A 71,705-nucleotide genomic window follows, 5' to 3' on the forward strand; every position below is an offset into this window, starting at 1 on the left:
TTGATCTTCTGAACTGCAAATTTGACTTCCTGAACTCCACTCCAATGAACTATTTTAAAGAATCTCGTCCAGCACAAAATTACAAACCAGAACACAATCCCCTTAAAATTTACATCCAATTCTTTGAAAATATCAAGTTAAATTTATTTTTCAATAATATTCAGGCAAGATATGAAAAACATGTCCATAATGTCAAATGACTTGCTTAGAGTGCGCTATGTTACAGATCGGTTATAAGACTGATCTAGTATCAACAGAAAGACAAAGATGTCAAATCATTCTTATCTTCATTAAATCCTTTCCTGATGAACCATGACTGACCATCCTATTGTTTTTTTGGGGGGTTGTTAGCAAGGCAAATGGTAGCATTTAAAGGAATAAAATTCACATCTGATTGTAGATCACCATACACTCTGCTCCACAAAACAACAGACACATTTTGTAAACTCCCATACATGAACAGTGAAACATATGTGAAGATACTCTCAAAACAGAAAATAAATCATTTAACTACTATTACGCCACCCTAGTTAAGAAAATACAATGAATGGAAGTAGTCCAGAAGAAAGCTATTTGCCTTCCCTTCAATAGGTTGAAAAACTACAGAAGAGTAGAAACTAAAAAAAAATGCTTGTACCAACCAAAAAGGAAGCTGATAGAGAAACAAAAAGAAAAAAACTTACAAACTTGTTGAACTTTGCATATTGACATCACCAATAGCTTGAGGCAAAACAAAGAAACATGAATATTTGGGCTGACTATTAATAACCACTGGTCATGCAGCTATGCATTAGAAATTCTACATTAATAAATATGACAATGGAGTCAGTAAAAATACATTCCAGAAACAGCCATTCAAGTCTACATATAAAAGCCTTACAGCTATCTTAGAAAACAGACGCTTTATTTCTGCATTTGCAAAGCTTGTTTGCTTAATGTCTAGACAAGTTTCCTCCTGTGATGCATCTATAAAATATCAAGTTGTGGAATGTAGTGTTTGGGGGGCAGTTCAGGTCTGGGAGCATATGAGACTGGAGGAAGCAGGGGGGCTAGACCTGGGTGGACTACTACTGGTGGTGGCACTGGCGAAGAAACAAAAGATGCTCCAGGAAGAATGTGCTTCCATGGGTTCTCTGCACCAGTGAGACTTTCAAATAAAAGTTACCCAACTGATCATATCTAAGCCCATCTTACTCACTCATGAGCCAAAGTAGTATTAATTTTCAATGGGATTTTTGCTTTCTCTTTTGTGTTCTTCCCCCAAAAGACACATATACTTTCGGTAGAATTATATACAAAGAAATAGGAAATAATGTATATGCCCTGAGGACTGCAATTGTGATTGCTATGAAATCATTATTCCACAATCTAGAATTAAGAAAATTTTAAATTTCAGTCATACTTTTGTTTTAATGTAAATATCCCACTGAAAAATCATGCAGTTACCTACATACATATTCATCCTGAATTTGCCATTATGATCTAAAGATGACTATTACGCCAAAAGAATTGCTTAGGATCAAGTTTTGAAGTATAGAGCGTCTAGAAACCACCCTAGCCATTGTCTGGTGAGCTAGCAACAATAATGAACCAAAGCAGCTGGATTCACTACAACATTATATAATACTCCCCAGAATCCAGATGATTGATTCATAAATATCCAAACTGAGGAGTTAACTAAAATCCAACATCTGTAATAAAATACATACACTGAAGGTAGCCAGGATTCAAAATTGTATAAATCCCAGTAAAGACAAAGTTGCTTCCACCTACCTTTAGGTTTCAGTGATCTTACACCCAGCTGTTCTTTGCACCTGGAAGAAAATTAGGAAAAAGAGAGCATTAGTGTTGATATATTTTTAAAATGTTTTTAAAAATGGTACCATCTGGCAAGCTTTTAGCTCCTGTTTAGCCCCAAATAATAAGATTTGTGCATAGACATGTTTTGGTGCATAAAGTTTAGCTTGTGGCCCCAAATCCAGGATCCTTGCAGAGCTCTCTACTGCATTTCAAACCTATACATTTCTGAATTATTCTTGGAAGATGGTAGACAATCTTGACTTTGACTCATGTGAGCAGAAGACATTCTGAGTCCCAGGGAACTGAAAGCTCACTGTAAAGAATTAGTATTGCAATTAAAAGAAAGATTTAAAATTACATTTAAAGTTCTTATTTACTTAAATACATAGGCTCTTCCTATTAAAGTTCATACTGTCCTAAGGTGTAACATCTCAAATTTGATTGATTGATTCCTAATGTTTTTATATTATCTGAATGTTCTCATACCATGAATGGAAAACAGTGTATTTTGTTTTTAGAACTCCATAGAACTAGAATAATTAAGACACTTGTAGAAAAGATGGTGGACAGCAAAACAGTCTCATCTCAATCCAGGTCTACTGAAGAACAGCCAGCTAACTAAGAAAAATAAAATCGAAACACAGGATCCTTTTACAGGTGCCAAGAGACAGAGCCAAGAACAAGGAAGACTTAGGCACACAAGGAGAATTTTAAGTGGTAGAATACTTTTATTTCTAAAAAGACGACAGTCTTGTAAATGTTGCCTTTTTTTTAAAAACTGATGTATATTCTTATTTGGAGCCTAAAAATGCATTCTATTTGGTGAATAGAATACACCATCTACTTTTTACTGAAAACTGCATTTTTTACTAAATACCTGATTTTTCCCATGACTGAAAAAAGCTTTGAAAATCAGTAATGGCAGTTCTTAGTAGACAAGATCATTGAGATTGTAACTAAACAGCAGTTACAATAAACCAAAAGATCAAGAATTATTTGCAGAAAGCACAGAACAGCAAAGAGACAACCTATACCTTCTACCTCCCTGGTAGCTCTCAAAAAACGTGTAAGGATCTTACATGATCTGCATATACTGTGAAGCGAACACACTAACATGACGAGGCAAAGAGGTACTTGTAAACGCCTTCAGAAACAAAACAGACACTTTTTTTGTCCACAGTTCTTTGTTTTAAGTGCCAGTTCACCAGAGAGTCTTTGCGCTCTGCCGAAGGGAAGCCAACCCCCCTGCCACAAGGTGCAGGAGCATTCTGTACCATTAGCAGTGCTCGTTTATCTTCCTCTTTTTGTGTTCCTAGTCCATAGAAACATAGAAACGTTGGCTGCAAGGATGTCTAAAAGTCCAACACTCTTTCTAAGTGGGATAATCACCAACACTGGATTAGGTCAGCCACACCTTTGCCCAGATGAGTCTTAAAAAACTTTCAAAGATGGAAATTTGGCAACGTCCCTAGATAACCTGTGCTTCACAACCCTCCTGGTGAAGGCACATTCCAGCAGCATTGACAGCACTATGGGTGGACAGCTGGAACACCATTCCCTTCCCTTGCGTTCTATGATTGCACTCTCACGCTATGCAGCTGTAATTTTGTTTTTTGTTTTTTTTTAATCTCTTAACTTCCAAAATTTTAGGTTGTAAAAAATAAAAATTACAGTGTAACAAAAACATAAAGACGTTGTATGTATTTGTTTCTGCACATTTTTAGGTATTATCATGTTAATCACTGCAAAAGTGATAGATATTTGTATTACTAAACTTATTTTTTAAAAACAATTGCAAAGCTCTGACCTTCCAGTGCTTCTTCAAAAACAGAGCTCTGCAGCTTTAAAATCTGCCTGTACTTTCTCTCGCGCTCTGTTCTCACTGCAGGCACTGAAGGCTCTGCAGCAGCCGGCTCATCCTATCAATAAGGTTCAGTTAGCCAAGGTGGAGGATGGGAAGAGAATGGAACTGTCCCAGCTCCTCAATGAGATCAGGGCAAACTATGAAACGCTCATCACCAGAAATCAGATAAAGACCATCATCTCAACAAGGACCCAGGTAATGACTTCATACAGACACGCACCTTCCAGAGTAAGGAGACAATCCTTGTCTATACAATTCCTGCCTCAGTCTCCATGAGGTACAGTATTTCCTTTTCAATGCAGCGTATTATTGGGGAAGGGATTTTGATTTTACTGCAGTAAGACTTGAACTAGAAGATAAGGAAATATGTTTTGTCTAGAGTATGAAATTCACACTAAAGGAATACTGTGTAATGCATCTGGATGTTCTTCTGTACCTGCAACGGTGATATTGTGGTGATTTAAAAAATGATGACATATGCAGTAACATGCATAGCTCCATTTAGTTATCCCAAAGGAAAAGAGTATCTTGGAAATCAAAGAGATTGTACAGAAGCCATTTATACAAAGAAGGCTTACAGTTTTTAGCACCTGTATAAAAGAAAACTGTATCTTCTCAAGAACTATTTTATATTGTTCTCAGTAAAACTGTCATACTTTTCAGCAAATATTATTTGTTCTTTCATGTAGATTTATTAAAGGTTATCAACACACAGTGCTACTATTATAAATTTACATATAGAACATCTCTAAAACACAACTGGACTTTAATAAAATGGAAAAAAACATTTACAACCATCAAATGCCAGGAAATTCAGGCTGAAAAATAGGTATTATATCACCCTGTTGTACATAAGGATTGCAGAAATTCTAGGCTTTTTTTTTTTTTTTTTAAACCAGGCCAGAGTATCTACTACAAGCTGGCTAATCTACACAGTACTCCAATGACACAAAGCAGCCATAAACTAGATAGTTAAGCCAAGTTCACATTTGTGTTTGGAACAAAGCAGCCAGTCTACTGATATAATCTGGTCTCATAAATTCTGCAGTACCTAGCCACAAAAGGACAAGCAAAGAATACTGAGCTGAAGAGTGTTCACTTGTGGATTAACCAAATGTAGATTTTTCACCAAAATAATGACCTGATAAAATTACAATAGGTTAGTATATTACAAAAAAAAAAACAAAAAAAACAAAAAAAAACTTGTTTTATTTTACTTGCTTACTAAGACCTGAACTAAAGACTTTATTTCCTTAGAGTTGATGGCATCACAAGAACCCATATAAAGCAGTAAAATATGCAAAAGAGCATGTACGGTTTCAAGTGCTTATGACATCCTCACCATTTGCAGTAAAATCCAGAACTGTAAAGGAAAATTTTCATCAGCAAAATAATCATTCTAGAAGCCCAATGCATTAGCATATTGTCTGAATCACAGATTACCTCAAATCTGAAGTGACCCCACATGAGCTCAAGATGGGCTTCAAAAAATATTTTAATGGGTTAAAAAATACATTTTCTTGCAAATGCAATAAACTGTTGTTTAACTATTTATTTTTCTTTTTTTAGAATAAGCTTCAGCCTTATCTGTGGCAAATCATCTCAGATAATATGTTAGATCAATTCAGTTTAAGTTTATTAATCCCACTACAACTGGGGGCCCACTTTTCCCACTGTACATGTGAATAACAGGTTGCTTCACTTCTGAATTAGGTCACATTTAACATGGCTATGAGCATACATATGGAGAGCACACCAACTTTTTCCTTCCCATGCAGCAGTGTAGGGGGTTCCTCACTATACTGTACATAAAAGATTAATTCATCACTACTAGCTTTACCAAATTTATATGAATCTAAAAAAATCGCAATTAGAGATTTTTATGTATTTTATTTTCATTGTTTAAATATTTTAACACTGTTATCTTTTTTATATCTACTGTAGCTAGAAGAAGCTACAATTAAAAGAATGGACAGAGATGCAGAAGCATTAAAGGCAGCCAGAGCAGAGCTCAGTGAAGCCAGACGGCAGTGGTACCATATGCAAATTGAAATTGAATCTCTCCATGCTGTGGTAAGCATGGTAAAATGATACTTGAAATCTCCCGGAAAAAATAAATGTTTTTCTTGATGTAAACTACTCCATAATTCTGCATATGAGACAATCACATCCACTATAAAGTGGAAACGAAACAAACCCAGAAATAGCTTTGCCTTGGATTTTCAGCTCAGCACATAAATCACTAACCAACAAACAATAACCTTATCAATTGCTAATGTTTAAGACTATCCAATCTTTTGAATCAGAATCTGTCATTCAATATAATACAACTTATTTTTTCACTCCTGCCAAACATACACTTGCCTGATATTCCCCTGTCAAGTTCCCAGTTATTCTACTGAACCAATTCAGACCATGTTCACTGTTATAACTTTTTGTGAATGTATGGCTCAAATTTATCAATACATTCACGATAGAACATGTCAGCGATTTATTGAATTTGGTAACATAGGATACAAGAGTGCACAGACCGCTCAGTTCGTGTATGACACCGAGCTGGCTATCATTTTAACCACACAGGCAAAATCAGTGACCTGTGAAATCAGTGGTAGTGAATTGCTGGTAAAACAAAAGGCTAAAAAATTTTTTATTCTATCTTGAATCATTACACATTTTAGAGGGAAAATTCTCAGCAAAAGTTTTATCTTAAAAGCTTTACTTCTGTTGCTAAAAAGAGTCTTAAAAGAACTGGTTTAAAAATACTGTCTGATTGTTAATTAAGAGCCTGTATAACATCTTTACACATACTTTCTAAATCTTAAAATATGAGTTAAATTTAACAGGAAAAGGGTTTGGAACGTTCACTGCGTGCCACAGAGCAGCAGTACCATATGCAACTTCAAAATTTAGAAGCTGAGATTGAAAGTTTAGAGAAAGAGCTACAGGAAGTGAGAAGAGGTATTGAGAAACAGCTTCAAGAGCATGAAATTCTGCTGAACACTAGGATGAAACTGGAGGAGGAAATAGCAACATATCGCAGTCTGCTTGAGCAAGAAGAGAACAGGTATTTGTTGCATAGAGAAAGAATACTCGAATTCATCTTCCATTTCAGAACTCCTCATTGAAATAATCATCAGAGTTGTAATTACATGAACCAATCATTAAAAAAATTACATGCATATTACAGTATAAAATCCTTTTAAATGTTTTCATTTTATCTTATATGAATATGTATATATACTCATATATATACACATACATACTCAAAAAACAATATATTAAATGATTTCATAAACAAGCTCCAAGACACTAAAATGTATCTTTGATAAAGCCTGAAGCATTTCTCTGTTTTTTATGTTTATATTTAGGCATGTTACTGGTTTCCTTGAATTTAGCTTTTAGACTGTCTACAAACAATTTGGGTTCCAACCACAGCAACTGTGAAAATCATTTAATACTCACCAATTTGTAATGAAAACGCTGTATTTTCATTGTATATATGTTCATAAATAAGAGTTTAAATATATATATATGTTTAGACTAATATATTACTAAACATTTGCTTCAGGGCGTCTTTCACATAATTACACATATTGGATGTAATTCATTGGTGGTATTTCACTGTCACTTCAATGAACTTATAAAAGCATAAAAAAGCAAAAGCAAATTAGTCAAAACTTGTAAATATTGTTTTGTGCTGTAATAATGTACTATCTAGCTTTAACTCTTTGAGAAAAGAACATTGCGTAATTGCAATTGCCTACACAAGTTAATCTTTGCAGGTCGTCTTTGACACATATACACTACCTTGCTTTTATATTAGAATGATCCTTTGCAAGCTGCTATGAAAAAGTGAATTCCCTGCAGTCATCAAAACTCATCTAGCAAATTGCAAGGACAATGCATAACAAAGGCAAGACACAGGTTTACATGTCATGTAAACAGAACAAACATTAATGGAACTCTCATGATAAAAAATAAGGGCTTTCTCTTTCCTAATTTGCAAAAAAACTTGGCAGGAAAAGACGACTCCACATTTTTGCAACACAGAATATCTCCACATTATATTGCAGATAACCATAAGATTACTGCATCCTCACTCAAAGCACTGCATGTTAACGTAGGCTTTGTATCATGTTAACTGCTTGACAGTTTGTTTGTCTCAGACCATCAATGAAGCAAGCCCATATGCATGAAATTCTGTCAGAAGTTCATATCTCATCACACCGTGGATATCCATTTGCATGTGAAGTTTCTATTACCCAATATCATTCAGTGTGTTGAGTCACGCAGTTAGGAGGATTTACACTAGGATACTGTTAAAGAATATGCCTTTGAGTGACGCTTTCCCTTGGTTCCAACTCATCACGGCTGCCCCTTTCTCTCCCTGCTGCACAAATACCAGGCACAAGAGCGGCAGCAACACAAATGTCAACAACAAAGAGCAGAAGGAAAAGGCAAGATACCATGTCCTGCACTCAGCACTTGTATCTTAACAAAACCAGCGCACTCTTCCGAGAGCTTTCAGTGGGATGTTGCCTCCCTCAGCCATCTCTAGAGAAAATACAGGGTTTCAGCCCAACAACCTCACGCACGTCTGCGCAATGGCATTCCAAACAGGGGGGCAGTTTCCTATTTAATACTTACAACTCTGTGAGAACATATACAACTCAGTCTTCATGAGATTAAATAGCTCTTCCTGGCAAACAACAAACTGAGAAAAAAATGAGAAAATAATGATGAAATATACACAGAAATTTTCACCAACTTTCTTTGGTTCTACACTCAAAATATAAGAAATCCTAACAAATAGCTACTACAGTCAACCAGAATTTCTCATGGTTCTTGCATTTTTTAGACTTTCCCCAGTTGCTCATAATACAAGTTGTGGATTAAAATAATTCAGTATTAGTTGATTGTAATGATTTTTACTTTTGCAGGTTTCGTTGTTCTATATCTGACCAAAAGGATGACAAAAAACCTACCACTAGCAAGATTGCCTTTACCCTGCCTTCAAGTGAGTTTTTTTTATAAACACTCTTTCCCCACCTGAGTTTCTTGAACAGTAAATCACATACTTGTTTTTCATAGCAAAATCAATACAATACTAAAAATTTGCAAGCCAAATTCCAATACTGCATTAAAGTATATTAATGCATCCTCGCATCAGATATCGACATGCATACTGGATTCTGTATTTAATTATCATATAGTTAGGAAATAATTTTTTGATTTCTCAGTTTCAGATATATTGCCATATGTTCCAGTCTATCTTTAAAAAACAGTTATATGCTGGCTCTAGACACAGGTAACACCAAAAATATATACATATATATATAGAGAGAGAGCTCACTTATCTCTAGGCAAGGCCACAGAATATACCCAGATTTGGAAGGGAGGGCACACTGATATATCATTTTGTACCAGAAACTTGTTTGCCAGAGTTTAATTTGTATAGAAAAGGGCATAGAAAGCAGCACTACTATTCTCCAAGAAAAGGCAGAAAATGCTTTTCTTATACGACTGTATATACCAGATGATCTGTTAGAAGATACAACATTTAACTGAAAGACTACAGCCCCTGAAGGAGGTTCCTAACTACTGAAAAATTACCGGCTATTATAATAGGATCTTTTTCTGGTATAGCAGGAGGAAAAATACCTCCAGTTCTTGTGCCCTGACCTTATTTTTCTCCATGCCTTGTATATCTGCATTTTCTTTTATAGATGGTGTAAAGAAGCATGATATCGAGAAGGTGGAATTGGTGTCAAAACAAGCCATGGAAATATTAGATGGAAATATTATGAAGGAAAGTGCTGAAGCTCATGGCACTATACAGTAAGATAAACATGAATTTAACAAAATAACAAGTATAAGTAAATGGTGGGCACTACTTCTCAGTACCCTGACTTCTCCTTTTATTGGTATGCTATATCATTTTCATAGAGCAAAGATGCCCCAGAGTAAGTTATATTGACTGGCATGTTACTAATAAACTAAATTTTAAAGCCCTTTTCATTAGCATTTATTTAATAAGCTAATGATATCATAATGATGCTTCTAATTGGTAATTTCCATTTCTGACAAGAATGAAACTATTCATAATTCAGTTAGTTAAGGCTAAAAGAGATCATACCATGTTTGCAAAGTCCCTCTAGGGCATATTTATATTTATGCATGTAAATTCAGGAAACTTCAAACTAGGTTCCTTGGTGGGCATGTGAAAGCCTGTTTAGTACATATTATTCATCTTAATTTGCTTCACTCGTGTTAGATTGCATCATTCTTCTGCTCTTTAAGTTCTTTTGTATACTAGCATCTAACATAACATTTAATATAAATCGTAGTGTACCATGTCACTAATATTTAACTATAATTACCTGCTGAAATCATGTAGAAATTCTTATTAAAAATAGATGCCATCATATGGTCTAACATACACATTCCATACATGAAGCTTATTTTCATACATAATTTTGTGCATCTTATACAGATAATTTAGATACAGATCCTGAAATACACTTATAGGATTAAATCAATACTTGGGATATTTTGGTGCCTAAATATCACTGAAGCAGCTGAACCTTCACTTCTCCGTATTTTAATTCTGCCTTTTCTTTTTACTGTGGATCTACATTCTGAGGTTTGGAACTAGAATTAGATTTTTCACCTTCCTTTTTTGAAGGCTTTTGGATGCACGAATTTTGTCCTGCCCACTATAGTACAGCGGCTTCTTACAAACAAGTTGAGGTTGTATTACAAACTTTCTCCTCGGCAGCAAGCTGCCTGATGCGGTTAGAGCAATGGTTTTCTTTTTTTTATCCATGTTCACTTAAAGTACAAAAATCCAAATATAAGGAAATCTTGCCCTTTATTTAGCTTTCCTGAGAATGCAGCTGTAAAAAAAAAAAGAATTCTGGTGTCTCAGAACCTAACAAAATAACTTGACACTCTATTAAGCAATTTCTCATTACATTTTAAAAGCAGTCCTGAACATACGCATTGCATAACACCTAAAGGATCACAAATACGTTTGCTTTATTGTTTCAGGACAGAAAAAGTGGATGAAGTTATCAAAGAATGGGAAGGCTCCTTCTTTAAGGACAACCCTCGCTTAAGGAAAAAATCAGTTTCATTGCGCTTTGATCTCCACCTAGCAGCAACTGATGAAGGATGTTTACACACTAAACAGAAAATGCTCCCAGACATTGAAGTCAGGCTGGTAATGAGGAGGTCTTGCAGTATTCCTTCCATCAAACCGTGACCTACAGCAAACTAACCCAAAGTTCGTTTGTAATGGGCTCTGGAAAAAAAACTGTAGAGGGACTTACATGGCCTCTGCCTGTCTTGCTACAACTATAAAACCTTACCAAGTATGTACTTTGATTAATAAAATAAAAATGTGCAAGTCTTTTAAAGGAAAGGGAGAAGGACAAGGGAGTTAGATTTTGAGAATCTAACTTCTACTAGTTTTTTACTCTGGGTATGGTCCTTTAATTTTCTCATTATTATTGTTACTTTGTAGTATTTCATTACGTATTTAAGAATTAAACTATAACTTTATACCTTGACATATGCTGTCTTTGTAAAAGAGAAACTGTTTTCTCTTTCTGGAAATGAGAACTGCATATTTCATTCCCATAATTATTCAATATTGCATACTCATAATGACTGATGAAACCTTGTAATAGTTTATACCACAAGTGTCATACTTATTGAAATGAATTTTAAAACATTTTCTAAAAACAAAAAACTATATGCAAAGATGCTCTTAAAATACATAAAATGTTAAAAATTATTTTCTTCTAAAAGTGGCTGATATTTTTAATCTTTTTTTTTAAGGAAGTAACTGATCAAAAATTTATTTCCATTATATAATCATACACACATTTCTTAAAAGGGTTGTTACAAAAGAATAATATTTAGCCATATTATCCCACTGATTTTTAAGCAGTAATTTCCACTGAAAATCAATTGCTCTCTTATTTGTCCATGTATACCTCTACTATAACTTTCTTAGCCATATTAAGTAAAATTACACCCTTGAATTGTTCAAATTTAAGGAGTCAAACAAATTAAATACCAGTATTAAAAATATCTCACAAATTACAACAATGTGAATTCAAACAACTTCAGCAAATTCCCCTTTTGAAAAATCTTGTAGGTAAGTTATGCTCTTGATCTAGTACATATAACAAATGATTATTATGCCAGAGTACATCTATTATAGCTTCACCTAAACGGACAAAATAAGGTCTATATATTTAAGGTAAAATTCTGCCATACGGATTAGGTACCCCCACTACTATTCAAAGTAGCTTTGGTCAAATACAAAGTACAGTAGATGACCTTACATCTTTACACAGAAAAAAAACAGAAACAAAACTCAGACATTTTCTTTATGAGGTCAAAAAACAAATTTCAAACAGAATCATATTAAGACACAAATGACTGTTGATGAAGGTTTTTAAGAGGCACTGATGCCACAAACTAACTCAATCTAAGTCATAGGGATAGCAGGGGTTGAGAATCTAGGAAAACCACGTACAATATTTACTGGATCCATGGTAGCATGTAAAAATTTATTTGGGGTGTCAGTAACTGCCTTATTACTTATGGCATGTGTAACAAAAACTGATACTGCAAATTTTTCCAGTATTAAGTTATGCTTCTATCTTTTGTTAATGGTACGAACAATGCATTTGTACGGCCCACAGTTCTGTATCTACTGTATAAAGCTGGCTAAGTATCAATAACCTTAATATTGATCTGGTGTTGTTAATACTTGAGTATTTGGCATCTTGAATGTAATAGCCTGCCATTGCATTTTCACTATGCAGTGTTTCTTTGTGCTTATGCTATGTACATTTTACAATACTTGAATTTGAACTAAGTTTTAATTGCTTTAAGGCACTTTAAACAGAGATATGAATTTACCAAAGTAAACGATAGTACTACGATAAAAAGTAATAAAACTGAGTTTGCCCATGCATATTTTGTGAGTTTAATATGTATATCTTAAGAAGAAAGGAGTAACAGAAAAATAGCAATAAATACAATAAAAAGTCAATAAGAAGAAATCTGTAGCACTGCAGCTGAGTGTTTTTTAAAGCTCTTCTCTACAATTACTAAGTCCCAAATTTCCTAAGAATCTTTATCATAACATGTAGGGTGTGTATCCTTCTTGGACAACAACAATTATTCTTTTCTGGTACATCCAGTAACCCTGACTAGATCTCAAGTACTTTGTTCTGAGCTCTGCACAAAAAAAGAACAAAGACAGCATCTGGCAGACAAAGTTTACCATCTAAAAGATAGCAGACAAGCAGAAATAAATTGCAAGTAAGTACGTGTCTTTTACCACTGGGTGTTTGGCTTACTCTCTGAACCACAATACTTCTTGTGCTTTTAGCTTATCTAGTGCAACTCTAGAGTTTTCCCTAATGATAGAAGCCCTTCCCAGCATAATACAGAACACACATCTGACCCAACCTTGCAATACAATGTACACGTTATTTTAAAAGAGAAAAATTACTGTTTATCTATAGTAATCATCCTGACCTGGAAAACTAAGTACATAGAAAAAATGTTGACTTTATTGATATACATTATTTTGTCCATACAAGGGCCTGACCTCACAGTTTCTGAAACCATTTCCCTGACTTTAATGACAGTGTAACTTCATCATGAGCTGTCCCGTGAACGAGAAATTTATTTCACCTACATAAAGTTCCCATTATATACCACTGAACTCAACTGCTCATAAAATACACAACTCCTGTCTGATGTGTGAAACAACTGGGATAAACCCTGTTATATTTTATGATCACAAAAAGCGTCCGTGACAATGGCAGGCGGGCATAGGAAAAAGAAGTATGCACAACAATATCTTGCCCTGATTTTAGGGCACTTTAAAGTTGAATTTAAAAATGCAATATGGATGCATGGTACTATGGCAAAGAATTCTTCACTGCTAAGAGACTAATTAAATTCAGACAAGCTGGGCTGTTACCATCTAATACCTGCAAATGTCTGATGTAAAAATGAGTTTGATTGCCTCAACCTACTTTCCACTGAATATATGTCCTCATTACAAAGTTTATGAAACTGTTGCTAATTGAATAGAATATCCTTTCACAAAAAGTCCCCTTTCCTAGTAACTGTGAAGACCAAAGACATGCTACAGGTCAGCACTGACTTCGTAACAGGCATATACAAGTGTGCAGTGTATAGAAACAGACTCCTATAACTACTTACTAAAAAACTGTCTTAGCATTTTATCAACAAAATCATGTTATTAATAAATTATGGAGGAATGCATGAAGCAGTCAAAACCAGGAAGAAAACAAGGTTATATTTAACCTCTTAACAAGTATTTTCTCACCTGTTCTTCACAAACTTCTATCGATGTGAAGCTGACTATCTGAGGAACCTCTGGGTTCTTATATTCTTTTAATTACTAAATGGAAGTTGCAGATCATTCTATTGTTCTTCAACAAATTTCCACTGTGGCCATAGATAGCACACTGTAAGCAGATGAGGGCAGAGTTATTCTCTCTTTGTCCACAGAAGTGTGTTTAAGAACAAACTTGTTTAGATAAACTGTAGGCATCAAGAAATGGGCCTAACTTGCAGCAACACAGGAGTCTATTCAGTTAAGTTTTTTTCCAAAAAACCAAAGATGTTTCTGCTTACTAGCTTGTCAGGAACATTCAGTTTGGCTTTCCTTCAGCTGCCATATTCACCAGGTCCACCAAAATCTTCCTTTATAAGTGTCTAGAATTTCATCTTATTAGCCATATGACAATATTTCAACTCCCAGCTTTGCATTTTTATTTTGAATTCAGTCACTTCAACAATTTTCACTGTACAAAACCATCATATGTGGAACTTCGATGTCTGAAATTGTTCGTGTTCCTCAGACATTCAGAGCTGCGAGGTGTACTGCCTTCTGTATCTGCAAGCTTTTCACCTCCATATATGACACCTTCGCATATTTATGCAAAATTGTTCCAGATTATTTCAGAGCTCCCTGTCTAGTCTAATTTACAGTCTTCTACAATTCAGCTGCTAAGTACTTGAGCTGGTCTGCCTGATTTAATCCAAAATTAAAACCTACACAGCTTTATAACTGTTTCCTCATAACCCATATGGTTAGTCTTCACTATGCTCATCGTCGTGCCATTCTGCAGGCTGGCCTATTTCCTCTAGGCCATCTTTCACTGACACACAAAATCTTCTCAGTTTTTCCTCACAGTACCTTAGGCAAGAGCAAACTTTGGGCTAAATTTTGTTGCTGCTCAACTTCTCTGCAAAGCGATGTCATTCCCAGATCGTTGCTTTAGAACTGCAGAACCCATTTTACACGGAAAAACGGTTCCTCAGCGCTGCCCGGACAGCTCAGCTACACTCTATCGCATTCCTGAGAGTTATCGAGGCCCAGAAGCAGCGTCCGTTCCTGATCGGCCCAATTACCACAACACCTGCAGCCGCCTCCCAGCCTACGGCCTGAACCGCCGGGGCCCTCGCGGCCGTTTCCGCGGGGCCCAGCTCTTCCCGCTCGTCTCCTGCCCTATCGCCGCCGCCCCGCGGGGATGGGCCCGGCCCGGCCCGGCCCGGCGGCTCGCGGCGGCCGCGCTCCCCTCTGAGGCGGCGCGAGCGGAAAAGGCGCCAAACGGCCGCCGGGCGCGTGGCGGGCGCGAGGCGCCAACGGCCTCCCCTCCCCCGCCTGGGCATTCCCGGCCGCAGATTCGCCACACGGGGACGACGCGGCGGAACCCGCCGCAAATCCCCTCCGCCCGCCTGGCTGCCGCGGATCTGCTAACGACGGCCCGGGCGGGAGCTGCCGAGCCTCGGCGAAAGGCGGGAAGCAGGTTAGGGGCAGCGTGGAAAGTGCGGAGGGGAACACGAAGGCAGGCGGGGGCGGCTCCCCGCCCGCACTTTCCCCTCGCGGTGGCGAGGAGGGGCGAAGGGGCCGAGCCCGGCGCGGGAGCCAGCGGGGCTGCGGAGGGGAAGGCCCGGCCGGGGCCCTGCCCCGGGAGCGCCGCGACCGCCCGCCGCGGGCCGGGAAAGCATCTCGCTCCGGGGAACGGCGGGACCGCGCCTGCGCGCGGCGCCCGGAGCCGCCTTTACCCGCTGCGTGCCGCAGATTCGCCACAGCCCGCGCCGCCCTCCCTCCTTCCCTCCCCGGCGGGTTTGCGGGGGGGTTGCGGGGCCGGTCTGCACCCGGCGGGGAAGGGGACAGCGCAGTCGCCCCCCCGGTGAAACCCGAGCAGTCCCCGCTGCTGGGGCGGGGCGGGGGGGGCTGCGTGTGGAAAGTGCCGAGGCGCAGGCGCGTCCCGCGCTGCCGCCTCAGCCCTGTGGGGAACAAAGGGAGCGCGGCCGGGCCCGGAGCCGGTGAGTCGGGGCGGCGGGGCCGCGGCCTGGGGCGAGCCCGGCCTGGCCTGGCCGCCTCCAGCGCGGGCTCGGGGCGGGGGGAGCCGCCGAGCCGGGGGGCTGGGAGGCGGCGGGCCCGGCCCGGCCCGGCCCGGTCCCCTCGCGTTAGCGGGCGCTGGGGGGGGGTCCCTGCCCTTGCTGCGCTCCCGCCGCGGAGGCGCCGCGGGTCCCTCCCGGGGGGGTCGGCGGAGCCTCTCGGGTGCCCTGGGCCCGCTGTGGGGAGCGGGCGGCGCTTCGCCCGCCTGGAGGAAGCGGGGGCGCCGGGGCTGGCTCCGGGGAGCAGCTGCTCCTGCTGCGCGCAGCGGTGTTTCGGCCCTGTTGAACTCCGCGAGCGTTTCGGTGCGAAAAACTAGGAAAATGCAAAGCTGAGAACGTTGTGCCCGCCCGTAGCACCAAAATGGGTGCAACTTCTGTTGAAATCTTGATGGAGTTGCTTTAAGAGGAAGGCCAAAAGAATATTGCTTTATTATAATGTATTTTCCTTACGTACTTGCGAGCTTGTTGCTAAATGAGATTAAATATGCTCATGTCCCATAGCCGATGCTATGGAGAACCCTATAGCTTCTGTCATGTTTGGTGGTTACTTTTTCCTGTTACATAACGGAAATATTTAACGAGGTCACTCCTAGATTAAGACTAGGTTTCTGAAGCATGCTGTGTAAAATAGTGATATATATTCTTTTTATTTCTTAGGAAAAAAGCTATACTTAAAACCTGTAACCTGAAGATCACATGAACCTGAATCACAGCTATTTAAGGCCAGATTCCTTGGAAAGCACATTCATTTTACAATGAGAGATCACCTTTAGTTTTTAAAAACCTTATTTTGTCTTTATTCCAAAATTTGCAAATTTTTTTGGTAATTAATGATGATTATAACAATTGAAGCTTCAAAGATTTGGGAAAGCTTAATATTTAATAGAATGATATTCTTTTGTTTTTCAGAATTACAAATATAATGTCAGGTGGCTGAAAATTTGCCTATCAAAATGTCAAGTAAGTTTTCAGATTTTTCTTCCTTTAATTTGATGAATTAAAGATCTGATTCAGCAGAACCTAACTGTGAGATAATTCTATTATTCCTTGTGTGAAAAGGAATGATATGAAGTGTAGCCATTTCTGACCAAACTCTTGGCCTTAAATGTTGCTTGTGGCTGACTTCTGGCATCTCAAGTGTGACCAGAACTTAGCCTGTTCCTGTTTATTTCTAAAGCATACTATAACATATCAAAGACTACTTTTTGAGTCCAACTCTCTGTTTTCATAGGAAATTCAGATATCAGAGTTTCTCCTAAATGTTTTTTCACTACACTTTTGTTTACCTTCTTTTTAACTGATCTGCATTTAAATGCATTTTATAGTCTTTAATCTTATGCCTAAATAAAAGGCTAGCAATATGGCAATGGTATGGGTTTTTTTTTTTCCTCCTTTCTCTTCTATCCTTTGTTTTACTTTCCTCAATGACATAATGGAAAGTCTTTGAGACCAGGATCTCTCTCTCTTCTGTAAATCTTTGGAAAGTGTTTGGCACTCTGGATGCCTTATAAAGAATTCATTTGCATTTTCAAGAAAAAATTTTTTGCTTGCATTTATCTTTCAACAGAAAGGCCATCTTACGCCCCACCTCCTACCCCAGCTCCCGCAACCGTAAGTATAGTGATTTTTCTCATTAACACAGATCTGGTGATACGGCCTTTAATAACTTACCACAGCAATAACACTGAAGGTGCATCAGCTTCCTGCACTGGAAACATAATCTGATTGTATTTCATTGGTAACAAGATATGCATTGTTTAAATCCATCTCAACAATTTTTTAAAGCAATTTTTGAAAGAGAAGCTGAATAAACTTGTTACACCTTTAAGGCTAGATCCTGCAGATCCTTAATCTTCTATAAGCAGTCAGTGTGATTACTTAGACATGTACCTAATTTTATTTACGCAGATAACATTGGGCCTTGGTCTGAAATTATATTCACAGCTTGTGTTGCAAAAGTATATTGGAATATTTAAGAACAAACTGATATACACTTAACTTTAGAATTTCATGGTCAACTTTTGCCCAAAGCATGGGCAAACACTATGTGTTCTGGTGTTTCTGTTGTACCTACCTAGCTGGCTTTCAGTGGAATGCAAGAGTATGCATGTTTTTGCTATATTGGAGCAGAATAACAAAACGTTCATGGTGACAGTCTTATTCAAACTTCTTGAAATCCCTGGTATTTTGGAGTCTTGCATGAAAAATATTTTACTATACGGTTTGGAATGACACAGAAACATGAAAAGTGGTTTTGAATCACATCCAGTTGTGTGCATGCGTATATAAAAAGGTACTGAATTACCAATGTCCTGTGGTCAGAAAAACACCTGAAAGCAAATGCATCTCTTATGTAGCATTTGCATTTCTTTAACAGCTTGCATTTGAGGATTAATGCATTGACATGAGAAAGTACTAATCTTCTGTGCAAAAGAGGGAGCCACGATGCTAGTGAAATTCTTGAAGAAAATTTTAAAACTGTTATCCAGTAGAGTGTTCTTGGTCTGTGCATCTGGAATGAAAAGTGCAGGATGGGATCTAGATAAAATGTGATCCTTTAAATTCATTGTGCCAGACTTTACATTTTAAAAGGTTTGAAAATGCTATATTGTATAAACATAGATTGTTCTTAAAAACTTATGAAAATAAAATATTTTACTGCTTTTGGCATAGTTTGTTCGGAGTTTTCATTTTGCACACAGCTTTATGGATTTGTGCGAATATCAGAAAAACTATGATGGCATCTGCTCTTACAACTGGATTCCTGCATCAAGAACCAGGCATACACATAGAGCACATTGATTCCCTTGGGTCTTAGCATGGCTGCAGATGTTGTTAAATGGGGTATACTGATGTGGATGTTGGGATGGGGGGTATTTGGGTTTTTTTGTTTGTTTTTTGTTTATTTTGTTAACTTTAAGTCAAGTTAGTAAGTCTTTAGAAGGGTACCTGAACGTTAAATTTCAGCTCTGCAACATGACATGTATTGCCTGTTTTACAAGGATCTTCTGCATTATGTAAATTACTGCATACACAGTCCTTGATGGTCTGTACTCTGCTAATGCAAGTCCAAAAAAAACCAAAAAAAAGTGGACAGACCTTGCTTACAGCTCCTGTTACTGTTCTAAACAAAATGAGCAGTCCTCACTAACTGCAGTATTATATCTGTAGTAACAATTCTCTAATGTAATGATAGGTAGTTCCCCTGTAACATTTAACACCTGTCTTGCAGAAATAAAGAATTAAGCACACAGAGGTTATAATTGTCATCCAATTTTGTTGGAGATGTAATTCAATTTACTCAAAACCTGTTACAGTAATACTGAACTATAGTAAAACCACAGTTTATTGAATAGTGAATCCATATATCATGATCACAGGCACACAGACTGAGTAAATGTTAACTACTGTGACTGAGTTAAAGTTTGGCAATAAAACATATGTTTGAAGGTTGGCTCTTAAAGGATAACTTTACTCTGTATTTGTATGTTTAGCAATAAACTAACTACACTGTGTCTATGTATACTTGAAAACTTTGCAAGTTAATGTAGTTTAGTTTATAGGCTATTCTTGTTCACTGTTTTTACCTGTGTAGGTGTCATACTTTGGCTCTTTTGGTGTTCCTGAACTTATCCATAGATTTTTGTAATAATAATCTATAATGGATCCAGTGAGCAAATCATTTTAAAAGACTCTTGGTATATGTGTTTCTTATTAGGGCCAGAATGCCACTAAGACTGGGGCACTGTATAAATGGTTTTTTAAAAACTCCTAGAAACACTAGAGGACATCATGAATCTTTATATAATGGAATGAGATAGGACCATCCCAGTCTGTAGATACGAAAAGTAGGGATTGGAAAGAATTAAGACCATCTTTACACTACTGCAGGTGAAAACAAATTGATCAACTTTCAAGAATGGATGAAGATATGTTGATTAACTTCTGAAATTGTCTTGAATTCAATGAAGTAGTGATCTGATTAGTTTGTAGTTTCTAACCTATGGATTTTATTGCAGTGGTTCTTCAACTCTGTCATTCTGCAGACTACCTCCTAACAGAATTATCTCTGTGAATCATCTTCTCCCCAGCTTTCTAATCTCATAGTTCCCCAAAATATTTAAATATTGCAGATCACCAAGAAAGTCTTCAGCTATTGCTAGTGATGCACAGATGATGCTTTGAGAGATTCTTTCCTGTTGATAGTATTAATGTTTGTTGGAAAGGCAGAAGGATGGAAAGAAAGGCAGGCAGAGATTCTCATTGGTATAGTAAATGTTGATATTGGGGATTTCTGCCCCAACTACTGTGTGCTATGTTACCTTGTAAGTTTAATCCTATGGATATGGGAGTCTTTGAATTGCTTGGTGGCTTATATATTGGACAACTTTATTAGCCATGTGCAGGATTTATGGAATACTTGTTTTTAAAAGTTACACATTTAATAGAAGTCACAAACTTTAGACAGAAATTTGTAGTGACACACTTGGCTAAAAACCCTGTTTCCTTGATAGGTTTATATTGGAGTAACTTTTACATGTTGAGAAGATATCAACTGCTACACCTCATTTGCTTGTTTAAATTCTGATTGCTTTTGCATGCCATATTGCAGTTCATTTTCATTTCTGTGTTTTCCTCGTTTGAGCTCATTTCTCATTCGTGTTTTTGTCTCATTTGTTTCCATCAGCAAATGCCCAGCACACCAGGGTTTGTGGGATACAATCCATACAGCCATCTGGCCTACAACAACTACAGGCTGGGAGGGAACCCGGGCACCAACAGCCGGGTCACGGTAGGAGAATCAACTATTACATCATCCGGCAAACAACAGGAATTGACCAGAAATGGCTTTAGAGTTAGGTTCTTCTGAATCTTGGCTGCTGCCGCTTTTTATAAAAACAGAAATTACTTCTGATTTCTCCCCTTCCCTCCCCCTTCCCCTTCACTGTGAAACCTTTTACAGGAAAATGGACTTCAGTAGGGGAAAAAAATGTGATGCTCATGTATGATATGGAATTCTAAAAAGAAAGCCTTTCTGTGGTCTTCAGTGGCCGCTGCATGCGTAGGGAAAAGGTCTATAGTGTGAGTACAAATTATTCTTGGAGGGAGGGAACTACTAATTTTATTGAGGCTTATTAGCGCAAAAAGGAAGAAGGTATTTTCCAAACTGGTGATCATTAATAGTAATTGCATCATATTATTGAGCCATGCAAGAGATGCATGCCTTTATTCTGTACTCTGGGGGTATATGGAAAATGGATGTTACATCCATTTTTCATGGAATAAATAAAGTGAGATGGACTCAAGTGATGAGAGAGAGAGGTGACAACTTCTTTCAAATACAGATAAAAGTTCTGAGTGTGAGGTGTAGTCAGGAAAGAAAAACATACTGTGGAAAGTGTAACTTTTTCATAACTAACACAATAGAAATAGAGTAAATCCCTAAAATTTTTAAAATACAACCAAGAAGAAAAACTTCTATAATTTTTATAATTTTTTTTCATGTAAATCTTTCCATCTCAAAACACCTCAATTTGGAACATGGTATAAAGAAAGATTGATCAAGGAATAGATGGTGCTTTTAATGCACTATACATCCTTATGTCTGTCTTGTATAAACCTTCACAGAAGTTCATCTGGTTTGTTAAAATGTTTACAGGAAAGACTTGCCCTATGCCAGCTGGAACACCATATATCTCTTTTCTGATAGAAGAATAAGTTAGGTTTTGTCTGAGAACTTTCATTGTTTCTGTATGTCATAAGCATATGCAGCCTTCTCTGCCATGCATATACCAATATATGTATGGTCTCTTTAAATTCCTATTAATTTAAAAGCATTGAACAATTTCCGTTAATGTTTTCCAAATCCATCTGTGTGTGTATATGTGTATACATTTTGGTAATGCATATACCTCATGTACATTATTTATATCTATATGCAATTCTGTATGCATTGTTTCATAGAACTTCATAAATTCAGTGAAACAAAAATATCAAGAGGAAAAATTTGGAAGCTGAATACTGAACACTAGCCTCCTTGGCCAGATCCAAGTATTTGTTTAACCTATGGCCATAGTCTTGAAAAAGTTTTGAAACTGCTTTATATTTTCATGAAAATGGTCCCACTTAATACAGTGAAACTCCTCGCATGTGTAAGTGCTTGAAGAAATGAGGTTTTCAGAACCTGCAGTTGATATGGACTGTAATGTCATTGCATTACTTTAGGAGAAGAAAACCCTGTCTTATAAATCTGTTCTCTAAGGTGGTTTGTAGTTGGAGGGGACAAGAACAGGTGGATGCAGCAGCTTTCCATCAGTAATGCTTACTGTTCAGTGCTCTTTTGCTTAGTGCAAGCAACGTGCTTGATGTTGTACTAACCTAAAGGAAGATAAGAGCACACAGGGATATTACAGTCTAATTTGGACAGCTGCAGTACAGCTTGAATACAAATTATGCACACATTGAGAGATCAGTTGCATAGGGATGTTTTCTTTTTATAATAAATAGCTACAAATATATTTCCAAAATATATTTCTGTAACAAATGTATATATTTGTTCGGACAAACATTTCTAAAATTATTTGAAAATAAAAGGATGTCTAGATAATTTCATGCTCTTAAAACTTTTTCCTTATCGCCATTCCCCACCCCAAGTAGGCACATTAAATTTGTCAAAACGGGTACAGTAACAGTTGCTCATCAGAAGTGAGGAAGACAACACGCTGGGACTGGCGTTCCCACATAAATTTCTAAACCTTTGAGTTATAAGAATATGGAGCCCTTTTGGACATTTATCTAGTAACTGCTTTGTAAACTTACAGATAAAAGGACAAATTTAGGTTGGAAAAATACTACTGTGAGGACCAGTTGTAGTACCTGTTCAGTTTTGGTAACTTCTTGGGGTGATGTTGCTTGCTATTTGGGTGTGGTGTTTTGTTTTGTTTTTTAACTACACAAGAATGAGTGTATTCCAAAACTAGTGTGTATGGAAACTGTCCAGCGATCACATTTAACAAATGGATTTATTCGGTTCTTTTATAGGCTTCCTCTGGTATTACCATTCCAAAGCCCCCCAAACCCCCAGACAAGCCTCTGATGCCCTACATGAGGTACAGCCGGAAGGTGGGTATACTGTGTCAAGCAAGTAATAATAAAAGTTAGCGTTTGTATGTGCTAACAATTAATTGCTATGATCTTAGTTTCAGCTTCTAAACTTTTACTTCTAACAGCCTGCACATTCTTTTATGGGAATTTTAAAGTACAGATGCATTGCCCTTCAGAATAATGGCAGCAGTAATCTGTTCGTGCAGTTGCCAGTTTCTGGGGGGAAAAATTTTCTCTAAAATGATAATTTACTACCACTGTCTCTGCTGACAAGGATCCACCCTGCCACATTCAGAAGTTCCTGTGACTTACTGACAGAACTTTTTATAAACAGAAAGTATTCCTTGCGGTATACTGGGCTTGGTACAGTGCTGTAGCTGGACTGAAGAGTAGCAATGAGTGGACTTTGCATGTTCTCCTTCACCAACCTAGCCTGTGGCAACGTTTACTTCGCTGTTCTATGAACTGTTTGACAGAAAGTAGGAGAGAGACTCCTGTGGAGTCTGAAATCTGATTGGGCATGGGGAGGGCATTTGAGCCTGTCTGCAGCGGGTGAGCCAGAAGGAAATTCTTCCACTCCTGGTAAAGTATCTTTACCAGCATATCTGTCTTAGGCCAAAAACCAACAACAAAAAAAGTCAAGTGGCGTTCTAATCTCTCACAGCAAGAAATAACACTGGCAGCTCGCTCCTTTTTTTTTTTTTTTTCCCTATAAAGTTAGAAACGTTTTTTGGTGGAGTCAGAACTTGTTGGAACTCAAATTGATCAGCAAGACTGAAAAATATTTTGAAATGTTACATTCAGATCTGAAAAGCTCAGTGCTCTTTATCATAACCTACTGCTGGATGTGTTTACTCAGTAGCATTTTTTTTTTCCCAGAGATGCAGCGATGTGCATTTGAGAAGAGAATTAAGAGGGTTAAAGGCACTATTCTCATGAAACCAAAGCCGTTTCAGCAGTTGCCCGTTTCAGTAGATGGCCTCCTACTGACTTCCTGCCCCAGAACATAATCGAGATAGTTTAGCCAGACTCACTCCTAACTTAATCCTGTTTTTTCATGGTGGTTCCAGAAAGAACACTGAGATGACAATATAAAATGTTTAATTTGGAAGTATTTAGATATCATTAGTAAAGCTCCAGCTGTTTCTGTTAAGGTCTGGGACCAAGTGAAGGCGTCCAATCCTGATTTGAAGTTATGGGAAATTGGCAAGATTATTGGAGGAATGTGGCGAGATCTCACTGATGAAGAGAAGCAAGAGTATTTGAATGAATATGAAGCCGAAAAGGTAAATGGAAGAAATCTGGGATGTTTATTACAGCTGATTCTTCTAGGAACTGGTCTGAGAAGAAAAATTCATCTTACCCATGCAGTGATGTATATGAGGCATTCACGAGACCCCCTATATGTAACTTAAATGGAAGTATGTCCTGACACGTCTTTTAATTTTTTTTATTTTTTTAAATAACTGTACATCAACTGTGACTGGTCAGTTTTTAGACCTAATTCAAAATGAAGTATTAATAATTGTGTCGATTTTAACTGTTTAATGAATGGATTTGATTGTACAACATCAGTGTTGAAAAGATTGTCTCAACACCAAAATCCTCTTTCAAAACTGGTGCTCTGCAACTACTGCTATTGAGTCATGAACATGTTCATAAAAGACTTCCAGTCACGTAGGGGTTTGTTTCCATGGTATAATCTGGTGTAACTCCATGTTATGGCATAGTATATTGTTTCTTGATAGAAAAGATACCATTTTTAGGGTTTTCTTGCATTTGTTTTGTTTTTTTATTGATCTTCATGACAAAAGACAACAGCTACGTCTTGTGTCTAGGTTGGTAAGTGTTGAGGACTTTCACAAGACTGTTATTGTATCAGGTATCCTAAGCCACAGAGGGTAACTTGTCCACCTGCTGTGTTGTGCTTAAACCTGGTAGGCGTCTGAGGTTGTGCAGAACCTGATCAAACCTGAGGAACTTAGAGCTGTTCTTATTCCAAGTCAATAGAAGAGTACTTCAAAGCTGGATGCTCTTTTAGTTGCAACAAAATCAAGGATTTTTACTTTTAACTTGGTAACAATGCTTAGATTGTAAGCTCCTTGGGGCAGGGGCCATCTTGATTATATTTTTACAGTTCCAAGGTAGAAGGATTCCAGTCCTAATAATATAATAAAGAAAATGACACATTTAGGTACTTGTAACAATACTGTAGAATATATCTTGCTTTTCACTGGAAATACCTCAAATCACTATACAAAATCTAGACTAGGCAAATTTTAAAGCGAGATTAAAGAAAGCAATCGAAGGGAAAATATTTCAAAGAAGGTGACAATAGTGATGCAGTCCTGCTACCAGAGGAGACAGTAGTCTGGCTGCAGCATTCTGTATCATCCCAGTGCAGGGATGGATCAAAGAACTCAAAAACATAAATTACTTTGAAAACTGGTTCATGTCATATTGGAATAAGGGAAAGAGAAGAAATCATAATCAAAGATCTAGTTAGAACTCCAAAAAAGTATTGAGAATGATTGATTAAATAAGAAAAATGAGGTGCCTTAAAACACAGCTTGTCAGATCATAAATACCTTGCTCTAAAGTGTTTGATTTTTAAATTTCAGTAACAAGGCTGTCATAAGACCTCTCAGGTATTATGACTGAAGCGTACCTAAAAACTCAATTAGTGTTTTTAAAACATGAATGTCAATGAAATCAGTTCTAATATGTAAAAGAAAAACTGGGAGAAGTCATTTGTACAAAGTAATTTTGTATGAGCCAGATGGTTCAAAATAGGTTTGTCTGTATAACTACAATTTGAGTTGCACCTAATTATGTCAAGTCTGAAATTGTCCAACGGTGCGATCAAACAATATTGGTCACATTTCAGATAGAGTACAATGAGTCCATGAAGGCCTACCATAACTCTCCTGCATACCTTGCCTACATCAATGCAAAAAGTCGTGCCGAGGCTGCATTAGAAGAAGAAAGCCGCCAAAGGCAGTCACGCATGGAGAAAGGTGAACCTTACATGAGTATACAGCCAGCAGAAGATCCAGATGGTAAGCAGAAAGGAATTTGTTTGCACATCCAATGAGACAGTCTCATCGTAGGACCTACAGTATAAAGAAACAGATGCCAAATATGAAAAACGACCAATGTATAACCTTCAGAATGCTTAACATGATTCACTTTCTATTTCAGTACTTTTGAAACTAGTTTTCGTGATCACCTTTTATCTGGTACAGCTAACAGCTGACTTTGTCTTGTTCCCAAAGACTAAGGTGGCAAGCCAGGGATAAAAGTTCTTCCAACCCTTAACTGTATGTGAAATAACGCTTATAGCTCAAAAGAAAGAAGTCTATATAAAACTGAGTAATAGTTTTAATGTACGAATTATAAAATGCCTAGATGCTTAGTTTAATCCAGCTTGAATGGAATTTTGTGCTTTATTACCACACGCACATGATTCTGACACTCAGGCAGAGTTCTAGTAAGATTAAAAGCACCTGAATCTTAAACATGTTCAACAACTTCTGTCATTCAAGATTGTTTAAAAAAGAAAAAGTTTTTCTTGCTATTGACAAGTTGATGAGAAAATTCCTAAAGTTTATTTGACTTTAAGGAAATATACCCCACCCTGTGCAAAAAGTTAGACTCTTATAGTTAACTTCTGCTTTTAAAATTATACTAAATGGCTGACCAAATAAATACGTGTTGAAACCTGAGGGTAAAAAATGTACTCAGGCAGTTACACCCTTCCCCCCCCCCCTTTTTTTTCCTTTGATAAAAGCACTCCCTTGAGATAAATGACAAACAGCACTTTTCCCAGTGTGAGGTAACTGTGCAAAATTTTTGCAAATATATTTGTGTTCCATTAGCTGGCATTTTTGGACTTTCAATCCATTCTGCTCTACCGGGGTCAAATTAACTCAGGCAAAAGCAGCTTCACTAGCCCTTGAGTTGCATCTGTTCATATCTGGGATGAAACAGCAAATTCTTTTCTGTGACACAAATGTTGGTGTTGTCCTAGCCTGCATGTCACGAGGATCAAGAAACTTAGTGTAAAAGGAGTCTTTTTGAGAGGACAATGACATAACATTATTAAAGAGACTAATTTGCTTAATACTTGTCTCTTGCAAATCTGTTGTCTTCCCACTCTGTGTTCTCTTTTCCCTTCTTTTAATTGGATACCTCAATGGGAAATTGAACATAACACTTTAAAATAAACCAGGTAAATAGTTTAATGAAAACTCCTTTTTTGGTAATATTTTCTGGCATGCTATATTAGGATTCTGCTTCAGATTTTGTGAATAGTTGGAGAATAATCTCCATTAGGAAAACTTCATGTAAAATAAACTCAACTTCTGGACTTTTCTCTATGACATCATTCTGGAAGATAATTCATACCTTTTAATTAACTGATTTAATTAGTCAATTAAATGTGAATTATACTCACAGGAGTTTCCTCTTAAGTTTGTGTCCTCACCAGTACTTAATGCTATTTAATTACTCTGCTTTAAATTCATGCTTCTAGTTAGTTTGAGTTGAATTTCTTGAGTTTGTTTTGTAGACAAGTTCTTGAGACCAAAACTGCAGACTGTGGTTTGATTTATTATGTTAAAAGACTTTACCTGCTCTCCTTGAACAAACATAGAGTCTCACAGCATGGGAAGACTTCCATCTTCTGTAGGTCAAAAGCTTTTGAATGCTCTAGATACAGGAAAACAAATTTTATAGTTTTGGGTATTATTTTGTTCTGCTTTGTAGCATCAAACTGAATTTTACTTCTAAAATGAGTTCCTAGTACTATCCATAATACAATAGTTCATGTTAAATTATATAACTAGATTAACACTAAGTTCAGTATCTTGCCATAAATTGGAAGTGCTTCCAATTTGATTGGGGGGGGGGGGGAATTCCTTTGACCTGTCATATTCTTAGATCTTGGGTAGTTAATCCTCTAGATATATGTCAAAAAAGACAGCTTAGTTCCTGTTAGGCTTCCTTTCTTTCTTTTATCTGCAAGAAGCTTATAAGGAGACCAGCACTTGACCTATGTTCATGTATACCTTTCTCCCAAAGTATATTTTTTATTTCAGCAACTGTTCTTTAGAGGAAAAAAAAAAGTACCAAAAGCAATTTTTGTACCAAAAAATTCTAGAATACTCTTCTTACATTATTATAACTTATCTGTGATGATTAAGCATATGTCTCACTGCTTCAGGCTTTCATTTCCCTGCAATTAAAAAAAAAAGTCTTTTTGATCTGGTGTACAAAGCTTATTTACAGAGGAGTGTCTCTTCTGTTACTGTTCTGGTAAAGTCAGGTCTTCTTGCACTAGATGCAGTTCTGGTAAAATGATTAATCAGGAATTTTTTTGATTTGGTGCATTACTTAAAATAGTCCCTCTTACTCTGGAAACATGGAAAGCAGCACATTACACTTGGAACTTAGTAACTGCTACTGCAGTAATTGGGTCAGTCCAAATTTCATGTATGTGCAAGTCATGTAAAATCATGGCTGCCATAGCTGGGCCACTTTCCAAGGTGGATGCCACTCTATCCTTGTATTGTCTTTTTTCAATTACTTAATGTTCTATAGCCATTTGTTAGCATGAACTCCTTTGTACATGACAGAAACTGGTGTTAGTGTTTGGGAGGTTTTTTGTTCTTTTTTGTTCTTTTTTTTTTTTTCAATTAGTGGTGATGCAGGTACAGTTTCATTAGACTTGCTATTCAATATGTGGAATTAAAGTAGTTGCATTTAAAACCTCTGTTTCAGATTATGATGATGGATTTTCTATGAAGCACACAGCTACGGCTCGTTTTCAAAGAAACCATCGTCTCATCAGTGAGATACTGAGTGAAAGTGTGGTGCCCGATGTCCGCTCTGTTGTCACTACAGCTAGAATGCAAGTTCTTAAACGTCAGGTTCAATCTTTAATGGTTCATCAGGTAAAGATAAATGATATGAACAGCTAAACATAATGGTGTTAGGCTGTACTCCAAGTCTTGTGTCATTTGATCATCTGCATGACTATTCTTGTTGGGTGTCAAGGTACTGAACGCTCTAATGGCTCATCTCTGGGCTTTCTTGGGAGTGGCAAGATGCAAGATCTTACCCTCTGTGCTTTTGTTATCCCTGAGAATTATGTTCAACTGTATGTTGTTCTTTAGGATATTTTAAGTGATAAATCTGTAGCTTTTCATTGTTTTACATGATCCTTCTGTATGTAGACAGTCTTCTCCTTTACAGGCATTGATATAGTTGTGGCTTTCAGCTAGCTTATTACTAGTAACCTTGTTCGTAATGGTCTCTTATGGTAAATTCTCCTTATGGTACCATTTTTCATTGAAAATTACGTGTCTACAAGGAAATGTAGAAGGTCACATTTGCACATATCAGATAGCTTTGCCTGAACAGATGCCTATATTTTCCAAAAAAGTATGTTAAGTATAGTCAGTGTACATGTAGGCAAAAAAAAACTGACAAATTTGACCAGGATCAGAGAGAGATTTGTTGCCTGCCCCCGTTATTTTTTTTTTTAACTGAACAAAGGGAAATGGGGGGAAGTACTTATTTCCTTTCATTGTGGTCTTTTTATGTTAGAAAATGTAATTGAAGTATTGTGCCCATATCTCTGTGGGGTGTATAATATAAAAAAAAACATGGAGCTTGTACACCTGAAGACAGTAGACTGTTCACCTCAAGTACCTGTTGTTTTTCATTTATAATATGCCTAACAATCATGAATTGCTGCATAAGCACATTTATTATTCAGACTTTGTTAATTTTAACATGAACTTCTTAGTCATTGGGTATTAGATCAAAGAAAACATTTTGGCATAAGGATGTTTAATATATTACATGGGTCTACTGTAAATTATTGGGTTTAAATATTTTTATATGCAGCAGTAAGCCTTGTCCAGTACTTGTGCTGACTGCATAGTGAGCTTCTTATCAATTTCATTTCCAGCGTAAACTGGAAGCTGAGCTTCTGCAAATTGAAGAGCGTCACCAAGAGAAGAAGAGGAAGTTCTTGGAAAGCACAGAATCCTTTAATAATGAGCTAAAAAGGGTACAACTCTTCCACTTCTCTCTACTTACTCTTCGGAACCTGTAGTTACTCATATTTAGGAGTACTCTGTCCCACTTCTGTTTAGTTCTCTTTTAGAATATTCACAGCTAGATGAATGGCAGTGTCCCAAGTCTGGTGAAGTATGTGGGTGTTAGAAAGCCTGCAGCGTCCTGATTATTTCATGCTCCATCAGTGACCTTTAGTGGTTATTTTGAGTCAGTACAATTTAAAAGAGCCTTCAGGCTTCATTGGCTGAGTTCAGTAGAGAGCAATACAAGGAAGGTGGCCTAAAGCCATTGTGGAGAACATATTGCTCTGTCCTTGGTTGCATTCAAAAACAAGACTTAGACTGATAATACGCTTGTAACTCCCCTCCTAGTTACTGAAGCTCTTTATTATTAACCTTGTCAAATCCAAAGAATTATGCTGTATATAGAAAGACTGAACTTACAATTGGGTTTTCGTAAGGTTTTTCAATGCAACTGGGATAGTAATTTTTTTTTTTTTAATTGCTAGCTATGCAGTTTGAAGGTGGAAGTGGATATGGAAAAAATTGCAGCTGAAATAGCTCAAGCTGAGGAACAGGCTCGCAAGAGGCAGGAAGAAAGGGAAAAAGAAGCGGCTGAGCAAGCTGAGCGCAGTCAAAATAACATAGCAGCTGAGGAAGAACAGGCAGCTAACAAGATGGAGGAGAAGAAAGAAGAGGAGAATACTCCCATGGAGACAGGTAACTGCATGTGAAGATCAGCTTCAGAATCTTCAAAGGATCAACAGGATATCTGTAGAGCCTCACCTTAGGAGGAGTGTCCTGCATTTTTGCTGTCCATAGGAAGAAAGGCTTATTCAGCAGGTTGTTAAGAATAGTTAACTTCATCTTGGTGAACACAGGTGTTTGCTTTCTTCTCATTAAATTGTCCCTTTATTAAAGGTGAGAGGAAGAGATACCACAAAGCCAGTATGTAATGCTTGGTATTTAATGTACCCAGGAAAAAAAAAAGTTTGATTTCTGGACCTTTTCCAAATCTAATTCACCTTTTAGACATCAGTTAAATTGGAGCATATTGGGAGTATTTTCTTCTTCCAGTGAAGAGCTCTGCTGTTGATGTCTAGCAAGGATGATGCACTTCTTTCCATGTCCCTCTTACAAACTTTACAGGTGTTCAGTACAGTGACATTAGAAAAAATTAATGTATTCAAGAGTATCAGTGGCTAGTATTTCAGTGGCCCACTGTCATAACAGCATGAGCCTAAGGGAAAGTGTACCAAGGAATCTGATTCTAGTGTTTCTGGTTTAACAAGGCACATTGCTTTTTTGTGGCTATACTTCTGAGGTCTAGCAGCTGTGTTTGACTTTCAGGAAGACGTGGCAAGACTATGCATACATCCCAGGTACTGAGCGGTCTTGCAGAGCAGTGCCTGTTACAGCACACTCTGATAGAAATAATTACTATGAAATAGTCAGAATTATTACTGATAGTCTTTCTTCCTAAATTCTCATTGGAAAATCTAAATAAATGTATTGGTATGTAAATGACATGGAAAAATATCTTATTGCAGAAGAGCCTCACCCAGAAGAGAGCACAGAGAACCAGCAGAATGGTGAAGAAGGAACATCTACCCCAGATGATAAGGAGAGTGGCCAAGAAGGGGTCGATAGCACTGCAGAGGAAGGAACCAGTGATAGCAACACTGGTTCAGAGAGCAATAGTGCAACAGTTGAAGAGCCTCCTGCAGACCCTATCACTGAGGATAGCGAGAAGAAAGAATAAATATTGACTCATTTCATGTGTCTCTTTTTAATGAAGTACTGTTTTGAGTTCAAAATGTGCTACACGGCTTTTGTATCTTCCTTGCCTGTATCATTTATCTCCAAAGGATACTGGGTTTTATTAATGTGTCAGATATCAGCATAGCGACTTAAAGGGGCCTTTAGGGGCAAAGTATGTCTTACAACAGACAGAAAAGAAAACATCTCTCTTAAATGCAGCTCTACAATAGGGAGAGAGATTATATGGGATTTCTTCCTCTCAAAGATTTGTGTTGGTTTTGTTTTTTACAGTAAAAATCAGGCGCTCTCACTGTTTTCTAATTCCATGATCTCAGTGAAAATGTACTTTTTCTGAAGGGCCCCTTTTGTTCAACTGTAGCTGAAGTGAGACGCACATACTAAGACTGCTTGTGTGTGCATCGCCACTGCAGCAGTCGTCCTGACTTAGCTTTATTGACAGACTGACTTGCCTCCCACACATCTTGCCCCAATCCATCACGTTGGTTGATGTAAGGGAACATTACATTTGCATCCAGGAAACTGGTAATATGGTCACAGAGGCTGATGACACAGGACAATTGAGAAGCATTCTGCTTATAGTACCTGCTTTCAAGTTAGTTTAGAAATTCACTAATGCATCTTATAGTTGGCATTAGTAGTGAGCAAAGTCACCTAACCCCTTTACCTCTGGTTATAATTTAGAGCATTTCCTTGATTCAACAACAAAAAAAATGCCACAGCAGTCTAGTATGTGTTATCACTGCTGTTTCAGTTCTTGCCAGCTAGGATGTCTGCTGCAGCTGCCCTGTTCTTCACTCTTCACTTTTAAAGAAAGCTTTCAGTACATGAGCAGTGCTCCCAAATAAGGCTGAAGGACTTGGTCTTGGTGTTTGTTTGTTTGTTTTCTGTGTAATCTCTTTCATGCAGTAGCTGTTATAGAGCTAAGGAAGTTTGCTCATGTTCTGTACGCAACTTTTCAGGAGGTACATTTCCAAGTCTAAGAGCACAGTCTCCTTGAAGTAACTGACTACATTATATCTTACGGTTTTTTCCTATGATGCAGAATTCTTTTCAACAACAGTCTTTGCTTTTTCTTCACCATTTAACTCTATTATTTGCTATTGCAATCTCATGGTCTGACCTCAGCCAAAGATACAGCAAAATACAAAGCAGGAGAGCCTTTAAATGTGTACTTTTATCTCTGAGCTCACAGTCATGAAGGCAGTACAAACAGTGAATAAAAAAAATAGTGGTTTTGCTTGCCAGGAGCTTTCAAAACTTCTGGCAACTCTACAAAAGTACTGAAAACGCCACATTGTGCCCTGTATAAACAGAAGCCCTCTCTGAAGAAAAAAAAATGCTCTAATTACAAAAACAGATACAAGCCGTTTCATGACTCCAACTATAAAAGAACACATGATGCATATGCTTCAATAAACTAGTATGTTTTTACTGAATAGTGGGTATATCAGATGGTAATGTTTTTTAAAACCCTTTTGGTCTTTTTTTTTTAATGGTCTTAATAAAATCCAACATGTTTGGTTTTTTTTAAACTTACAGTGGTCTGGTTCTTGTCTTTTAAGATAGTGACGCACTTGATATAGGGCATTCATCATCCTTTCTCCACCCTAAGCCCAGAGGAGAAAAAAATACATGGAATTCATTACTGAAATATATTAAATACAAAAAGTTATGCTCCAAAAGTACTTTGAAAACTAAAGCGAAAAATTCCTGAGTAGCTCTAGGCTTTTGTTCAAAAGCTAGCTATCTCTAAAAGGAACTCTGACTTTTGACTTTGAAAGCCGATGAACAGGAGAATTTGTAGTGGGGGTAACACAAGCAGCAGCTAACTTGTCAGCTTTTTGCCTGTGAGCTTTTAGCTGCCTCTCTCCAAATTATCAGCAATAATTTTGTGTTGCTTTGAACCAAGTGAAATTTCCAACCTGAAGGGGCTATGAGATATGAACTTAAAAGCAGCAAGATACTTGCAAGATATGAAGGGGAAGATGCAATTATAGTCCAAATACTTAAAATCTGAAGTCAAATTTACTAGTGATTAAGTGTTCTGCACTCCACCTCAGATGATTTCATGGACTGTCTAAGACAGACTTGGACCTTTATTTCTCCTAGCAAGCTGTTATTAAATCAGGCACTACAGCACAGCCTTGTATATGCGTTAAATAGACTGTTAAGAGATACTGCCTTGTAATTCACAATTTAGTTTCATACTCCAAGAGAATTAAACCTTTTGGCAGCTGATACCGAGTAGACATTTTTGTTGAAATGCCTGCAGTAGTTCTTACAGTGTTGTAGGTTCTCCTACGAAAGAGTACTTTAGGCTCTAGAGAACTGATTTAAATCCTTACTGTAGGTGTTGTTAAGACTAACCCCCACAAATATACGTCAGTGTCAGCACTGTACCTAATTTTCCCCGATGGGCAAATCTGAACAACACATTTGCTTGTTCACGTGATAAAGGAGAATATGTATACAGCCAATCATAAATCAATTCCTACAGATAATGTTACAGCTTATTGAAATATGCAAATATAAAGTCACTTTTATCTACCAATGATCATTTTGGCATATCAGTTGCAGAAAATACAAAGCACAGCTGAAAACTGGGAAGGAGAAGCCCTCACCTTATGAATACCATCACACAATGGGCTACTCAAGTGGGAATACTTGTATTTTTCTCACCTCTTAAGGAAAAACATGAGTTCTTATATTAATGTATCTGCAAAAAGGTGTTGCCTTGGACACAAAAAGAACTCTCATATGAGGAAATAGAAACCATAGCTGCTCCTTAATCTTGTTTAAAAAAAACTGAAGCAGTGAAAACCCCTAAAAATTAAAGTCATTTTAAATTCAAAATTTTAGTCAGTTTTGCAGAAGAATGGCAAGCTGTTCTTGCCATTAGGCTTAAGCACTTGTAGCTGTACTAGTTAAATTGCATTTTAGGAGCTTCTATTTCCAGTGATTAAAAGGATTGCTTTTAGAAAAATATACCTTGAGGCACTTATAAGAGTGGGGGGGGGAAGGGAAAGAGTTGTACCCTTTTTAGCGCAAAGATAAGCAACCTGCTTGCATAGGCCATTGTGTTACTCACTTTTAACTGAGAAAGTATTAGCATTAGTGTTGAAATTATGAGGAATTCTTTGTTAAAATCAAATTACTCTAACTACAGAAGACCATAAAAAGACAAGGCTGTTGCCTTTCTTACATTTAAAATTTAAGTTCTAATTAGCACTTTATATTTTCATATTAAATTTATATTAAATTATATTTATATAATTTAATATGTTAAATATATATATTATATAATTTATATTAAATTTAAAAGATGAACAAATGGGTTCACTCACTCCTGTTGTTATATTCCCTTAAATCCATACTGGGACCTTTTTTGACTAGCTGCTAACGTGATCTGATCAGTGGTGCTTATCACGCAGAAACTAATGCAAAGTGCTGTTCCTATCAGCTGAGTTCCCTTTAACAAGCCTTTCTGATTATACGTAGAGACTGTTTTATATCTTCAGTTAACTATCTGAAGATTTATTTACTGCATTACATTCTCCTAAAATTCTTTCTTGAACGGCAGCTGCTGCCAACATAAAACCTCAATTTCTCAAATGATAGCAGCTGCTACCTGGCCTGGACCTGACCACAAAGGTGTTCGGCGTTTCCACTGGAACTGGCTGGTGCACAAGCACTAGGAGACTCCACACTTCAGGTGAATGCTGTGAATGCTTGTTGTGCCACTGCTTTTATCTGTGCAACAGCTTTGGTGTTTGAAGGCCATTTGTATTTTTCATCTGCTACATATTCTCAAGGCATATGTAAATACCAGTAATTATTGGCAGAGACAGGGTGTGTTGCAGCTAAGGGTGTGTACCCAAATGAGTAGGTGTCACTTTCAAGGGAAAAATAACTTTTCCAAGCACACAAAACCCCCCTGAACGAATGCCCAGTAGGTAGCGTTTGAACCACCGGCCAATCCCAGCGGCATCGGGCAGAGGTGCAGAAGTCTCTTGCAGGAGGTGCCTGCAAGGTGTGGGAACATCAGGCACCAGGTACAGCAGAGGGACCCAAATCAGTGCCCGCAATGGGTACTGCCGGCTGCTGCTCCTGGAGCCCACAACATCCCCGGCTAGCTGCGGTACATGCTGCCTCCTGCCTGGCCAGCAAGCCATAAAAGGGGAAGTGTGGGGAACTAGAGGGCAGTGAGGAGTAGCACAGACAAGGGAGAGAGCTCGGGGAGGCACTGGGACAGGGGTAAGACCCAGGAGCACTGCAGCCAAGGCTGCAGCACCAGACTCACGAGAAACCTGGCTCCTTTGCTGTGCTGCTGGTATAGCCCCTTCTCAGCCCTGCTGCTCTCCCAGCTGCAGCTGGGACCAGCTCCCAGGCACCTGCTTCACAGCTCCAGCTAACTGGCTACCTACAGCCCTGGAGGGAGGCAGCTGATTAAAGCTGCTGATGAGCCAGCACCCCCACCTCCTCGTTATGGCCTGAAACCCTCCCACAAGGAAGATGGAGTAGATAAAGCCCACCAGCTTGTTGGGGGAATTGCTTATGTTTGTCACCTACCTCCTCCTGCCTCTGCTTCTTGCATGCTTCAACCTGGGGAGTGGGTGCAAGCTTGTTAGAGCCATGGTGACCACAGCTCCTTCCTCTCCCTCCAGTGGTGCAAAGGCCATGCTCTGGTGAGTGTCCCCAGAATCTGCCCAAGCAGGGGTAGATGTGAGTGGGGGCTATGGGGGGTACCTGCATTGCTGGAGACACCAGCTGAGGGGGTGTGCAGGGGGGCCTATGCTATCTTTCACAAGATACTCAAGAGCGGGCAAGTCTCTCACACCCACTGGGCACTGACAAGAACATTGCATCGTGGTGAAGGAGTTATTTACTTTAGTCTGCTTTACTCTTCAAGAAAAAACAGGATGGGGGGGGTCTGACTCATGCTTTTTGACCTTTGACAGCACCACTGCTGCAGTTTGCTCTAGTTTGCTCTACAGGTTAAATCAAGTAGGAAGAGGTTCTCTTCTGTGTCTGGCAGTTCTGAAAAACATGCTTTTGTCTCCCCACAAAAATACTCCTATAAGCAGTTAATCAACTTTAAAGGAAGCTTTTTTACTTAGGCTTCTTGAATATCTTTTGCATTGTGATTATCAGATTTTATCACCCCCAAAAGCCTTCTGACCTACAAAACTGAAGTGTAATAGGTGTGAAATGTGGAGCAGGTGCTAAAGGATAAATGTTCAAAGGTGTTTAGATGCTAAAATATGAACTAGAAACCTTGTGAGACTTTCAAAAACAATTCAACAGGTTAAGTGCCTCACTGGTATTGAAATACATGGGGCTTAGCCTCCTGAAAATTTTGTGCACCTAAATACCGTTTCAAAACATGATCCTACATGTGTGGTTGAGGTTAGCTTCTAATGAAAGACTAAGTCTCAAATCCTTGTGCAGCTGCTAAATTAAAAAAAAAAAAAAGGCTTTTGGGGTAACTAAACAAGGGTGTTATAAAAACTAGCCCATGTGACGTGCTTTTTTTTTTTTAAAAAAAAAAGCACAAGCTAATCCACCTCAAGCAAAGGGAGCACTTTGATTGTAGGAGCTGTGCTTACATAAAGGATTATCCCGATGACAGAACAGAATAAAACAGATGAGTAGAGCTTTAAATGGACAAAATATCAAAGTAAAACTGAAGTCTGGCACAGATGAAGGCCAGGACAGCTCCCTGAATGTAAGGAAAGATGAGCTGCTGTTCAAAAATCATATTGCAATAACACACCGCACTTTAGAGCAAGAAGTGGAAAAACACTATACTCAAATTACATTAAAGGGGGAGTTTAGATGGGTCAATTAAACAGCCTATCCTAGAAGACTGGCAGTTAAGCTACCCCTATGACAAATGTTTTTGCTGCAGTCATCAAAGCTGGGTTGTGGAAAGTTCACAGCTGGGGGTGGTGGAACTTCTGACAAGAAGGGGACACGTTGGCAAGCAGTAAGTTTTCCTGGCCTGAGGGGAACAGCATCCAAATCCTCTCTGCTCGATTCAAAGCAGGCATTTGATGAGGCTTCTTACCTGCCCTGTGTTTCTTTCAGTTCCCACCAGCCGTAAGTGCTCCACCTTGTATGAAATAACCTTTTCTGTGTTCTACCACATCTCATGGAGTCAGTGACGGTTTCTTTCTCCTCTGCTTTTCTTTCTCTCTCCCTGGTTCTGTGCTAAATGCCCTGCTGAATAGTTCTTGCTTTTTACTTAAAAGAAAAAAGAGAGAGAACCCCTAAATAACTTATCAAAAACTACTTAAAAATAAAAAAAACCTTTCAGACTGTCTATCAAGCTATAAAAATCTTGTATTGACACAGTGTCATTATAACAGTCCTTGCTCCACTCCTTTGCTGACCTCTCTTTCTATCCTGTTAACTGACAGATGTGACCAGCAGTGGTGATTGCTGGGTTATTGAGAAAATTACTCTTCACTACAGATTCAAGACAGGAATTGGTGTCAACTGTGTGACTGTGGAGGTCTGTGAATTAGCATAAATGCAGCCACCAGGCGTCTCTCTAAGCCTCCCTTTACGACTTGTCTGCCTGGAGATGGATTAGGGGGAAAATACACAGTCCTGCCTGTGGTAGCAAGCGCCAGACAGGACTGCAACAGTAATAACCTGTTGTAGCACACATTGGTTTTTGACTGTGATCAGGGCTTGAAACCGCGCTGTTGTTCAGTTTGTGAATTTAACTCCCCCACCTTGTAAGGCTGCTGGTTATCCTGATACCACAATATAATGCACGCAAACAAGCTTGTCTGCATGCCCTGTTCATGACCATGAGTAGCAGTTATAGGTTTCTTGCTTATTACAGGTTATGGCAAATAGAAATGAAAACCATCAAGAAGACATCAGACTCTGACTCTCTTTTTTCTTTTCTTTTTTCAATTGCCTAACAAGAAAGAGCTGTAATGAAAAACATTTCATCTGTGCCAGAGGGATGCCTCTGTCAGAGGGGAGAATTCTGTGCATAGAGAAAGGTGTGCATTGAGGAAAGGTGTCTAAAGACAAGATACCTTGCAAGCAAGCAGAGAGAAATGTTTTACTGGACTGTAGCTGAAGCTTTAGATGGTATGTGCCAAAGGGAGGGCTCAAACTTCCATCCCTGTTCTCATGATGGGACTAGTGGGTGGAGGTTTGAGTCTCTTCATGTCTTGTCCCATAAGATAGAGCCAATCTGCAGTCACATCCCTGTACAAATTACAGAAATTCAAAGGTAAGCACTAGATTTTTTTTTAAAGCTGATTTTGGAGAAATGCGACCAAAATGAAGAGAAAAACACTCCCAAGCACCAGCAAAAGGTTTGGGTGGCCTGATTATAGGAAAAGCTCCATTAAAAATATTGGTCTAGAATGTATCTTCTGCTTTTTTTGTCTCCAATTTTAAGTATGACTCTGCTTTCCTACACAAGTATAGTAAGTTCCATTTTGCTTTTGGATAATTTGACGTGAACCTTAAGTAGTTGTGCCACAGCCAATTCAACTAGCCAGCAGAGGTAACTTGTAGTTACACTAATTTAACATTCAGTGTGAATTAAACTAAATTGAATTAAGGTCACTTTAATCAGGAATAAGATTGTCTTTGTGGGGGCTTAATGCAGTTTAACTAATCCACTTTAGTTCATGCAGGTTAACTTATCAGTGTATCCCTGTATGTAAAAAATCCAGAGTGCAAAGTTAATGACAGTAATAGTCTGAATTTTTTGAGTGCAAATGATAAATAACTGAAAGCTACTGCCAATGTTTTGTACCACAAACTGTCTCCTCTGCTGAGGAAAAACAGGTTCTTACAGCAAAATAACAAGCATGCTCTAGCAGTGCTATGGAGATCACACTTGTGGGTACAACAGTTTGGCAAGAACAACCTGGGTTTGTTGTCACTTAACTGCATTGCATTAAAAACTACAGAGCTGTGCCCTGCTAGGATTTTGCAGCCAGATAGTTGCTGCATATCAGTCACCTGACTGAGAAGAAGCATTTTATGAGCAGCGGATAAAGGCTACTGTGTTTCTCAGACCTCAGTTTGGTAACCTATTGCACTTGGAAGCATGTGAGGCTGCAAACTCCTCTCATCAGGCCATTGCACATTTTGTGCTTGGACGTGATCTTGCTGTGAGCTAGAATTTTTCTTGTTCTCTTGTTCTTGATCCTCTTGGATCTCATCTTGAGCAGAAACCATCTTCAGCCTATTACTATTGCCTGATGGTAACTTCTTTACTGGGTATAATTCTCCACAGATATAATTCAGTGCTAGCATAACAGACATGGTACTGATGTTGCCAGATTGCGTTGAGTCTGGAAATGGGACGGGTAAATGTGGTGTTTAATGAGCCCATCACTATCAGAAACGGTTCCTCTAACGGTTAGAGATTGAGAGCAGGGTGTTCTGGACTCCAAGCTTTGCTGTCTGTTCTCAGTGTGACTCATGCTATGTACATACAGAGAAAAATGCAGGTGTGAATGTTGTAATAGACACTGGTACAACTTCAGCAGAGGCTAGAAATCAGCTTCAAGCTCTCTGGTCACCTTGGACATAAACTGAGATGGCTACCCTGCCGAAGTGTGCATAGTGTCTCTTTTAACTGATGTTAGGTGGACTGAACAAGCTGTAATTGCACTCTCACTCTCCTGGGAAGGCACACAGCAAGCCCCAGTTCCTGCTTACGCAGACTGATTGCAGCCATAATCCTTCATGGCCTGAAGGAGTTCACACCACTTGACTGCAGTTTTGAATACTTAATCAAGTGCTTTGATTCCCGTATTTCAAATCTCTCCTAGGTATGCCCAGAAATCAGACAGTGATCCCGCAAATCTCTCTCAAGTGGAATTTGTATAGACAACTAAACAGAAATCAGCTACAGAGAGACCAGCTATTAGACTATAGGCTTGAAAGCATGGATCCTTGCTTTGGTTTAGGTCTATCTCTCACTGTTTTTGTTCTCAGTTCCCTTCTTTCATTTTGACATTCTTTCTCAGTGTGTGTGCGTGCGCATTTTTTTTGAAGTGGTTTTGCAGTTATCAGGCTGTTGTCTTATTTTGTTTAAGCTATCACATACAGCTTCACTTGCTACTTATAAAAGGCTGTAACTTCTGTGAACAGCTAGTTTCAGTTTGCTTTCTGTAACTCAATTCTATCTAATAAAAAAAAAAAAAGGCAAGAAAGATCCATTTAAAATCCTGGCACCAATTCCAGAGGGGAGTGGGGAGAACCAGAAAGGATGACAGTAAAAATGCAAACATGAAATGAAATAGCATATGACTTTTGATTTTTCAACCCCAGGGATGGAGAATGGCAGAAGCATGTGATAAAGGAGACTTGGTGAGCTCTTCTTAGCTGGAGAAAGCAGCGATGGGATTAATCTCTGTTCCTATATCCACCCTGGTTTCAAAGACCCCAGGGAATTGGGTTTAAATCTTACACCTCTGGAATATGGTAACATTGGCTCACAGGAAGGTTGTTTTCTGTATGTTGTTTTCTGTATGAATCACGCGATTCTGTGATTCTATGTTCAGCTGACATTTTTTTACACTCAGTTCTTTCAGGAGACTTAATTACTTTTTGTTTTGTTTCTCCCTAAACAAGTCGTTTGTGTCACTAGTGTTTGATACCCTTTGGGAAGTCAGAGGCAGTTACCACTCCTGAGGAGGGAAAAAAAGTATAGGAAACTCTTTAAAAATGTCTCTAGGCTTAATGAGAGCTACATACACCCTCCCCACCATAGTTTCCGTGCAGTTCCAGGAGTCTTTTTCTCTTATCTCTCTTCCTTTCCTCCTTGGAGTGACTGCTGTCTCTGTTTCATGTTACTTCAGGCCAGAAGGGATCAGTATGTTCATCACAGATCCCTACATAACACTGACCATGAGAGGTACCTGCAAGAGCTTATAAAGGGCCTGGTAGTGTGGGCAAACAAAATGGAGCAGATCTCCTAGGAGGCCAAGCAGCACTGACCTACTGTTCAGCATTCAGACAGCCAGAGCAAGCAGCAGTCTGGGGCAGTGGCTCATTACCCTGCTCTCCTTTGCACCTCAGCTGAAGCAACCAGCAAGCTTCTCTGCTCCTAGCATGACCTTGCCCTGCTTGCTTGAGTCTCTGGGTGCATTTGCCTTGTTACAGCTCAATTCTTGGACTGCAGGTTGAGGAAGCTGCTTTGGTGCACAGCAGATGCAACTCTGGTCAAACTGTTTTATTTCCTATGAAAAAGAGAACTGTAGAGAAATGCCACCACCCATGGTGTGAGGCAGGCACGGAGAAGGTGAATTCCCAATGACACCAACTGCGTGCTCTTCTCTCATGTGGCTGACATAGGGGCAGCGCTTACGCTAGTGAACATGGGCAACTGTTTGCTCCTGAGGTATAAGTCTGTTGTGCAGATTACTTCCTCTATTGGGTGGATAAGAATCTTTTAATAGCCTCATAGTGAGATCATAATCATAAGATTTTTCAGGGCATCCCCTACAGCCCTGGTAAGAACCCCTGTTCGTGAAGAATCCCATCTCACTACCACTCTTAATGTCAGGAATTTACTCAGATTTTCACTTCTGCTATTTTGTTTGCTTGAAGACCAACTGGGTCAAAGCCCTCCCTGGAGTAAACCTACTGACTTCAACACAGGAACTTTCCCTGTACGTCTCTGAAACGCTAGCCCAGTAGCTTGGGATCTGAGAAGGGTATTTGGGCAGGAGGCAGAACTGGAAGTGGGGAGATTCCGGGTATCTTAGCTTTGCCCAGGGGCTTGTCTGCCTAGCAAAGCAGCAGAGAGGAGACAACATAATCTCACCATGACGTAAGAGAAGGGAGGTTATTGGGAAGTGGGCACTTGAGTAATGTTCATTTATAACTCACCAGTGCTTCTGTCTAAGTGACCCTGGTCTCCCTCAGGTAATGGGGAACAATCCTTCCTTATGGTTTAGATCAGAGAGAGAACAGAACATCACGGGAACTGAGTGGGCTGACATAGTTGGTGTTTTCCTTTAGTGCTCCATGCTGTCTTCTCTCCTGGCAGGAGGCAGGGAAGAGAGGGACAGATCAGAAGTTGGCAAGGCACCTGCTTAAGCCTATAATGTTTTATTTCACTTTTATGAAAACCTTCTTCTGATACTCAGCCTGGAGTTGGACTTTAGTAATTCCAGTTTATTTACCTGAAGCTGTTTGTTAATGCTGCTTATTCAGCACTGTGTGAGCTAATCCATGAAATGCAGTTTAGTTGATTCTTTGTCCTGCAATGACCAGAACCAGGTGAAGCTGAATGGAATTTCCACCTGCTGAGAAATTCTGCTATCAAAGTCTGTTTTCATCTCAATTCACTTAATGCCAAGCTAATGGAAAATGCAGGAAAGCTTTGATTTGGTGACATGAAAACATCTTGTTTCATGCCTTTTCAGAATGAAGTTGCACCTTGCTAAGGTACAACAGAGCCTTATGAGTTCTGCTTTATAAGATTATACCACAGTTACTCCATACAGCCTGTGTATGCTGCCCAGACACTGTCTCCTATGATGCACTGTGATATCCATATGACTTAGCTGAAGAAGAGACTGCAAGAAGTCCTATTTTATAGACCAGGACATGGATGTGAAATACATCAACTAAATTCCCATGAGACATTTTATCACCGAATGAGTTGCAATTTAATGTCAAATTGATTCAAAATTACATCTTTCAATTCAGTTCAGCAAATTCAGTGTTTCAGTTTGTGTTGAATCAGCCCAAAATGAAATCTTTTTCTGAGCTAATTTCCTGTGGAATTTATTGGGAACTGCACTTTCTTTTGAACAATCATATTGATGAATAATTTCAAAGTAGCTCTAGCACTGCAGTGTGGGTAGTAAATTGTATCACTGATTTCTTTTTTTGCAGTGGAAGTGGCAATAATAAATCAAGGTTCTAACAAGATATCCATGAATTAAGATATTTTCTATCTTGAATATGTTCTTATAGTTAACTTGAATTTTAGGGTAAAGAACATATTCTCCTGTGGAAACAGCACAGTGTGACTGTCTTTGGCAAGGATTAGACCAGGCATTGTTGAGGAGTGTATTATGTCTGAATGTTCATGTAGGCTCACATTTTAGCAAAAGATATCTCACAGAAAGCGCATGTTAAAGGGAATATGTCAGAGACAGTCACTAAGGAATGAAATGGACTGTGAATTAAACATCCCATCCAAATTAAACAAAGCTTTAATAAATGTTTTGAGAGCTATCCAGGTATGAAACATTACTGCTACAAGAAGATTCAGTGACATAAACCCATTGCAGGTTGTCTTCCTGGAAAAAAAACTTTTAAAACAATTTGCTTAAATCAGTTGGCACTGACAACACACAATTTAGCATGTACCAAAACTTTGAAGCTAAAACCTGTGAATATGCACAGGAAACAACAACCTGCAAACCTTCTGCCCGACTTCTTTCCTCTCATTGTTTTTTGGCTTCAGTCACCATGGATTTGGTGATATATTCACTGAGATTCTGCATTAAAGTCTGGTTCCCTTCTGTCTGAGAACTGTGAGAGTATAGAGAGTAAATCTGGGAGATTGTGCCTATCTTTACATACCCACCACTCCCACAGACAGCACAATGATTCTGTTTAAAGACTTTACACCCACCTTTCTAAGTATTCTGCTGATACCTGAGAGAAGCCTTTGATCTCTAGCCCTTTCTTGCGGAAGTGGTTAAAATATAACTCTCAAAGGTAGCATACCTGCCTGGATAATTGATGAACAAAAGGAAAATACAGCAATAGAGCCGCAGAGCCATGAAATGCACCTGCCTACAGAGATAGGTCAAAAGCAAGTGTGTTGAAAACCTAGTGATGTGTGCTTAAACAATGCTAAGGAAACTTTGTAGGTCACCTTCTGGGAAGCCAGATAAAAATGCTGATAGTCTCCAGGCATGTTTCGTGTTGCAGTGCTGAGCGCAGTTACCTGTGGGCACCTGGCCTTGGGCGAGTTATGTGGGGGATGCGGAGTCCAGCACAAGAGAGTGGCCTTGGCACAGCATGGAGGGCACGTTAAGTACTCCAGAATGGGATCAAGACAGCAGTGGCAGTGGCTTACCCAGAGCCAAACGCTGAGAAGGCACTTAAAACCGGGCTGACACAAAGCTTAAGGAGGGTCTGAAACTGTAGATGGGTGTTTACATATGATCTGAAAACACTGACAGGATCCACAGCTTCAGATATATTTAATTCAGGCTAGGAAAAGATCGAGGAAGTGGAACATTCAGCTTCAAGTTGAAGCATTTACAGTATTAAAGGCTGGGTAGCAAGTGATTTGTAGTTTTAGGATCAGACTCTTAAATTTAGGCACTCAAATTCTACTGAAGTCCTGTTTTGGATATGGTTAACCATTACAATCTCTTAAAATAATTTTCAACAGAAACATCAAACTTTTTTTGGTGCTTTTTTTTTAACAACAAAAAAAAAGAACTTCAGATCTTCCAGAGCTAACCCATGCGAGAAGAAACTGGCTCTTCCAAACAGTGTGAAGTGCTCACTGTTCTCAAGAGCTGTGGACTATCAGACTTTCTGGGGTCATGAGCTTTAATGTTTAGGAGAGTTATCATTCACCTGCAACTGAATCTTACCTATTCTGGACAAGGTTTTCCCCTCTGAAAGGCAGGAGGAGGAAGTGTTTCTGGGACAAGCAGTTTTTTTTGTGTGGATGCTGGCTGAAGGCACTGGCACACATGGAGTTAGATTCTGCCTTAGGCAGTTATATTGGAGGGCTGAGGTGCTAGTGCTGATGTAACCAGTCAATTCATGTAATTTAACTGATCTAGGCATTCTGTTCCTTTTAATACATATTTCATGTTACCAGGTTATTTGGCAATACTCCAATCAGATTACCTTGGAGAGGATAGCTGTTCATGATAGCCAGATATCAGCTGTCCAACACAGATATCTCTTAAAGCTATTTAATTACACAGTAAATATTTTTCTGATGCAGAGTAAATATATAATCTCTAAATCAGTTTAGATCACCTAGATCTGAATCCTTCAACCCATCTTTCCTCCCTGCAAAAAGAATCAATGCAATGTAGATAGGCATTGGTTTTGCTTTGTTTTGAATTTGCTGAAGCAGGACAGTGTCTTTTTAGGTGTTTCCCAATCACACAAAGATTGCCCAAGTTTCATTCTCTTTTGTGAGACTGGTCTTTCCAGCTAGTTTTGGCAGTTCTCTGCTCAGTGAGCCAGCTGTTTTGGTTCCATCCTGAACTGTTAAACCCTCTTTGCACCCTAAGCAGGACACCTGCATGCATAACTCCAGCCCCAAAATGCTAGGTACTGTTGAGCCTGTTAGGAGCTATAAGTTCCATCTTAGATCTATCCTGTAATGCTTTATTTTTCCATCTCTCCTGGCTGCAATAACAGTATTGCCATATCATAAGAGGAAGATGCACAGGTCAAGGTGCTAAAATAATACAGGCTGTACAGATATGCTGATACATCAAAAACAGCATTCACAGCACTCTGTTAAAAGGTAATTTTCTATAGTAAGTACCTGTGTATGTGACAGCACTTAATAAGGCTGTGCAATTCAGAAGCAAAGCCTCCAGCAGGAATTCTCCCAGCAAGGAGTGAATACTTTAAGTCACCTTGGAAGGACAGAAAGTGCGTAAGGAGCTGGTGATGTTTGTTAGCTGTTACAGGAGTGAGTTGCAAGATCAGCTGTCCAAATCAGACAGCCACAAAACAAAAGCTACTGATTTCATATTGAAGCTGTATCAATTTAGGAATAGGATTAGATGAAGTGACTCCCTGTCAAGGCAGGGACCAGAACTGACAGTGCTGCAGGTCTTTCTAGGGCTATGGCTGGTGTCTGAAACTTCTGCAGTAACATCATGGTGGGGAAGGAGCAGGACTAACCATAAATGTGCAAAACCTTTTGAGGAAGACAGTGCCTGCTGGTACTCAGCAGATGATAACACTAAATAGAAAAGCAGAAAGAAGTGGGGAAGTTCACTTGCTGGCTTGGGAGCTGCTGATCGTCTACTGACAGGGTGCTGAGAGAGCATGTAGGAGAGGGGCGAAGGGATGCCTGTCACTGGCAGTCCTGTGTATTGAGATTTTCCCTGTAGTAGTTGACTATTTCTGGAGAAGGTGTTCTGGAGGAGATCCTACCACACTCTGTTCTAGCAGATGTTCTGCTAGATAAAGTAGCATTTACTGTGAGTAGAAATAACAGAAGAAAGGAGAGTCTTTCCTGTTGTCCCTTTACCACAGTCACAATTCGCACGTGTCAGTGCAAAAGCAGAACACACTCTGTTTTATTGCATTCTCAGAGTGTGTGTGTGCGTGTGGTTTCAAACCTCAGCTGCGTGCACTGAGGAAGAACCTGAACATCCTGAGTATCTGAAGAGACTGTGGGGCACGTAGCGCAATTTTCCTGTAGTGGTGAAAGCATAAGGAGAAAGAGGAGGGTCTACTAAATGTCAGCAACGCCAGGGCACGTCATGAGCTTCTTGCAGAGGTGCAGGAAGTATATAATGCAGAGTTTCCCTAAGAGGGTCTTTGGCAGGAGCCACAGTGCGTGGAGGCTACACTGGAACGTAGGATGCTCTCGCTAGCCTTGTGATTTCGTTACTGTTTGAAACAAGACCATGGACAGTGGTGAGTACATGTTCTGCAGTCTCTGGTTTTGTCTTCTGCTTTAATAGTAAGGACAATGCCCAAATTCATGTCCTATGACACAGGAATGCAACAGACTTTTAACAGAGTATTTAAATGATGTAAAATAGAAGGTTTCCATCTTCCTCCTATTATTTAAAAAAAAAAAATCCAAGCAAAATTCTTTTTTTTTTTTTTTTTAAACAAGCTCAAAAAAATGAAATCAATTACTTCAGAAACAGGAAAATATAGGTTTGGAGAGGGGACTTCAAGGAACTCTTCTGTCTCAAAGCAAATGAATTCTTCCTGTATCATTCATACCTTGTTTTCGTGTTCCTAAAAAATAGACAATGCTCTCTCCCTGGCATTATCTATCTTAGTTCAGTGAATAAATCAAGGCATTGGGAGCAAGTATATCTGAGTTTATTCTTGGCTAAATCTCCCCAGTCTCATGCAAAATGTTTCCATTAATGAATATCTGCACTGCGGCCATAAAACTTTGAACCTCTGCAAAAATTAGTTTTGCATTTGCTTGTTGCTGGAACAGCCCTGAGTCAGTGCATTCCGCATGGATCTGTATTCCCATGGTTTACCCGGCATCATGAAGTGCACAAGAGAATTGTCTGCTCTTTGGCGCATGACATCCCCATTAGCCCAGGAGGCACAAGACTTGCAGCTTGTTTCTGCTTCTTGCAGAAAGTTTCATACTTTAGTCATTTGTTATTGTTTTTTCACATGCAGTGCTCTGCAGGCACCTGCTCCCAGTAGCTTGAGTAGGTGGAAGGCTGTAGGAGGGGAATGGCACTGTGGGTCAGAGATGTGGTGGATAAGACGGACTCTTTTTTCTTTTTTTTCTCCTCTCTCTAAGACTATTTATTCTTTTTGACTTGTTTTATTAACTTTTTGCTCAAATATTTGAAAACTGTAATTCCAGTGTGAATGAGGGAGGTGCAGGGAAGAGGGACAAATGAAGTAACTCAGGAGGTTAAATTAGTTTACAAACAGAGCTCATAATATAACTGATACCTCTCTACGACTAAGAGCGTGGTCAGAGATGTAATAAGGATGGTGAGTGCGAGGGGGCAATAGCCAACAAGTTCATTCCAGTAAAGCCCCCCTCTGGTAGTAATGAATTAAGCTTTGCAACGGGGTGGAATGGGAGGTGCTTCTGCCTTTTCTCCGTGACATTTTTCAAATCAAAGCTTTGAATTTATTGGGATTGTAGAGGTTCCCCTGTGCATTCCCAATGCTGCAGCAGGCAGTATGCAGGGAGGTGTAGATGTCCCTGTGCTAAATGTTGCAGACACAGAACTGTCTGTGAAATGATTTGAGATTTGAGCACTCTATTCCCTTCAGGTGCATTAGAAGCCTGCAGCACATCAGACAAGAAGGGGTATTATTCTCCGCTTTTTTGAAGAAATCAAGAAACAGGAATGCAGAAACTTAGTAACTCATGTAAAAATCTCACACAGAGCTGGTCTGGTACATGGGAAAATAACTGCTTCTTTTTGTATCTTTGTCTCATGTTTCAGCCCCCGAACTACTCTTCACTCTCCAGGCAGGGCTTTCTCCTCCTGGAAAGTCAGCAGTGATTTATGAATGAAGCAGAGGGGCGTTCCACCAAATGTAAAGCAAAGAACAATGCAGCTGGTGCTGAATCCCATGCTGAATTAGGAAGCGGGAGCTCAGGGTCACCTAACCTTTGAAGTGACACTAGGGAAAAGCAACTGGGGGATGCAGAATGCTCCTGCTCAGTGTAAGAGAGGGATTCACCACATGCGCAAAGGTGATGGGAAGAATACAGAGAGTTCCCAACTCTCCACTGCCTGTGGAAGTCTTAAAAGCACAGCATTATGCATGAAGAACCATCTCTGGCACACTCTGCTCACATGGAAAGTCTCTAGAAAGGTTACAGTAATGAGACAATTGTGAGTAGAAGATAGGAATGGATGTACTGGATCCCATAGGATCCAGCATGTAGAAATGGGGAATGGACAGAGTGAGTCTTCTCATGGATGCCTCTTTGCTGCTTCTAGCAATCAATGGTTTAGCAAATTTCTGAACCAGAAGCTGCATCCAAACTAAAACATTTCGTAATCCAACTGGATCTATTCACCACAAATTAATCTCTTTGATCTCATTTAAACTTTTGGCCTGTGCAACATCATCTGGTTGCTTTGTTGTTTTTCATTTATTTTAAGGTGTTCAGTATTTGGGGGGACACTTGTTACTCTGAGGAGGGTTCTATGTTTTAGTTAATTGGTAAAGGTTAATTATGATAGGAAAAAGAGGGAAAGAAATAGAACCTGACAATAAGGGTAGGGTAATACTCCTGCTTTGGGTTTTGCAGGGTTTTTTGTCCTACTATTGAATTTCAGCAGAATATTCCAAAACAGTTCTAGGAATGTTAAAACGTCTGGGACAAATGCACAGCATTATTGTTCTTATTTTTTCTTTTTTTCTTTTTTTAATAGCAATGTAGGAAACGCATGATCAGCTCATTTTAGAATGATATTCTAATTTGCTTATCTCTGCTTATCTTGCCTTTTGATTCACAGTTTCCCTAAAGGGGTGGAGAAAAATAATTATCAACTTTCTTCTGTAACACAGGTCTATGAACACATGAAATAAAACTATGACTTAGCTTCACTGGGCCTTTTCACTCATGAAATGAGAGTCTCTTTCCTCTACTAGCTGTGAAAAATAGAAGGGAAAAAGTTGGGGGGAGGAACAGGCACTGAGCTGTTAACAGCCAAAAGTCATTATATTATTTAAATATGATTAATTCTTCTCAGAAATATCCGGTTGCTTTCCCCAAAAGCCTACTACACTGATAGTGAGGAGGCACCAGAAACTGGTATGTGGGTAAAGATATAAACAGTACATTACTCACTACATAAATGCACGCTAAGGTGCTTGAGATTGAAACTTCCGCTTTGCAGTTTTGGCCAACAGGAAAAAAATCCCACCATGAGAGTTTAGCCAGAATAGGTTTGCTTAACATTGCCAATACTATCTAAAGTATTCCTGAGAATCCAATGAATACAACTTACTGCTTTTCACTTTGCACATTCCTCAGCATTAGCACAGAGGTGAACAGCTGCTCCTCCAGGTTCAGAGCCCAATCCGTGGGGGAAGGAGCCAGCCTGCAGAGCAGGAGTGAGTTCCTCGTGCAGAACAAACCCCAGGGATTCATTCTGCAGGATTTTGTTTGTCCAGTCCAGTTTTAAAAATCCTCACTGGTTGTGTTTCTGCTCCTTCTTCCTCCTCTGGAGAGACTTTCTGCTGCCAAATACTTCTCACTGTCAGAAGCTTTCCTGCTGTTGCTTAGCGTTCATTCCACTTTTTTCTAATTCCATGCCTGAGTGTCTATCTCTGGGCATTCCTACAGGGCTTCATTTGTACTGCTGCTGCTTTTATCTTGCTTGAGATTGGTTCCTGATGCTGAGGGGATATACAGATAAACTGTATGGGATTCACCTGTCCAAACTTACATGTTTACCCTTCTGTCACAGCATGAAGTGAACTGCACTCCAGACATTCACCCCCAGACAGGTGAATCATGCCTTAAACATCTGTTTTTCCCTTCACTATCAAGGGAGCCTAAACAATTAATCAGATGTCAGTGGCTACAGTTAAGTAAGATGAACCCCATCCCATGTGCTTGTTCTGTGGGGGAAGATTTTTAAAACTGACTGGATGCTGCCCCACCTTCCCCAACCACTGCCATCAACAGCAATTTTGCTATTTCATCTGTGAATAAATGTGAACAGATGAAGGGTAATTTTAAGTGTTTTTAAAACTGCTGCTATCTTTCACAGGAGTGACCACAGGAAGTCATCTCCTTGCAGTTCATTTGATAGCAGTTGCACTGAGATGTTCCCAGAGTGTCCCCCCCCTCCCTGGCCACTTCCCAAGAAATTCTCCTTTCCACAAAGTCTTCCCAGGGCTTGCAGGACAGGAGGGTGCTTTTGAGAATCGCAGCAAACCAGTGCGTAACCAGCTGAGGGAGATGGGGGATTAAACAGGGCTTTGTGGCATGTCTTGACCCATTCACTGTAATGGGGCTGCTTTTCTTTTCCGTAAGGTTGCTAGTTCTATGGTTTGTGGGGACTTTTGAGAGGGGGTTTTTCTTAATATTTTGAGGAACGAAACTTTAGGAAAATACCCACAGTTGAGAACTGCCACAGGCTAAAAAGGAGAAAGAAAAAAAGAAAAGAAAGCTATCTAAAATTGCCTATTAAACTCCAAAGCATGTCTCATTTCCTCTCTGCAACCCATTTGCTTCTGCCACCCTCTTCCTTCCCCCACAGCACAGTGCAGTGAGAAGTGAGGCTTGTCCAGCCTGCCTTGAAACTGGTGACTCGGGAACTCGCTCAACAGACTAGCAAGGAAGGACGACGAGGCTGCACGGCCTCTCCAGTTATGCCTTTGCAAATGCGTAAGCTGAGGTGGGGGGGCAGCAAGGAGGGGAAGGTACAGTGGAAGCTTTCTTATACTGAAAATCGTGTGACATTTAAGACATCTGAAATAGCAACCAAAAAAAGAAAAAAAACCCATCGGTGAAACTCTTCAAAGGAATGATACTTAGCTGAACTGTTTCAGGATCGTTAGTTGAGTCACTTTATCAGTCCTATTTTGTTATACACTTCAAAGAGTATTAAAAAAAAAAACAACAATTCCCTGCGGCTGCGCACTCATGACTTTTCAGACTAAGCAGAGGCTGGTCTGGTCCAGGGAGGCGAAGGGGAGATGCAAAAAAAACTCAGAGCAAAATGATACTGTTAATGCAGTGCCCTCTAAATCACCAGGCTGGTACATCTGTCTGGCACTAGGAGGCACCATGGTAGTGTCCTTTGGAGGAGATAATTAATTTAAAAAAACATATAGTAGTTCTGTTAGCAATGCACTGATGGAGTGGGATTCATGTTGGTCTCTTTTCCCCTGTGGACTGATAGTGGAGGATTCTTCTCCTCTGCCTCCTCCATTTTTATAAAACTTCTAGGAACTTAATTACCTTTGAGACCTCAGCCTCTGCCAAACATGGTTGAGACTGGCCAACAGAGGTAATAATTATCCAGCAACAGGCACAGGCAGACAGATGCACAAACGGCAAAAGCCCTTAGGAAAGCAGGCTATTAAGAAGGTTTAACAGATGATTAAAGACCCAAGTGGGTTTTTAGCAGGGGTCAGGTTCCCCATGCCAGAGAGGGTAAAAACATTCCAGGCTTCCTTAAATTCACCCAGTAGGTTTAGGTGGTTTGGGGTTTCAGTGCATTTCCTGTGTGATATGCAAATTCAGAAAAGCAGCTTAGAGGGAGAGATGGCTAAATCAGGTGCTCACTAAGTTTCTTCCCGCAGTCTGGGACTGGTCAGAGCAAAAGGCATTAGACATGCAGAAAATGCAGACAGAAGCATTTAGCCAAGCCTCATCCTCAAGGCTAATCTTGACCAAGCTACCTTGACATACTCTGCTCCTTACTGTAAACTTCAGTAATGACACATGATTACATGGTTCACATTCCCCCAGGAGGATTCAGACAATGTGAGGGGTATGAACATAACTAAGCACCCAGTTACAGGAGACAGGATAAAAGATGAAAATGTAGGGAAGGCACAAACTTCTAAGAGACATTGTGGGTAGCTCATGTAAAGGCTCTAGGGAATGACAAGTACAGCTTTTTCACATGTGGCTGGGGATCTTCTACCCTCACATCACCGTTCATGTATATATGAGTATCTCTGATCACAGATACCAAAATAACTGCTTCTGTTACTAACAATGCCATTGCATGCAATTTAAAGCAGGTCTTACTGGGGATACAGTGGCAAGAGTGGCAGTTACCTGAAGTAGTGGAAGTTAATCCTTCTGGTCTAGTGTAATACCTGAACAGGACATTGGCAGAGCAGGGAAGGGTGCAAAGGAGCTCTGCAAAGAAATAAACAGCAAGCAGTAATTCAGAACAGAGTTGCGTACGACAGACTGCTGAGCTAAGAGGGGCAAAGGAATCAGTCAAAACTATGAACGAAAAGGCTTAACTGTGAGGAGAAAGCCATATTCATTAAAAGAAACAGTGAAAAGAAAAAAACATCTCCTGTCTCTGCTCCAGTCTTGCTCAGTGATCCTGGACCAGATAAGTGCTATGGGGAAATGAGGGTCTGCTGTGCAGGGCACTAGCTAGTGCTGAGAGACACCTCCTATGATGAGCAGCATGATGCTCCAAACAAAAGGTGCCAATGCTCCTTCAAGGCAGGACACATCTTTGGCTCATGCTGGAGCAGAAGGAGGTGAGGGCTTTCTCTGAGTTGCCAGCACACCTTCTAACTTGAGCAAGAAAAAATTTCAATTCCAACCGCCTGAGGTAAATGCTGATGCATGCTTTAAATAGCAGGAAGAAAAAGCTTTCACTGGCCCCTATGCCTCTGCTAACCACAGCAGGAAGAGCTGTTTGTCTGAGATTGCTCTCAACATCATCACATCTGGCTCTGAATTTAATTTTTCCTCCCAGCTGTCAGCATCCCATATCTCCACATCCAAAGACAGCAGAAGCCAGCCCTGACATTTAGAGATATATAATAAATTTCAGCCAGCTCCAGTTACGTATATCCTGCAGGGAGCAGAACTTTCCTGTTCTGCAGTCTAGTCACCACACTGTCAGGGAACAGCTGGGCCACATTTATTGCACTCACAGCTGTTTGTTTTATGTGCATTGAGCATGCTACACCCTTACAGCCCAGAACAAGGCACTGGCTGCTGACTGACTATAAAAAAAAAAAAGGTTGCACTACACAAGAATTAACGGGATCTTTAGCTATCAGCCTTTCCTTCTGGGGCTGGAGGCACCAGGCTCCTCAGGCTGAGTCCATGCTCTGACAGTAACTTGTTATACGACTCCGGGCTAGCCTCATAGCATCTTCACTGAGTTTTTGTTTATCCACCTGTGAGGAGCTTAACAGGGTTAAGAATGCCATGATCAAGTGTGCTACTGCTGCACAGTATTGCTCTTTTAAAACTTAGCTACATTTTCAAAAGGAACATCATGTGGGAACCCCTACTTAACTGCTAACAGTAACACAGTGTCTCCTTCTTCTCTAGGTAAGCGGATAAAGGTTACCATTGTTTTCAGCCTTCCTCTAATTTTTCAGGTAAGATGTTAAAAACAATGTGGTTGAAATCTAGCTGCATTTGTGTTGTGGGTAAACAGAGATCTTGGAAACTTTGACAGACCAAAAGCAGCCGCCCACAGTGCTGGAGAGATCGGTGGGGGATGCTGCTTCTCACACTAAGAATCCTATCATGCATGGAGGTGGATGATGAGAAAGCAAAGAGCAGTGCTAAAAGCCAGAGCAAAAACAAACACAAGGAACAAAAACAGGAGGGGGGAAAAAAAAAAAAAAGACAGACACAATTATGTAGACTGGGATTTCAAGATAGCCTTGATTGATTGTTAGACCTGAGTCCCATTCTGGCACCTAAATGAGGGTTTTCAGAAAAAATGACCACATCATATGCTGAGTGACCAGATCTTTCCAAAGAGGAATGACCCAGTTTTTCCCATGCAAAGTGCCTTGGCCTCTAGGCTTTAACTGAGGTTAGTACTGAAGAGCCAAAATGCCTAAAGAGGAAGAGTTCAGCTGCCTTGAATGCAATGTTCATCTTCCTCCTCCTGTTCCTGCTCAGAATAAACCTAAAGCTGGAAAAAGAATCCAAAGTACTTAACTCTGTTGTGACCTGCTCCTGAACCGTGGGCCTGGCCCTCAGTGCTCATACTCCTGCAACCACAGGAACGACCTCAACCACCCCATAGTCCCTAGCTCAGTCTCTTCAAGAAGCTCAGCAAGGCAGGGAGGTTTTTGCAGCCTGCTGCTTTTCCCTTTCACTTCTGGTGGCATGCCTCCAGGTAGCACGCAGGATGTGGTGAAAGCCAAGCCTGCCTGAGATGGAGAGCGTGCTAAGATACTCAGTGATAACAGGCAGAGGTATCCAGGGGAAACCTTTCATCTCTATGCAATGGAGAAAGGGTACTGGAGACTAATAAGTCACAGAAAAGCAGGGCACAGATACCACAAGCTCACTCTGCCCCATAGATTATGGCAGTGTAGGAAGATGAAACAAGAATAATCAGAGCTTAAATCAGGGGCAGGGGCCTGAATGAGACACCAGCAACTCGTCCCTGTCAGCACAGTCACAATTTCCTGCTTCAGTCACTGTGTTTCCTCACAGCTTCATTGATAGCTCTATTTAGTAGAGGAAAAAAAACCAAAGGAGGCTCCGGCTTTGTGTTCCCACAGAGCCCTTTGTTCACACTGCTCGTTTAGCTCTTTTACAGGCTCACTCTTGACTGCGAGTGAACAAAGGAGACAGGAAGGGCTTGCAGTGCCAGGCTGCTGTTGGCTACAAACACAACCATTACACCCCTCTTTTAGTGCTTTCACCAGTGGGAAGTTCACATGAAGAACAGGAGTAAGTTGGGAGGGGGGACAAAAATAAAGTTAGAAAATGCCTGGTGAGTATAGTCAGTCAAGAGGAAATTTTGTTCCTTCTGAAGAGGGAGGAACATTGAAGGACGTGTTATTTTTTCTATTTTCTCTGACAACTGACTATGTACACACAGCTGTATTTGGGTCCTGAAACATTCTGGAAAAAGCATCAATTTGCTGAGAGTTTTCAGGTGTCATTTTTGCTGAGCGCTAACATTTCTTTTGGAATTCCCACTTTGACCCCCCACACCCTACATACTTATGGCAAAAGTTTTCAGCCACGAGACCCAGCCAACTCTATTCATGATGTCTGCATGAGGAAATGCTTGGAAACTGTCTGGGATTTCTCTACTGTTTGTTGGCTGGACATTCCTGCTTGCTTTCATGCCAACTTCAGTCCACATCCTGAAACAACTCATGGAACAGCAAAGGCCGTGCATCCAGAATACCCATCTCAATGCACTTTTTTTTCTTCCCTGTTCTAGTTCTGCACTGGAAACAATGTCACTGATGACTATGACTCCAACACCACCATTGACTACGCCATGTTCGAGACCTTGTGCGAGAAAGAGGAAGTCCGTAACTTCCGTGCTGCCTTCCTCCCAGCCATGTATTCCCTCATCTGCTTCATTGGGTTGGTGGGGAATGGGCTCGTGATGCTGACCTACATCTACTTTAAGAGGCTCAAGACCATGACAGACATCTATTTGCTGAACCTGGCCTTGGCAGACATCCTCTTTCTGCTGACCCTCCCCTTCTGGGCCACAAGTGCAGCTATGTACTGGCTTTTTGGGGAGTTTGCCTGCAAAGCTGTCTATTGCATCTGCAAGATGAGCTTCTTCAGTGGGATGCTGCTTCTCCTGTCCATCAGCATCGACAGGTACTTTGCTATCGTTCAGGCTGCCTCCGCCCACCGTTTCCGGCCCCGGATGATGTTCATTAGCAAGGTCACGTGCATCCTCATCTGGCTCCTCGCCTTCATCCTCTCAATCCCTGAGCTGGTTCACAGTGGCATAAATAACTCAGACAGCCACCCCCGTTGCTCTATCATCGCTACCGACTTGCAGACATTTAACACTGGCATCAAGGTGTCCCAAATGGTTTTTGGCTTCTTATTTCCCCTACTGGTCATGTCTGTCTGCTACCTCATCATTATCAAAACATTACTCCAGGCCCGCAATTTCGAGAAGAATAAAGCTATTAAGGTCATCATTGCTGTGGTGATCGTCTTCCTTGTCTTCCAGCTGCCCTACAACAGCGTCATGCTGGCCAAGACCATCTCAGCTTTCAACCACACCAGCTCGTGTGAGGAGAGCAAGAAGCTTGACATGGCAGATGATGTGACCTACACTCTGGCCTGCTTCCGATGTTGCCTCAATCCTTTCCTTTATGCCTTCATTGGTGTCAAATTCCGCAATGACCTCTTCAAGCTTCTCAAGGAACTTGGCTGCCTGAGTCAAGAGCGCCTCTGGCAGCTGTCTGCCTGCCGTGAGAGCAAGAGGTTTTCCATTGCCTTGGAGACAGAGACAACTACCACTTTCTCACCATGAGGGGAGTTCTCTAGGCAGGCTTTTACTGAGCCGAAGGCTGGCACAGTTTTGTACACTGCTACTGTTTTGAATTACTGATAGAGCAGGACCTGCCACTACTTTAGGAAAGGCAGCTGTAAGCAGGAAATTCAGGAGCCTCCCCACATTTCAAGCAATGAGCATTGCTATCCACCACTCCCACAGATGGAAAGACTTCAATAAAGCTGTGACTAGTACTTAAGCAGGGGAGAGGGACACTGGTGAGTCTAAAATTTATTGTGCCATTTGACCTTTATTTTAGTCTTTCCTAGGTGAAACGAGAAATGCTCAAAACGGAACCGTTTTCTTTAAAAAACAACAAATATCAAGACAGCAAGACATCTGTACAACACAATTGCTTGTTTTAGAACTGAACTCTCAAGAGCATCGTCCTTGCTTTCAGTGTTGCATTTAACAAGATTGCCTATTGCTCTTTCATATGTACACAAATGATGCCTGTTGCACTGACCCAGCCTACAAGACAAAACAGCACCAACAGTCTCAGGCTCCAAGTTTAACATAATATGCAATATAAGCTATGAAGTACCCTAGCATGCAACTCACAGCTCTGCCCTTCCCCCCAAAAGCCAGAAATTTGCATAATTAATCCTAAATGCATAATTACTGAAACTATGCATATCATTATGTATAGTGTGGTGGCATCTCATAAATTTGTCAGGAAAAGAACAACTTCCAATTCACTTCTGTCTGTAATGATGATATCTCTATCTATAAAGAAGGTGCAACCTAAGGAACAAAAGTCATTGCATCTCCCTGTGCAGGGGCTGATGCAAGGGTAGCTAGAACATTTTAAATTCAAACTTCCTGCATGAAGATAAGCCCTCAGTGATCTGAGTTACAAGCCCGACGTTACTGAGGGCTTTCCAATCACCAGACATACAAACTTGAATTAAGAAACAGATACTTCTTCACGAATCCAGCCAGGTGCTTAAAATACATTTTTACTGCCTAGCCATCCATCCTGTCCCAACATCATCCTTATTCCTGACATGGTGAGGGACTGTCTACTTGCATGCTTGATATTAAAGCATGCGTTTTAGTGGATTGGTGCCAGAATGCTCAACATTTTCCAGAATTAAGGCCAGGACAAGTCTGTGTCTATTTCTACAAGCAAGGCTCTCAAATTCAAGATATATTTGTGCCCATCATCCAACCACTTTAGCTTGCTGGTATCTGAAACAGGCTTATGTGGAGCTTTATCGGCTGCTGCGGATACAGTCTGCTGATTTTCACATACGTGTGGGGGCTTTCTGTGCTATTGCTTGCTGACCTCAGAGATGAATGTGGGTTTTTTTTTCCTCCCTTCCCCATCATCATGTCTCTTTCTAGAAGGACTTTAGCAGCTGGCTTTTTATAAGTCAGATATGTATTTCACTTATAAGCTACTGAAAATGTGTTTTGCATTCATACTGTCACTGCTAATAAAGATGCCATTCATCATGGCTTGATTTAAACGCAAAAGACAGTCACATGTTGAAGATTACTGCCAGGGTCACATACTTGAAAGGAACATGGCAGCTGAACAACAGATTATTGTCATGTAAAATAAGACCCTGAAAAGAAGCCCAGAATGTAATGCCAGTTGGTGCATTTACTAGAAGAACGAAGATTCCTCCTGATGGATGAATACCCTGGGAACTGCTGTCATGGGATATCTGAATGTCAACTGGGGAGGAGCTGCTGCAATTATACATCTGTTATCGACTAGCATGCCACAGTCCCCCTGCCACACAGCTCTCCCTGGAGCCAGACACCAATGGCAAAAGGTCTCGGCCATGCATCCCCATTGGTGCTGGGCAGTAGCAGTCTAGGTCAGTGCATGTATCTAACCCTACCTTTCGGAGCAGCATTTGAACAGTTTTGATTTCTGGAACCTGTAAGCATGTTCTCGTGGAGACCAGAGCCATGCAAAGCAAAGCATAAACTTCCCCAAAAGACATTTACACTTTTTTGTTACCACTCGTGAACTCATTAGAAGTAGTCTAGGGAACTCTATGGACCATAGGTTGAAAACCATTGTTCTAGAGACATGAGAATGAAAACTGACCTTCCAAGGAAAGAATCCAGTTAGTTGGTTTTGAGACACTGCCACCAGCTATACTGCTGGCTACCATCATAAATAAATTCTTCTTAAAGCATTTGGCTCTGGGGTAAAGGATTTTGCCATGAGCTAAAAGTGAGGAAGAAAGTACATTTTGCTCTGCATTACTTGTCTATGTTGAATGATAATCCCATCCAATTGTTTAAAGCATTTTCTTTTATAATGCTCATGTAACATGTAAAATAAATGCTGCTTCTTTGTCATATGAAATGGGGAGTTAAGACTGACACATGGAATAGTCATTTGTTCTTGCTTTGCTCCTATAGTCCTTACTCTGATAAGACATACAGCTAACAAGAACTTGGCAAGAGTGAGGAATACCTATAATACAGGGTCTTTTCAGTTTTATTAATCAGTAACAATATATTCTTAATGTATATTCAGATATGTAAAGCTGCTTTTCATAGAAAATAGAGATAAATATGTACACAAATGTACACTGAAAATACACTGCTTTAACTAAACATTTTCATGCAAAATACATTCACCTAACTTATTCCAACAAGGAAATCTGCTTCACCAAACGTGCAATTGTACTTGTATCCTGTTTGATAAAAGCCCCCTCTGCAAACTGAGAATGCTTTAGGTCTTTATCAACTAGATGTATTATTCACAGGAAAAAAATGCAGCTGCTTATATAAGAATGAGATACTAAAGCACAGGGCTTAGATATTCGGAAAAAGGGTGACTTGGAAATTGGTACAAGGCCTTCTATTACTCACCTAGAGAAATTAAGATTGCGTAAAAGCATTAGTGTCTCCTAAACAAGACAGTGGTGACTTCAGAGTGAAAGTTCTTCTCAAAGCAAAAGATTGAAGGCCAAAACAAACCTGCCAGTTACATAAGTCAATGTTAATATGATTTACCTACGATCCTAACTTGAGATTCCTCACTGAAGTCTCAAAACTGACTATGTTTTGCTATTTCTGGAAAATAAATTATAACAATTAAAAAAATACCTTTTTTCCCTTGTATTTTCTCCATAAGATGTAGCTTGCACATATCCTAACAGTTTGTATCATATCCTTCTGGTCCTGTCAAGAGATGTTTGTTGATCAGCCTAGCTTCATACCAGTAATGCCCTGCAGAAAAAAAAATGTGTAAAACATCCTAATTAAAAAAATCTTATTTTCCTTATCTGTTGATGAATTATACAGTAAACAGGTCATTAATGAATTTAAAATACCACTATTTTTCTTTATTCTAACCCTTAACTGCCTTAATGCTGCTCCAGTAACAGACATACCTGATGGCTTCCTATCAATGTTTACATGAAAAACGTTTGTACTGTAACATTTTATTGTTCACTTTTAATTAAAAAAAAATCAGTAATGAAAATATATTATTGTGCAAATTGTTCACAGCGGGAGGCATTGACCGCAATTCTCAGGGCTAGAATATCCACATATAAAGCAATAGTTGCAATCACCATGCTAGTTCAGACAAGCTCCCTATCCAATCCAGCTCTGCAACTCAAACAGGCCAGCGTGACATGATTACAGAACACATCTTTCTGACCTCCATGGCTGATTTACGCCTCAAAGCACAGGGATGGTCAATATCCTTTATAAAAACTTACCTATAATTGCAACCTGGTCATCTTAACAATTTCACCATAGTTCAGTAAGTAAATAAGCAAGCAGAGATCCCTTTGTAAAATAATACTATCATGCAATACTAGTGTAACAAACCAAAAACATTACACAGGTGCTTTCTCAGTTCCGCATCTTTTATTCTATCATTGAAAATGACACATTTTGAAAAGCCAGTATTATTGTAGAAAATATTCGGCTGCACACACCTCACCACAAGGATGCAAGTTACACAGTCATAAAACACAAAACAGTTGTGAATGAAGCCAGATTTGACTATGTTAAATACTATTTTTTTTTAAACTAGAAGAGGGCTCACTTCACAGTAGCAAAGAACACAAATGTTTTGTGGGGGGAATTTATGTCAACAGTAACAGCAATGTGAAGTGTTTTCCAGGAATGCTTTATACTTGCAGGGTCTGAGCTAACTCAGGTCTCTGATACACCATATCACCAGAGCATGTCTGGAACCCGCCAGCAAAAACACAGGAATAGTGTGTGTCATTTTTAAGACAGCTTGTGCTCCTTGCCAAGTCCAAGACATGAAAATCTGACCCAATAATAGATTCAAAGCAAGCAGATATGTCCCCATATAAAGCACATATTTTGCTGATGAGGAACCATTCCTGTCAAACCAACATGATGCAAGGTTTCTCCCTACACCAAAGAGAGACCATGGAAATACTGGAAAAAATTAGAAGTTACCAACTAGTAATCAGGTTTATTTTATGCCACATTCAAGTGGCCACAGTGACTTAGAAGCTTAGTTATGGCAAAGCTGTATGCGTTCTGTATCAGTGAGGAGAAAATCCCAGTTGGAAGAAAGGGCCACCTAAAATTTGTGAGCTATAGCTTAATTTCCAGCCACAGAACATGCTGGATCCCTTCTAGAGATCCACAGAATCCTTTGCTTTGGTGAAAAACCACAAGAATGAGAAGCAGCTTCTGTTATTTCATGCTTAGAAAGATATATTTGCACCTAAATCCCGTGAAAATAAACCATCTTGCCACTTTCTCCTGGGCTGCTAGAATAAACCAAGGCCTCTTGTTTGTCTGTAACAAAGGAAGGCCATGAGTCACATACTGAGCACCTTGGAATCAAGAGAAAGGAGTCTCAGGCAACACCAGAAGACATGACAAACATGCAGCTTCATGTTCGAGTGCCAAAGCAATAAGGATCATTTCTGCTTTCACTAAATAATGCATGCCAGTCACAGTTTCTCCCTAGAGAGAAAGTATTAGGCTAGTTTCAGCATCCGGCCCAGAGGTTCAAGCAATGATATGGAGCATCTCAAGACCACGGCACCACAACGCCACTCAAGAAAAAAAAAGTCTAAAACCAAAACTCCTTGAATAAACATTAGATCTCACTTACCACAACTAGGTCAGAAGGCTCAACTGCACTGAAGTCCAAGAAGCTCATCTGTGCAATAGATGCAGCCTGCCGAAACAGGAGCTCTGAGCTACAGCACACAAAACACAAAACGGAATTCTGGCTTTGCAGAAAGCTGCCATACTCATTTAACAAGTTGCCTATGCTTCTCAGAGACAACTGCAAACCAAACTTTTAAACAGGAAAATTCCTGAATTTTAAGAAGCACAGGTTCCAACGTACAACTCTGAATCAAACTGGTACAACCCAGGTCACCAAGCAACCAAAGTTCACACCTCAGAAGGCACTGTAAATATCCCAGCCAAACCATGCAGAATCTGTTACTGAAAATAGGTGTATTTCCAGGACAGATTTAACTCAATTTAACATCTCTCACCAGCAAGACAGAGGAAGAGAAATTTCTTTTTACAGTTCACTGGGGGACTGGGACCAATTTCAGTTTTAAATCTTTTAAAAGTCAATTAAAATCCTTGTTACAGAAAGGGGCCACTGCTCTGCAATAAACTACACCAAAAGCAAGAGAGAGAGCTATCACCTAGTCACAGCCATCTGGACTCCAGGCTGTTCTTGCAATCCCTTCTCCAAGTCATTTTGGGAACTAGCAGAAACCTCTTCATTGCTCAGAAGCACCGGACTCCTCATTGCTCCAGATAAAGAATCACGGCTAAACATTTCTCTCCCTCTTTCAGTTTTTCACCCGTGTATGTGTGTTTGTTATAAACGTGTATTAAGTTGCAGTTTAAAAGTTCTAGATACCAAATGGATTGGGAGGGGGAGGTAAACTGAAATTAGGCCTCACTAAATGCAGTTGCTCCCATCCATCCAGTGCAGGCAATTGGCTTGTCCTCTCCCTTCTCATGCTGTCCCAGACACTGCTTCCCGCCAGGTCATTTGCGGGGCTGGTGAATGAACCGATTAATACAATGGTGAAGGGGAAGCTTCTCCAGGCATGGCTGTGGCTTCTGACATGCCACCTGTGCAGCTGTGGAAGGGAAGTCCTTGTCACCCTAAGAAAGAAAGAGCTGGAGTTAAATGAGGCAAACAAACCCTAAAAATAATGCACGTGGGTGATGAGGAAGGGTGGTGGCACTCTACAATAATCAGAATAGCTGACAGTGGGCTACAGTTTCCTCTCCCCATATCTTCTTTTATATGGAAAAATAACCCAGCCTCCTGTTCTCGGAGTGCAGGTGTTGCATCTCAGGGGAGAACTCATTCCATGGCCAGAGATCTCCCTCCCCAGCTTGTCAGCTGAGCCACCTTGCCCAGGTGGCCACCTCCCACAGGGGAATCAATCTCCTCCAAAGTGACAGGTGATGGATTTTGTCACAACATTTTCTACACCAGGGGATTTCTCCCCTTCCGGCTCAGCCACCCCAGGATGGTTCTGGGGAAACGTAAATCAGCCCAGGCAGCAGCAATCCTACCAGCACAAGCAGCTGCATGACCTCAAAGTGAATAAATCAAGGACCCGACCAGATTGAAAAGCAAAGACTTTTGATGGGCTAGAGTAAGGCACGACCAGCTCAGGTCCTACCGATGGCTCAAGAGACAGGACAAGAACATGCAATTGACATATAGGGAAAAATAATTAGATAATCTAATAGCACCATGCTGCATTTGACGATAGCAGCACAATCCCCTGCCAGGCCACCTTACCTTCTCGCCATATCAGGAGCTATTATGAGTTTGCTCTGGAGGGCTGAAAAAGAGAGCAGAACAACCTTCTAGTTTAGAACACGGGTGACCATAAAACCCAAAGACACATAAAGGGATGGGAAACTTAACAAGGTTTTGTTGAGTTCTACTTAGACACACTGCCCAAAACTGTCAGTTTATTCCTTGCAAAGATCTCTGTTAACAGCAGAATGCACAGTACAAGAAGGTAAGAATGAGAGAGGTGGAAGAAGATGAAGAGAAAAAGTTTTCTGACTAGAGAAAAAAATATTAGCTAGCAACATCTGCTCACTACCAAGCCTTTTCCTGCTTGAATGCCCTTTGGGCTGGCATGAACTTCCAGACTGGCATTGAGCCATTCTATTCAAAGGAGATACGGTCAAGATAGCTTCAGTTTTTCCACGTTTCAGCGATGTTTTAAGTAGTGGTACTGCAAAGGACAGAAGCAGCTCAGTCTGATGCAATGGTCAAAACCTTGGATAAGCGTTAGGAAAAGTGGGTTCTATCCCTAGCTCTGCTACTCAGTAAAGCCTCCACCTCTGTCTCAAACACTAAAACAGAGATAAAACATTACTTTGCATACGTAGTAAAGAGAGTAAGTACCTAGCTATTACTATTACTACATACAGGAACCTTCCTGCCTTCTTGTTGAAAAGGAAAAGCAGATCTAATGTATTTAGATTTTAAAGAGATTGCAAGTCTCCAATGTGCACACTTCTGAGTAGCAGGTTAACTTATTTTCAAGCTGAACAGAAAGTTATTTTTCACTTTCATCTTTCAATAAGACCCCAATTCTTCACAGAGCTAAGATTATCAAGCAAGAAGGGAGTCAAATCTTTTCGATATTAAACAAAAAACTGTCACTGCCACAGCTCGTTACAAACGCTTATTCAGGTTTGGACAAGTAAGAAGACTTTCAGTTCACCTTTACTACATGCATGGCAGATGCACGGCCAATCTAGGTATGATCTCTTATTCGTCATTGCTAAACCCATGCAAATCTGCAGTTTGCAGGAACTGAAACTTTAACTTCCCTTCTTGCTGCTTTGTTTTTTAATTCAATTGTCTAAAATAAGATAGTGAGCAGCTATTTACTTTCCTTTCTTTGCTGACAAGCACTGTTGCACAAAACCCTAATTTTTATGAGTGATTATATGCTCGATTGGGAAATTTCTGCAAACTGAAGGCAGACTCTAATGTTTAAAATCTCCTACATGAGACGAAAGGTCTAAATCACTTCCAATGCAACACACAGTCCAGTGAGCCATCCCGGAGCCAAAGTCTGCATACACCTTCCTGCAGAAGCCCCATGCAGTAATAGGACCACAACAAATGCACTTACTCCTTCCATAGTCTGTACCTGTCCTGAAGGTTAGCACAAGACTCAAAAGCTGTGCTCTTCTGGGACAAAGTCCTGCTTTATACGTTAGAATAGAACAGACCAAGAACTCCAAGTGGCTGAATGGTCCAGCGAAGGAAAAAGGTGCTCTTGAAAAAGGCTCTTAACTAATCTTGTAGTAAAAAATAAAATGTTCACAATCGCAAGAGACTCACAGGTCAAAATGCCTTTTCCAAAGACTCTTCCAGGCCAGTGTTTCCAAGAGACACCAGTGCTTTTACATGTTCCACACAGCCAAAGACAACCCATTTCCCACCTAACTTTCTGGAAATAAAGGTGCTGAATCGGATACCCAAGAAACCTACGTCTGTCCATGATATTACTGCTTAATTCCACAGATCCTGATCCAGCAGGCCTTCCTGTTGCTCAGAAATGCAATTTAAGCATTCCAGTTTGCCAATTTTAATTACAGGAAAAGTAAAGATTCCCCTCTGCTGCCTATAGCAGGAGCACACTACCCCACCAAAAATGGTGTACAAAGGCCTCCCTCTCTCTCTCTCACACTCTCTCCAGTTTATTTAACTAGCACAGTAGTCTATGCAACCTTGCAGACTGCTATAGTATACTCACCACTCTGTATCTTATTATCAGGTAATCACCCATCTATACGCAAACATTTAGGAAGTAGGAGGTGTGAATGTACAGGTGTTCATGTTTGCATATGTCTCACTGTAGAACTGGTTTCAGACTCTGGGAGCTATTGCAGCAAAATTCAACACACCACTAAATCTCACCACCAGGGCTGCACAAATAAAAGCTTACATTTTTAGGGAAGAGTTGGCTGATTCCCGTGAAAATAACGTGTTTCTTACAACTTTCGGCCACACCAAGCATTGAGAAAGAATCTCTACCCTTGTGCCAGGGCGGGGAGGGGGAAAAAGGAAAAACAGTCTCTTTCTGGATGACTAACACAGCCAGCAGCAATTGCCACTCTGCAGCTCAGCCCTTTTCTTCAACTGGGAGTTGCACAAGACTCCTTTGAAGAGGTTAACATGCTCAGAGAGTCAGTTTTCTTCTATGTTCTCAAAGGGTCACAGGTAGCTATAATGCTCAAACTTCATGACCCAATCACCTGCAGAGGTAAGAGTTATTGAAAGTCACAAAGACATGGCTTCCACCAGATTTTAGATGGGATTGCAGCAGGCCTGGCAAATAACCAGATACCTACAAGATTCATCAAAATGTCTTTACTCTCAGCAGCTTCTGGCGTGACTCCACACCCATTTACAAATGAGCAACCCCTCATGTGCCAACGCTGCCTGAACAGCTTAACAGAGCTGGGAGGTACGCAGAGTCAGAAATTAGACTGGAGACTGTTTTGAAGCACACTGCAGATAAACAACAGAAGAAGGTCTCAAAGCCTTCAAAAGTGAGACTTGAAACAGTCTCAGAGCCTGCCTCCTCAGCAGAGTATCCTGTTTGGGGCATTAAGCGGGTTGCAGGCTTTGCACGTATACCCACCACCCTGACTCTCCCTACATTCGAGGAGGTGGTGGAGCACAGCTCATCAGCCCTGCAGTATCGCAGCCATACTGGCACATCTCTCCTTTCACGCAGGGCACCTTCGCCATTCGCAGGGCCACCACCACTCCTGCTCAAGAGGACAGGAAGACGATGCACTCATGAGACATGAGTTCTGCAGAAGGGCTGCCCCCTCTCTGGGGAGTTGGGGCTTCTGATACATGCCCACTCCGGAGACCCACTCCTAAGCTACTGCACGAAGCAAGTAGGGCATTGCAATTTGGCCCACATCAACATAGCCTGAAGCAGACAGCTTCCTATTCCCCAGCCCTCGGACTGGCACTTGGGAGAGCAACATCTCCCTGGGGAGGATTTTTCTTTCTTCCATGGGGTTGCTGTCTAGGCAGCCTGTCAGGAGCAGTCAAAAGCCAGCCATGTCTCAGAGGCATCACACATGAGTAACAGCACATACTCCCTCCAGCCACACAAAACACGTTTTGCAGGGAGAGGTGCAGGGGAAGAAGCAGAAGCAGAAGGGAGAGATAGGATGTGTTTGAGACACCTAATGGTTCTAACAACTGGCCATGCCTGGCAGATCCTGTAATGGCATTCTGAGAAAGGAGGGAGAGATCTCCTTGCAAAAAAGTAACTGTGATCTTAAGCTTGGAAATTAATTCTCTTTATAATCAGTAATACAAAAGGAGTCTCTCCTCACAAGGCTTGCACACATGCACCAAGTTCGTCAGTCATAGCACGTGGCCTAAACCACACTCTGAAATAAAGCTTCAGTGACCAGCAGCCAAGATGAAAATACTTCCTTCTCTTTCCTGCAAGGGGAAGCTGTTTGAAAATAGAAAAAATATAGATTATATGCGAAGACAGGTAGCAGAAGGCCCTCTCACAACAACATGCTCCACACACCGGCAACCTCTTCCAGGCCCTAGAATGTAATGTCTATAAAGATATGAGCAAAGCACAGCTGGACTCTGAGTAATCCACAGCATACACAGAACAAGTCCATGGGCCACAGTTTCCTTTCAACTGTGGTCATACCTACATCTCATATAGCACTAATAACCAACATAGAGTTGAGAAAGACAGCTCTGATTTTTAGGAGTGCCTGGGCATTATCTCCTCCCCATCATACCCTCTAAGCAGCTCTCCCCTCCTCTTGCTTTCAGTAACACAGGAGATGAAAAGGCATACTCTTAACAGAAGAAGATTTCCAAACAAATTTATGAGCTCTCTATTAAGGCCCGGGTAAATCAGCAAGCAAACAGGACCAACAATAGCCGTCTCTTTGAGAGATGCTGACACCATGTGGGAAATGCTAAGAAATGCTCCATCCACAGACCGTCCCCCTCTGCTCCCAAGGCAGCCATGGGACTCTAGGAGAACACTCAGGAAAATTTGTCTCATTAACCAAAGATATGGGTTCAAAAAGTATTAGTTAAATCACATTAGAGTTGCCTGTGGGCAATCAAGCCTGTGGGCAATGAGTCATTTTAGTTTGGTTTAATTTAAATATATGGGTAATTATTTCAAAACAGCTTTGCTTCAGTTTATTTTACCTCTAAATCAGAGTGCCCAGGCCCTTCCCATGTACTTTCAATAATCCACTTTAAATGCTAAATCTGATTATCTTTCTCACATCGTTCCATAACAATGAGACCTCCTATGCATCATCTTTGATTAACTTTGTACCCAAATTTCCTAAACAACTTTGAAAAACATAAATGGTCCTTTTCAGTCATGTCTTACCACTAAATAACCTGCAGGAAACTGCACTGTAGCTGCTTAAGAGCTTATTGGCATTGGCAGCAGTGTTCCACTGAAAGAAGTCCTTTCCCAAACGATGGAGTTGGATTTTTTCAGGCAACTGCAGAAAGCAGGTTTTGACTTTAAAGAGTAAATGAGCATCACAAACTGAAGTTCCTGTTTTTAAAGTGAGCATTATAAAAGCAGGTTTTTCCTCATGAGGCCCCCGTTCTGATTTTTAGTCACTCCCTGATCAAACCTGTGGAGAGTTCAATTTCTTTTCTAGTACCGCATGTTTGCTCTAGAACCTGTATTTCAACAGCACTTCTTTGAAAACAGGCTATCTTGAACATAACTGCAATTTTTCATTCTACAAAATCCCACAGTGACCTAAATTCCTCGAGCCCTGCACTGCTTTCCTGCTCACTATGAAATAAAGCCTCTGCTTCCAAGCTCTTATAGATGAACCAGAAAGAAAACCCTGCCATTTAAACCAAGGTCCTGTTTGATGACTCAAAGAACTAGACATTTTTAAGCAGGTGAAAACAAGCTTAGCAGAGGTATAAACACTCATCTTTTAAGACAAAAGAAAGCCCTTAGCCAGCAGAAGTTAGAACAGAAATTTCTATGGGCAAACAGTTCCTGTGTTAACTGCTAGGGAGTTTCTAGCTTTCCTAAAACCCCACCATATTAACAAATTGTTGGCATTGTGTCACACAGCAATTCCTATGTTTTCAGCAAAAGTCCACATGAAAGCTTATAGAACTAGAGTATTTTTCAACTGTTGAAGAAACATGCTTATTTCAGCCACTAGTGACCAAACCTCTTAGATGCCATTCAGGTGAAGATTACATTTCTGTGCTCTTTCAAAATACAAGGGGTTTAATTTAACTTCATATGCTAATTTTCAATGGAGACTAACAGTGTGGCAATTGCCACTTTCAATTCCCTCCATCTGGCAAGTTTCCAACACTCCCTCCCAGAAGAGGCCTTGCCATGTGCCATCCCTTCTATCCATGGAGGGGCTCCACCATTCAAGAAACCAGAAGGGCGCATCGCGGGGCTCTAGAACATAACTAGCAGCAGAATTCACTGCCTCTATTTCCCCTTCAAACATGTTCACTGCAAACTGAAACCTCCCTGACTCCATGTGGGTTGGCCCTGGTAATGCCTCTTTCCCCTGTTTGCATAGCAAAGAAGTCCTTTCTTTGTGGCTTTCTGCAGAACAGAACAAAAACAACTAAGATTGCTCCACCTATGCAGATAGCTCTTACCTGAAAGGGATACAGCCCACAGCCCACACTCCACCCGCCAAAAACTAAAAAAAAAAAAAAAAAACCCACGTATAGTGACATAAAATCTGTTATCAAGGAAAGTTTCCCCACACCCCCCTACAAAAACACTTCAATATTTTGTTGTACAACGTGCTGCCAACCCGCTTCTTCCCACGCAAACCAAAGTGTGTGTGCACAACAGATAAGGAATCAGATATCCCTTTTCAGCCTTAAAGATGTTTTGCTAAACAATTTCCAAAGATTTCCAAAGAAGTGGGATACGTGCAAACTGCAAGGAATTTCTGCCATTTTCTAAAAGATGTCCAAGCAGACCAAAAAAAATAAATAAATCAATGCAGTGATAAATAGAGTAGCTTGTTTCTGCACCAGGATGTTGCTACAGTAGGAAAGAATAGCTCACAGTAACTGAACAAGCGCTATCCTTTGACAGTTATGCTAGATCTGCCAGTAGAGAAGCCAAGGTCACGTTCTGAGATGAGTTCTACCACTACTCAGGAAATGTGGGATTTTTATCACTGATGTCAGTAAAACGTTTAGGTGCAGGCACAGGCAAACTATTAAGACAACAGGACTTCTGTGGGTTGGCAGCAGGGAGTGGTGTAACCCCATTTGTCTTTGCTGTGCTCTTCTTCCAGCTGTAGAGACACTCTAACCTGCCGCCACAGTTTTCATTTCAGTCAAGGTGATCACTCACACAGCTCCCGACCTTGTGAGCAAACACAGCGATGCTGAAGGACTTGAGCAAAAGGTCACTCTGCCTCTTACCTGCCACACTCCCGTGCTCTGGAGTCTTTGCTCTTCTCCTGGGTGAAGCGCTCTCTGCTGCGGTGCTTCTGGACAGCGCACATCCCACCAGCTCTCACTGCAAAGCCAACATTTAAAAGCACTGGTTCAAGGTTTGACGGGCTTTGGACAGTAGCACAAAGCCAGTCTATACCACAGCTTTTATTAACGCATCCCTGATACAGCACTTCAGTTTCCCAGTTCTTATGGTGCTTTTCTAAGCACGTCCATTGTTGACTTGGCACAGAAGAGACTGCCCAACACTTGAAAGCACATGGCCAGGGCACCAAAGGGCATGCAGAAACTTCCCAAATATCAACTCCAGCTTTAACTTTTTAACACTTATTCTATGCTGTTGCTCTGTTCTTGTGACTCGGTTCCCTGAGCAGAGGGCTTGGTGTGGGGCGGCTTTGGGAAACAATTCC

The 71,705-nt window shown here is 40.2% G+C and overlaps 3 protein-coding genes across 5 annotated transcripts; all 3 read left to right on the forward strand.

The window, feature by feature from the left end:
- Positions 1 to 3,763: 3,763 nt before the first annotated feature.
- Positions 3,764 to 10,928, forward strand: KRT222 (keratin 222). Its single transcript, XM_026072902.1, has 6 exons — positions 3,764 to 3,859; positions 5,609 to 5,737; positions 6,508 to 6,728; positions 8,605 to 8,681; positions 9,391 to 9,502; positions 10,715 to 10,928. The coding sequence occupies exons 1-6, from the start codon at positions 3,764 to 3,766 to the stop codon at positions 10,926 to 10,928; spliced, it is 849 nt and encodes a 282-aa protein (XP_025928687.1).
- Positions 10,929 to 15,757: 4,829 nt separating this feature from the next.
- SMARCE1 (SWI/SNF related, matrix associated, actin dependent regulator of chromatin, subfamily e, member 1) lies at positions 15,758 to 32,161 on the forward strand. Of its 3 annotated transcripts, none has more exons than XM_026072799.1 (11): positions 15,763 to 16,060; positions 17,045 to 17,095; positions 17,703 to 17,746; positions 20,823 to 20,990; positions 23,177 to 23,257; positions 24,394 to 24,525; positions 26,127 to 26,298; positions 29,021 to 29,193; positions 30,216 to 30,317; positions 30,834 to 31,044; positions 31,875 to 32,161. In XM_026072799.1, exons 2-11 carry the CDS (start codon positions 17,089 to 17,091, stop codon positions 32,084 to 32,086), a joined length of 1,302 nt encoding a protein of 433 aa, XP_025928584.1. In that variant the 5' UTR covers positions 15,763 to 16,060; positions 17,045 to 17,088; the 3' UTR covers positions 32,087 to 32,161. The 3 variants fall into 3 exon arrangements, with proteins under 3 accessions (XP_025928600.1, XP_025928584.1, XP_025928593.1); XM_026072808.1 differs by having other exon boundaries at positions 15,770 to 16,060; positions 20,823 to 20,927; XM_026072815.1 differs by lacking the exon at positions 24,394 to 24,525 and having other exon boundaries at positions 15,758 to 16,060.
- Positions 32,162 to 47,468: 15,307 nt separating this feature from the next.
- On the forward strand, positions 47,469 to 61,059 carry CCR7 (C-C motif chemokine receptor 7). The gene is made up of 3 exons (XM_026072829.1): positions 47,469 to 47,754; positions 54,848 to 54,897; positions 56,718 to 61,059. The coding sequence occupies exons 1-3, from the start codon at positions 47,745 to 47,747 to the stop codon at positions 57,780 to 57,782; spliced, it is 1,125 nt and encodes a 374-aa protein (XP_025928614.1). The 5' UTR covers positions 47,469 to 47,744; the 3' UTR covers positions 57,783 to 61,059.
- Positions 61,060 to 71,705: the final 10,646 nt, after the last annotated feature.

This window comes from Apteryx rowi, unplaced genomic scaffold (genome assembly GCF_003343035.1).
Source record: "Apteryx rowi isolate R43461 unplaced genomic scaffold, aptRow1 scaffold_1092, whole genome shotgun sequence".
In the NCBI taxonomy this organism is placed as follows: domain Eukaryota; kingdom Metazoa; phylum Chordata; class Aves; order Apterygiformes; family Apterygidae; genus Apteryx; species Apteryx rowi.

What these genes read in the sequence shown, in the direction of transcription:
- KRT222 (XM_026072902.1), top strand. Translation starts at nt 3,764, where the DNA reads ATGGAACTGTCCCAGCTCCTCAATGAGATCAGGGCAAACTATGAAACG. An exon ending in TCATCTCAACAAGGACCCAG is followed by an intron (nt 3,860 to 5,608) that starts GTAATGACTTCA and finishes TATCTACTGTAG; the next exon opens with CTAGAAGAAGCTACAATTAA. An exon ending in GAAGCTCATGGCACTATACA is followed by an intron (nt 9,503 to 10,714) that starts GTAAGATAAACA and finishes TTATTGTTTCAG; the next exon opens with GACAGAAAAAGTGGATGAAG.
- SMARCE1 (XM_026072799.1), top strand. An exon ending in ACATGAGGTACAGCCGGAAG is followed by an intron (nt 23,258 to 24,393) that starts GTGGGTATACTG and finishes GTTTCTGTTAAG; the next exon opens with GTCTGGGACCAAGTGAAGGC. An exon ending in ATGAATATGAAGCCGAAAAG is followed by an intron (nt 24,526 to 26,126) that starts GTAAATGGAAGA and finishes GTCACATTTCAG; the next exon opens with ATAGAGTACAATGAGTCCAT.
- CCR7 (XM_026072829.1), top strand. An exon ending in GCCTTCCTCTAATTTTTCAG is followed by an intron (nt 54,898 to 56,717) that starts GTAAGATGTTAA and finishes TCCCTGTTCTAG; the next exon opens with TTCTGCACTGGAAACAATGT.